We start from the raw sequence: 72,089 nt of genomic DNA, 5'->3' as shown, positions 1-72,089 counted from the left end.
ACATTGACTCGATTTGAGTCTTGAGCTTTAGAGCCAGGCCGACCAGTCGACCTCATATCATCAGTTATGTAGAGCACAAGCTGTCTTTCTTTCCCTTTTATTTCTTTTTCTTGGTTGATTCTTCTCAATGGATCGATATGGGTAAATGCAAGATAGTGTTGTGTTCTTCCTCAGTGATCTGATCTGACCTGTATTTCTAGTATGTTTCTTCCTTACTTTAACATCAGAGAATATCTCATGGCAATGCCAAGACTGCCTTTTCTTCCATGATGTTGTTTGTACTCTTGCCTTTAACAGTGTTTCTTAAGGAGCTGCCAGTACCCTAGGAGAACCCACTTCTAGTTCTCTTGTTTTCTGAGAACTACATTCCTGAAGGGCAATTCTTTTCTTGTGCTTTCTGTCAGTTTTTCAGTGTGTGACTTACTGCTATTTCATGGTCACTAATGAAAGTTACTTTTTACCTTGGCATCTTCAACCTGTACTTGTCACTCAGTGAGACATCAAGAGTAGCTCTTCATCGTAATCTCTCAAGAAAAAAACAAACCCAGACACCTGGGGATTCAGGAATCTGCTGGTTACTCAGTGTCCTGCTGTGCTGCTCTTCCTTTGTAGTTAAAGTTCCTTGTTATTGCCAGGTAAAAAAAACAACAACCCTATCCAACAGATTTTTTCTGGTTTAGGGTTCAATACAAACACTCATCGTTGATTGTATTTGTGAACTTCTCCTTTTTTATACCTCTCCAGAGAGTGATCTTAAGAGATAGATATCATTTTCTATAAACAGAATCTCAGAGCAAACAAATATATACCTCTTGGACATGATTTTTTTCTTGATTGTCTTTCTGAGCAAGCTGTTCTCTTTAATTTTCTATGGGAAATGAAATGATGAAATGGAGAAATGCTCTAGAGTGGTTAGCACTGAAAGCCTGTAAGAAAGATTAGGCAAACCTCTAATGGAATTTTCAGAGCTTTATGGCCTTGGATCACAGGTGTCTATTAGATGATACCTCAGCATTCGTCCTGGAATTTTGATTCTGATTCCAGTACTCTGACTCATGGCTGCTGCTTAAGTGGAAGAAATTTGAAATGAGAAGTATGGCTTAGTACATCATTTTAATGACATGAGATGACTAAGTGCTTTGTGATGTCTACTGCATGATTCCAGCTACCTGGTAGTTAATATCAACTGAATGGTCATACTCTCCTGCACAGGCAAGAAGGGTATATTTTCCATTCTGTTGCTCAAAAACAAGGATAAAGAGCCTTCCTGACTAGGATTGATGTAAATGCAATGTTGTACTCCTCTGTGAATGGACAGACTGGCAGAGTTTGGCATAAACAAGTAACATGGCTTATAGGGCCACACTTGTCACTTGGTATCATGCCAAAATGATAAAGATAACCAGTGACTTATTTGGCTGGATTAAAAAGCTCTTGGCATCCTATATGCTATTGCATTTTCCGGAAGTCTTATTTATAGAAAGCATACTCCCAAAAGTTGCTACTCCTCTGCTAATGTTCTGGAGGAATAAAAATCTGGTTGACATTCATGATTGGATTTTCCCTTGCAAAATATATTCTGGTTCTGCTAACTTAATGAAAACGGTATCTACTGCATATGCTCTTTTCTTTGCTTGCTATGAGAAGCATCTTGAGCATGTTTTCTTTGAAAAAGGATGCAAAAGGAAAGAGTCCATCCTGATTTGTGAACTCTCCTTCATTACATCTCAGCATGCTTTCATTTGATAATCCTGCAGAAGTAGGAAGGTGGAATCCCACAAATAGATATTGGGAACATGTCCTATAATTAAAAAACCAAAAAACCAAAAAACCAGAAAAGGGCAGTATTTGAAGCATAGAATTAAACAAGGAGCTGTTATTCTGATGCTGTGAGCCCAAAGTGTTGAGGTCTCATAAGGTTCCTATTGGCTTCAGTTACAGCAGCTCAGAGGATATGGAGTAGAAATAAGGCAGTGAAGATTTAGTCTGAGAGGAGTTGGGTATGACTGAGACAGTCGTATGGTACCATATACATATGCTGATTGTGAGATCTGATTATGATATTTTACTAATATAAGAGTTGAAGAAAAAATCTCTGAAGACAATATTTTTAAAGGCAGTAATAGAATGAGCAAAAGTTTAATTTTGAAATATCTGATCTTGTGCTGTTACTTACCATGCACCAAGACTAATGTGTGTTTTATGGGAAAATTGTGCATGCATTGCTGAAGAACTTCATATATTGCTGAAAAAAGTTAAAATTGATCACTGCTCTGTTGTGTGAGATATTGGTGTAATGCATTTCAGGTAGTAAAGCAGCCTGAGGGGGAGAGATGACATTCAGCCCATACAGCTGTCGCTGGAGAATTTTCCCCAATTAGTCAAAGCATTATAGCCTCATCACAAGAGAAACATACAAGCATGGTTCTCTGGCTGGGCTATGCAGAAGGAAGTGCTAAAACATAATGAAGTTATTTAGTGCTAGATGATACTCTACAACAGCTTTCAAGATGCATGTGAGAAAGATGTGGTCTTGCTTCGATGTAGTGGCCTCAGGGCGATCTCTGGCATTTTATGCCAGTGTTATTCAAAAGCTTGAGAGTACATATAGGTTTTGAACTTACATTTTTATTGCAAACTTAAAAATGTTTAGAAAATACTTTTTGATAACATACAGAGGATGGTTCTAAGCTGTGAATTGAGCTCGCAAAACCTTACAGTTAATGCATATTGTGATGTTTCTTTCATGTGTCATTGGAGAGAAATAGACCACAGGAGAATAGCGGAATGTTGCTGAGATTCTTTTGGATGTCATAATGAAGAAAAGACTAGATATTCATGCCACAGAAATACTGTATTTGGATATCTTCCAAACAACAGCCTCAAAGCTGGCTAATCATTTTATGCTGTTTTCTTTACTGACAAGTTTTTCCAGACGTACAGACAGAAAGTATAAGACCCGTGTGATAAAAATTAATCTGAACTCTAAAGATTTAAAGCTTAATTAGAATTCTATTCCAAGGCAATGGACTGTGTGAACTGCTGCTACTAAACTGCTCTGTGTAAACACTGCATACTGATAGAATTTGCTTGTCAACCCCAGTGGCATTTCTGTACATTAAGCTTGTTGTTGTGCCGGCCTGGTGCATCATGGGAAAAGATAAGTATCTCAAGGGAATGAGATCTGCATTTTTAACAAGTAAGTAAACCTCAAAGGTGCTACAGAAAGACTCTAACAGAGATTTCTTTGCTGAAGAGACAGTTGGTTTATTGCTTGTAAATTTTTGCATGCTTAAAAGATGACAGTTGTGTTGCTAATACTGACAACATACCCATTTTTTCATTGCTGGTGTAGCAGTCAGTCAGTAAAAGATCTTGATAGTGCTATAGCTTAGGAAACAGTCACTAAATGCAGAGATTCTCAGGAAATTTACATGTGTTCCAATATTTGTTTTCCTTTGTGTCACTCAAACTTCAGATTTCTGAAATGTACTCTCAAACAGGGAGAATAACTCTGCTCATGGTAGGTATTCTAGTATGAGGAGTACAACGGCAGTAAAACCAGAACAGTCTAACTAGAGGAAATATAAGATGTGGAGAAAATTGTTTTTCATTCTCACTGGATTATTATCTTCAGGCAAGTCAAGATCAGGTTGTGATACAAGGAAATTAGTTGCAAGTTAAAAATTGGGAATAACAAACAGATATGAATGATACAAATTTACTCTTAAGAAAAGAGAAACCTAATATAGCAACAGCTTAATTTGGTGGCAAAAATTCTTTTAAAGTGCACTGGGGTTGGGGTGAGTTGGTGTTTTTGGGTAAGCGCAGAAGTAATGTAATTGTCTTTTTCAGTGCAGTGTATGATGAATGCAGTAGTGATGGAAAAAATAACTCTTAATTTTACTTAGAGCATATTTGTACCTCCTACTGTAAGTTCAACAAGCCACTGTCGACTTGCTCAAAAGAACTTTCTGAGGATAGAAAATTTTCCTGCTAGTAGTAGAAACATTGAATATGAAGTAGTACCAGAGTTATAGTAGATAATTCATTCACATAAATACAGGAAGCTGTTGCTTTTTTATTTTGCTACTCTTTCTTTTGACACCATTTGCCTCGCAGATTAATAATTTGCTGCTCTGAAGTTTTTTCTTTTCTTGTTCCTCCAAACTATTAGTTAATTTTTCTGCTAAAGTAGTTTAGGGATTGAGCTGTAGCTCTTAATGACAAGTATAGCTACTTCATGGAATGAACAACTGCATGCATTTCTCAAACCAATGAAACTTAATCACCTTAAAGGGAATTGCACATATAGAAGACTGCACAATAGAAAAACAGTGCTGAATGTGTTTGTAGGGATTAGAAGTATTTCACAGAATGCCTATAGTTCAATGTCAAAATCCACTTTGTTCACTCTTACATCCAACTAATACACTGTTCAGACATCCTGAAGGAATTATTACAGGTGAGATCCTGATTTTTATCCCTAATTCCATCCATTTCAGATTGAGACCTGAAATATATACTTAACTGCACCATTTGTTTCTTCAGGTTGAGGTACCTGAGCTCATCTGCAATGGCTGTGAACAGTGGTTCTTCATATTTTAAAACTTCTGTTTACAAGACATGCTTTCCTAAGATCAGATCTCCTCCGTAGCATTTTATGGCCACTTCGTATATTTAATTTGTTTTCTTGAAAAATTGTTTTTACATTGAGCCAGTGTTCACTGTAGCTAGTACTTTATACCAATAAACATAAGCTTCCACAACTATGTTCACTTTGTATGAGCTCAAGCCACAGATTGATCTAGCTGTGATTGATTTCTTGTTACAACAAATGAAAAATCAGAATACCCGTAAATATGGAGGATGTTAAGCTTTCCATGTTAGCAAACAAGGCTTTTCTGGATGAGCTCTATAATAGGTAAAAATAACTTGAAATCTTTTAATTCTCTTCAACTTTACCTTGAGAGTATCTTCAATGATGTGTTTTTGTGTAAAACATTAATGCTTACAAAGAAGCAGCAAAGATATTCTATCTCTGCTATTGTTTATAGTGCAAATGTTTTATTTAACTGCAAATGTTTGTCACTATGTTTTGTATCTTAAATGTAGCAGATACAGTTTTGTCTGATTTTTCTTTAGATGCCAGTTGATGGGAACACTATAATTGATTTTGCTGTAGGAACAATACTGGGGCAGCTATAAATATATTTGAGCTATAAATATCATTGACATTTTGAAAATGGAAATGCTGTTATATTGCAGTGCCAGCAGTGGGCTATCCAAGATTAAACAGATTTTAGTTAAGGACTCGACTTCTTATATAAAAAAAATTAGAATTCAAAATTTGAGTGTGATGCCTAACAGTGTACTTTTAATGTAGTCCTGCATATATGTTAATGGCATTGCAGAAGTCTCTTAATGCTTCAATAAATATGCCAAATGTCTGTAGCAATCTGCTGTTCATTATGCTCAGATTGCTTTGTAAGTAGGTTTCAATCTTCAGTACTTGCGTTGAGCCTTTCCTCCTCTCTGATCAGGATCCATCTGTTTGGTTGCATTTGGCATGTTTTTTTGACATACAGTCTTCAAAACTGTTCATCTCCCAGTGTTGCCTGATCCCTACACTGTTGTGTTTGTCTGCATAATGGTTTAAAACTTTAAAGAGGTAACATACTTCCAAGTAAGTGTTTTGTTTCTTGGTTCTCTGTTTATGGATCTGATGATCTTTTGTGTTGAGTCAAATTTTGCTCATTACACCTTTACAAATCTTACAAACATCTTGCTATTTTCAGTCAGTGGAATGAAGATTACTTTCTTCTATATAGTTATTAAATATTGAAATACACAATTAGATGCCCCCTGGAATAAAAGTAATGGGGAGCTGGCTTCCTCAGACGTAGAAAAAGCTGAGGTACTCAATGAGTGCTTTGCCTCAGGCTTCTCACAGCTGCCAGGACCACGAGCCTCTAGGTGAGAGTGTGGGGAGTGGGTTCTGTAACAGGCCGAGTCGTCCTCATGAAACTGAACGTGTACAAACCCATGGGGCTGGGTGATATCCATCCCAGGCTTCTGAAAGAGGTGGCTGATATGCAGAGTGTCTTGGCAACCTCCATATTTGAAAAAACATCATCAGCAACAGAAAGATGTGGAGCTTTTGGAATGCGTCCAGAGGTGGGCCACTATGACGATCAGAGGGCTGGAACACCTCTCCTATGAAGAAAGGTTGAGGGAACTGGGCTTGTTTAGCTTGGAGAATAGACGACTCTGGGGAGACCTCACTGTGGCCTTCCAGTCCCTGAAGGGAGTGTATAAACAGGAGCAAATTTAATTTCCTAATTTTTTAGAGGGAATCTGTTACACAATTGTTTTTCTCTAGCCTGACAAACAAATATTGATGGCAGATGAATAGTTATGCAAGAAAATTTAGAAACCATGACAGCTGTGTATGTATTTTTAGTGTGACTTGTTAATGGTGAATTCTTCTAAAATGACTAAATTACAGATACCTTGAATAGTTGCATACACAAACTTCTTTAGATGCTAGTATTTCAAAAATGCTCAGAGGAAAGATGATGAATGCACTAAGGATGATGCTAGGCAATCTCATGGGCTTTTAAAAACATCTAAAGGCAAGGTTGTGTGAGCTGAGTTCTTAGGTAAGCAGTACCTGAAACTCAGTCTGGAGTAACTAAGGAATTCTTTTTTGTATGGAGTTTCTACTGACACTGCCTGGTGAAGTCACTGCAGTGCTGGCTGTGTTAGTTGCTCCTAGTGCAAAGGAAAAGTTATCCAGAGGAAAGCGTATTGCTTGGCTTTGCTCTGCCCATTCTGTGCTTGAAGGAGCCTCCAGTCAGAGCAGCGGCCTCCTGTCTGGCCTGCACTGTAGGAGAAGAAAAGAATAAAATTGATAGGGTTTTTTGGTCCCCTTTTCATTCAATCTTCCAATGTAGATCAAACAATGAAAATGAAGGCCAAAGTACAGTATTCACTCTAGCTTGGGAAAGAGTGATATTTTAATTTCTTGTTAGTGAAATAAATCCTATGTTTAATTACCTAAATTTACTGATTGTTTTCATTAGGTATAATTGATTATCTTAGAGGCTTTTCTCTGTGAAAATAAAGCCCTGCTGTGTCCCACATGCCTGTAGAGTAGGCATTTGCTAATATTAACAGTATTTAAGGGAGAATGGCACAATACATCAAAGGGAAACTGCAAGCTTATTTTCTAGCCCTCGCTCAATCTGCTGCTAATAGCGCATTATTTAGGTGTAAGCAGCCTCTATCAGTATGGTTCAGCATGGTCTCACAGCTGGTATAACACAGTTGCAAGCTTTCTTTCTGAGAAGCATTGTTCATGCCACAGAACTGAGAATAAGAAATGTGAACTTAACAAAAGCATATTGTGAGCTTGGCTCTTTGTGGGCTTTCACTTAAAAACTTGAACTTAACTGGATGTTTTGCAGGAAGTAAAACTGCTTGCCAAAGAAACAGTTGACTTATTAGTGAAACACTGGAAAAGTTTGTCTTCCCACTCCTCTGCATTTGTCATCTTGACCCTTTGTGTTCTGAGATTTTTTCAACTTTTGTCCATTAGGACAGCAGATGATTTCATGGAAAAGATTCTTTCCTTTTCCGAATTACTCTGTGCTGACTTGCAACTTCTTCAAAGCAGCAAATCTCCATTATATTCTATGCACTACTCAGATATGCTGTGTATAATATATGAATTGATTCTTTTTCCTCTGCTGTGTTTAGAGAACCAGCCTTTAAAATGAAATTCAGATGTGAAGTCAAGATATTTTCTGTAGCTAAAGCCAACCAGTGCACCAGGATTTAACCTTTTAGAAATCCAGTTATGCTTCACTTATGGTATTTTAATTTATGGAATAATGCTTTAGCTGTCTCTTTAATTATTTGCAATGCTCAAAGTTTCTGAATGTCTGTCTCATATGGGGAAGACCAAAATGGATTACAGGATTCTGAATGTGGTCTTACTGGTGTTGAATGATCACTGTTCTAGATCTGACTGTTGTGGTAGTACATCCTGATTGTGGTCAGTTATGTTCACCTTCCTGTCCACTGGGATCCCTAGGTCTTTTCTGCAGACCTGCTTATGTCCATTTTGCCTCAGCTTATGCTGATGTACTTGGATATTCCATCTTCACCTTGGGACTTTGCATTTGTCTTTCCTTCAACAGACAACTCCTGTTGGCCCTGAATCAAGACCTTGAGAGGTCCAGCCTCTCAAGTTATCAGTGTTCCCAGCTTTTGTTCCTGTGAGCCACACTGTAGGATCTCAGACTTCTCCCATTTACAGAAAAATACTGATCCAGTGTCAAGGCCCAGATCTCAGCTGCTGGGACCCTATGCTCTCAGTTGCAATGAATAAGAGAATTTTACCATTCAGAGTTGTAATTCTGACACTGAATATAGCAAAAATTCTGGTGCACTTTGTCAAATTTCTTCCTATAGCTGTCAGCCTTAGCACACTCTATTCCCTCTGGCAGCCCAGTTCAAATATGTAGGGGTGGTTACATGTCTTTACAGTGCTCAAGGCAGGTCAGTTAATACCTGTAGCATGTCCAATGAGCAGTTTCCTTACTTCTGCTGTTTTGTCTTGAGACCCACCAAGTGGAAGTAAGGCAAATGAGCACTCCTGTTTTGCCCGAGATGTATCTTGTCTGCATTGTGTGCAGTCAGCAAATGGTAATACATATCACTGTACATTAGTGTACATTATCAGTAGCTGTGTGCTAAGCAACGTACATCAAAGGGAAACATAAATTACACTAGACTCTCTAACATCAGTTTATCTATTGCAATATTTTCTGGTCAAAAAGAGGTACTAAAGAAAATCACAACCTTTTATTCTATGAAACAGAAAACAGTTCAGGTTGGTTATTGGTTGTCTTGTTCTGTTCTAATGAGTGAAATCACATAGCTGCCTTCACTGGGTTAGCTTGTTAAATTTTGGCTCTTACAGTAACTTTGTTCTCCTGTCTCCTGTATTCACTGGTTAATGGTATTTCTACAAGAAATACTGCTGCTCAGTCTTCAAAAGAATTTTGCAGTAGCGTGCTCATCAACACTATGGTCTCACTGTGAGTCACTGTACTTAAAAGTTACTGAGATGGGAAAGTAAAACAATAACCAGTGGAAATTAAAAGCTGTAGAAGTACACAATGTCTTTTTTAATAGCTCTGAGGGATGATGTGGTTATGTGGTAATGAAAAGTTACAGCTTCGCTTTCCATTTTACATGAGGCAGTGAAACTACATCTGGAATTTCAGAACGAGGAATGGAGTGCCTCCATGCTTCAGAGACGATGTATTATACTTCTCCTTCATCTCAATAGCCACTTCTGTACTTCAGTGGCTTATAGAATATGTTTCTAGATTTGTTTCAGAGGAGTTTAAGAGACTTGAGCACTGCAGCTCTAAGTTTCTTTGGAAGTCTTTAACTTTGCTCAGCACTGAGGATCAAGCCATGTTTTCCAGCAGATCAGAATGTATCCCAGTGCTCACACATGCCTAATGCTAGAGCTTCTACATCATGACAGATCTGAGTTCCATTCATAATCACATTATTACCTCTTAAGACTTAAGGCAGCCTTGTTTTTAATTTGGTGGAAGAGGAGTAATGAGAGTTCAAGGCAATGCAAAGAATTCTGTTACTATTACTGAAACAGTGGATATGGACTTCAGTATACATATTGTGTGTTTTACAAAACTGGGATCAAGATATGAAGTGGTCAGAGTGATAAGAAATAAATTCAGCTCTGGATTCCATACCAGCTTTAGTTTGGAACTGGGAGTGGTGATTGCCTCACAACAGAATGTCTCATATTGAGGAGTTTGAGAATATTGTAGTCCTCAGAAAATAATTTCTGATGTTGTGGAGTCATTAAAAATATGAGAGGGGCTTCTAGGGATTTCAATTTGTATCATTCTTTAGTGCTTTTCCACTGAGCCACTATGCATTCATATTATGACTGGCTACAAACCTCACTCAATTTGTCAGTGGGTTTTATCTCTGACTACCACTGTAGTATCCTGCTGTCAGCTTCAGCTGAGAGGCCAATTGATTAAGGATGGAGACTAAAATCCTTCCTAAGCCAGACAGGTGGTTTTCCAGATCAGGTGGGACTGGCAGAATGGCATGGCTTGAGTTGGCACTGCAGCTTGAATGCTTTGGTATCCAGAGCTGTCAGTCCAGAATATTTTGAGCTCTGAGTTAACTTTAGAACATAATATGGCAAAAAGAAGCAAGGGCTGCAAAGCTATGTTATTTATGCTTTGAATTTTTATATGCAGCTTGAAATACCAGTATTTCTGAATATGCATGTGTTTTATTTAAGTATCATATGGTTTTACTGAGCTAGGCAATGTTGATGTTTCCACCCTAATTTTGATGTACTCCTCTGTGCAGTGCCAGTTTTAGTTGTACAGAAATGGCTGCAGATTTGCTGAGTCAGTGCAGCTGGGATAATGAGTTGACCTACTTTTTGTCTCATTGGGATCTGAATGCATTATTGGGGAAAAAAGGCTAAAGATAATCTTCCACAGTGAAGTCAATGTGGAAAATAGCTTCAAAACTCTTTCCCTTTGTGTGGTACTTGTCCCTAAGCCCAGCTGTAAAGCAACCTACAGCAATAATGCTAGCAACAACAGTAGCCAAGAAAAATATTAAAGTAGCTTTCATGTCTAACCACTGTGCAGCTCAAGGTCATAAATAGGGCATCAGAATGTGGACTGCTGCGGTTGGTATATTTTGCTATGAAATGGTGAAGATGTGAAAACTTTTAATTCCATCAAATGGCATTATCAATTTAACACAATCTTTTCACTTTTAAAATGGCCTGTAATGCTGTGGTTTACAGGGAATAACAATCCTTTGATTCACTGAGCCTTTTTCAACTCTTTCACCCACAGCGTTGCAGTTGCAGTATCCTATGTAGTCTCCCCTCTGTCACTTGAGCTGTAATGACAAACCCTCTCCACCTATCCTTGAGCTGTTGCACTACAGGAAAGTGAAGGAGCCTTACTGCAGAGAGCAGGAGGATTAGTAGGGACAAATTCCATGAGATGAGGATAGTGAAGTAAGGAGGAAGTTTAAATTCATTTACGTAACATTCAAAAGAAAGAGCAAGAAGGGAGGATGTACCTCTCTGAATGCCGTTACAAATTGCTGAGGTGGGTTCAGCAGGCATCTGAGCAGCTGGTGGTCTGGGGGCTTTCTCCTCTGTGCTGTCCCACTGCCTGGGACACCACAGACAGTTGGTCACAGGAAAGAACTGCTGAGGCAGGTGGGGTGATAGTGTTTTAGTCTGTGTTCCCTTTGGACCTCATTTCCTCACACAGTCATGAGCCAGCACTAAGTTTCTGCTCAGGTACTTAGTGACATGCTGCTAACATGAAAGTTCAAACAGTTTTTCATTAACACAATGCATATATCTGTTTACAAAAAAAAGTTTTATTTATTTTGACCTTTTGATAAAGTTTGCTGTAAGAACATACCCTTTAGTCATAGACCTAGCTCTGGTGGGTCATGCTAGCATCAAACTCAGGCTCATCAACTGAGAAAGGCTGAATGTTTGTATTAGGACAAAATTATGTTCCCAAAATCTGAAAGTATTCCTATAAATCCTTCACCACAAGCAGCCAGAAGCAGTGAAGAACCACAGTGATGTTCAGAAATCTATCATGCCTTATTTTACTTGCAGTATAAAGCTCTGTTAGTTAAGGGCTTTCTATCTAAAATATCAGGCTAGGAGCCTAATTGGCACTGGCAACTAATACCAGCTGCCACTTTACATGTGCAACCAAGGTGGATATAAAACACTAATCTTGCCAGAATGTACCCCTTTCAGCAGGTTTCTCTGCTGATTAGGTAGAATTGATTCAACAAAGTGACTCACCTGCAGTACTAGAAGAGAATGCCAAGAATTGGCATGGCTTGGAGATGCTGATAGCCCTGTTATCAGTTTGGGCGTCTCTGTGCTTGGTGCCACCTTTAGATTCATTCCTCAGTTGGTGCTGGGATAACTTCCTGGTCTACAAAACAAAGCACAGCTTCATGCAGAGATCTTGGAAGCTGTATATGGTGTCCAATATACCCATATATGCCATTCAGATGGTGTTATGCCACCATCCTGCTCTGGAATGAGGTTTAAGTTAGAATTACCAGAGGGATCACAGCATGGTGCATCCCTTCACAGAACTGAAATATCTTTAACAGGCAAGCCTGGCTTACTGTCTTTTTGTTAGATCCCTGCATCCAGAGCATACTGATCAGTCAAGGGAGCAAGCTTGCAAGTCAGTGGGGAATTTAGCACTGTAGAAGAAATGACATCAGAACAGAAAAATAAAAAGAGCCAAAGTGCATTATTTTATGAGGAAATGTGAGCGCAAAAATTAAATGGATGGCAGACATTTCACTGGTTAAATCCCCCTTGTACCCTGTTCTTCTAGAGTTCTTAAAAGAATATAAATTAATGATGCCAACTGGTTGCATGTAACATATTTTTGGTATTTGCTATGAAACGCTGTCGTTCCTAAATAGCTATTACATTCCTGATGCTATGGGCAGAGCCCTGTGTTCCTGCCAGAAAACCAGAATACAGCATCTGTTCCACTGCTGCCAGCAGAGTCTGGCACAAAAACCAGTGTGTCTGCAGCAGGAAGATCAGCCCAGATTTTCTGCCCTTTTTGGAGCAGGTTTATCTGTTAGTCTGGAGAATCCTAAACACTGTTCCTGTATTCTGGGCTCTGAATGGATGGAGGTAGAGGTTTCTGCTTATGCCCTAGAATGCAGAAGTAATTTCATGGCTTCATCAACTGAAAGAGTTGCTTAGGCTGCTTGAACTTACGCTCATATAGAGGGGGCCATGGCTGTAATACTGAATGGTGATTCATGAACTGCCCTTCTTAGCTTCTGCTGTGTTCTCTATGACATAAATGGAATCTTTCCCTAAAAAAGCTTTGTTTAAGTAGGTGACCATCGCCTTCACTGCTGCCACTGCAGAATCAGCTGACTCCTCCTAACTGTATATTCAGATTGTTCTATTTGTCCTGGGAAAGGAACAGATAAGTCTTCATCTCTATGGACCATTTAAGCTGATGCTATGTTTCAACATCAAATATTAAACTGACAGGGATAGTTTATGTAACAAAACAATAAAACGTTTATAATTCTTCTCCCTCACAGGAGAAATAACACAACCACATGTTTTAACATAAATCTTTCGCTAACTCTGGACATATGTAAATTCACTCATTATTAGTTTTCCTCTTTCACAAACCAGTTGCTTTTTTTAATCTCCTCAGAGACTTCTGCCTGCAATTTCAGTCTAAACTCTGCATTAGATATTCTGTTTCTGTGCAGTTCTGGAAATCGTGCGTTTTTATTCTAAACAGCATGTTGCAGATATACTAGCACAAGCCATTGGAGGCTGTTTCATTGAGAAGATTTAAACATTGTATAAGTAAGCCACCTTCCTGTTCTTTGGTTGGACAAACTGTAATTAGGAAGAAAAACATTAGTTGTTCATGTTATAGAGCATATTTCAATTTAAATACATGCATATGGTGAAAAATCCATAGTCTGTAGACTTTTCCCAGAAACAGACTTTTTCTTGTAAGCTTAGAGATCCAAACTTCTAATACTTAGTAGTATTTAGAAAATATTGCTAGTATTTCTTCAAAAAGAAGACTGAGATGGGATCTGATAAACATGTATAAATATCTGAAGGGAGGTGGGAAACAAGGATGAGGCCAGGCTTTTCATGGTAGTGCTTAGTGATAGGACAAGGAGTAATGGCCTAAAACCTGAATGTAGGAAGTTCCATACCTCCCTGTGGAGGAACTTCTTTACACTAAGAACTAAGCTTTGGAACAGAAAGGCTGTGGGGTCTCCTTATGCAGAGATACTTAAGATCCATCTGGATGCCATTCTGTGTGAGTTGTAGGGGGGTTGGACTTGTTGATCTCTTGAGGTCCTTTTCCAACCCCTGAGATGCTGTGATTCTGTGAATACTGCCCCAAGAATTCACTTAGATTCTGCATTTATCCTGTGTGCTACTGGATTAATTTTGGTGGATTGACATGGTACCAGAAATACATGCATACATGAAATGCATGAAGAAAATGACAGGTAGATACATGGAAAGTACACCTTGAGTTTTTAAGAGTAAGTGGTTCACATCAGATAAAAAATGTTAATGAACATCTCTAGGCCTCCCTGAGGAAAGGCTGTCATTTTAAAACTAAGCCAGAGTTTTGCACAGAGAAAATTCTGAAACTGCTCCAAATTTGCTGTGTGAGGGGAAAAGCTTGCAGAGATTTTTGGTTCTTTGCCTGAGAAGTATTTTAATCCAATTGGGAACTAATCTATACTATTGATATATGTATGAGGTATATGAGGAAAAGAAAGATAATTTTGGAGGGTGAATGGTCATGGTGAACTATTTAATGACTTCAATTAGATTCAGTCAACCTTTATAAATGTTAGCGGATCCATTTTTTTTCCTCTTAATACTCTAACAGGTCCATTATGATCAGTAAAGGTAAAATATGCTGCTTGTATGTAAAATGCTTGTGGTTTCCTTGTCTTCATTTATTTCTAAAAGAATCGCTTCTCTACGATTCTGAACTGTTTGTGTACAAGATATATTTTCCTATTTACAGGCATTTTTTTCAGTGATATTTTTAAATTTGGATTCATTTGTATTTTCAAGAACAACTGCAATTCAGTCCATTTAAATGCACTGAAAAGCATGTTTGGTGGTGTAATTACAAGCAAAACAGAACAATTGCAAGATACATTTCACTTATTTTTAATTGGAATACTGCCAGTAGTCCTATGGTGAAAAATAACAGAGGTGCTCTGATAGTGGAAAAGTGTCATTAAATAAAGTGATTTTTTTTCTCAATAATGCTGGATACAGCAGTTCTCAAACAGCTAGAGACTAATCACCTGCAGCATTTGTCTCTGGATACTATGAAAACACATTTCCTGCTAAATCTTATTATTCATGACACTGTTAATTGGAACATGATATTTTTGTCTGATATGATCACCTAACATTATTAAAAAGTAACACACAACTTAATGAAACAGATTATTATACAATATTTCCCACCCTTTGTATACTTTTAGTGCATTTTTTCCAGGAATATCGTATTGCTTTTTTAGGGGATTTCTTGAATTAAATTAAAATGCTCCTACAAAGGCCTTTAGAAACAACTTCTAAAATAACATGAAGCTGTCCGTTTATCCAAAGCAAAAGCCCCAGGTTAGGTGTGTGTTGTGTATGTTTATTTTGCAGCAGTTTTTTGTTATGCTTTCCAAAAAAAAAAAAAAAGATCTATTTAGCAAGTGGCATTTAAGTGAAATGAAGAAAACATCAAATAACTTAACTTCAAACTTGGCTACTTTAAATAATGTTATCCCATCTGCAGTACTCTTCTAGTCTCAGTAGAATAAACTATTCTGATACTTCATTTTCTTAAATAGGATTTGTTTGCAAAGCACTGAACAGCTAAATGTACTTGTCATAATTATTCTTGTAATACAACTTATAGGTGCAAGCTGTTTATAATTTCTGCTATTAGAGGTATTCTTGTAGTAAAAATCTTTGAGTTTCTTCTAGTTCTATTTGTCATCTTACTGAGGAAGAAAAGCCTGAGGGTTTTTGGCTGTTTTCCTCCTGCCACAAACATCCATGCTGTATGATCTCCCTCATGTGCCAGTTAGGTCCTCCCTTGCTATGGAAAGTCTGTTCAAATGTCTTTCCTCTGAGAATTAGAAGTTTCCTGATTAATAAAAGGACTGGGACTATTTCAGAAAAAGCTTGTAGGTGCTCGAATCATCCTGATTACAGACTTCTGTTCTTGATTGTTGCATTATTCAGAACAGTATTCCTGAAGACCAGCACCTATTGTTCAGCATCTATTATTCAGAAATTGATGGGCCTTGCATCCCTTCCCAGTGTTTTAGCAAATCAGCTTTAGAAGAGCTGGAGCTCTTAGACAGTGGCACAAAAAAATTGTGATTGTTCTTACAGTGCGCTATCAGCAAAACACAAGTGATTTCCTGGATAAGGACAGTCAGTTATACGGTCTGAAGCCTCCTCACTGAAGGGTAGTGATTCTTCAGAGCACACAAAATTGCAATTATTAACAGTGCATGTGACAAAACATCTTGTAATTGAACACACAGGGCTGACTCTCAAGGCCTTCAACAAGTTCCTGGTTAAATTTGTCTTTACAGATAGTTCCACTCAATTTTTGCCTGGATGGTCTACGTAACCATTTGCTTTTCTGATCAATATTCTGACCTGCTTTGCCTCTCCTTTGTCCATTGCAGAACCAACTGGTTATGTCATCTTTAATTAGCTTCTGAACTCCTTTGTGGTGGTGCTCTATTAGACTTTGTATTTCATCTCCAGCATTACTCAGTAGAGGTTAGATATAAAGCACAAAAGTCTGTATGTGCATTCTGTGAAATGAGATAGAATTTGACCATGAAATATTTATCTTTAAATAGAAAGGAACAGCAAATGCTTAGCAAAGTGTAACCATTCTATCTGATGTTCTAATCTGTGAGCTGTCCAGTCTACAAGGGAGAGTTGGAAACACGGTGCAGCTGACTTGTGAATTTCAAGCGTTGTAGTAGTTCCAAATGTAAGTTCAGTTTACTCCTTTTAGCAGAAAGTCATTTTTCCTATTAAACAATGAATTGCAGTTGCTGTCAGATTGCCTTTAGCTGGCCTTATCTGTACAAATTCCAATGCTAGCTAGCATAGCTCATATTATCATAGCTGATAATGACTGATTTATCTCAGGTGGTACTCATAAAACAGCTCTGCCAGATGAAGGTAATGATTGGCTATGGCATGGGGTAAGAACAGCAGCTTCTTCCATAGGTACAATAGACAGCATGGCAGCGTGTAAACAGAGCTCCATCCCTCAGTGCTCTTCTGCATTGCTTCCTTTTCCTCTTCAAGGTGTTGATCATTAATGATTAAATAATCCTTTTAGTTGTTCTGAGTAGAGGTACTGTCTTAGGTGTTTTTAAAAGTGGTGTATTACACTTTATTTCTGTGGTTGAATGTACTTCTCTTGCAAGTGAGGAATTTAATCAAGTGCAAGTGCTTATTCTTCTGCTGTTTCATAATTTGTCAGCAGCAGCTCAGAGATCTTACAACATAACTGGGAAAACTGAAGGTGTTCAAGGGCTAAGAGAAGAGCAATGTTAACTCAGCTTGCGGTTTCCATAAAAATAGAGAATATGTACAGGAAATAGCTAACTAGGCAGAGGGTTATACTGTATAGTATTGTATGAGATTAAATTCTACAATACATATCCCACGTGCTTTATGATGCCTACAGTTCAATGTGACAAGAGCTACATCTAATGCTTAAAATTCTGATATTAACTGGAAAATGCAGTCTTCAAATTGGATGAATTTGTAACCACATTGAATGCACTGGTTACATTTTACAGGAAGGAATTTTTTTTTGCAGTGTAACATTTGAGATGTATGCATTGCAATTACTGCACTAATGATGACGTGAGGTTTTTAATGTCATATTAGTATATTCTGTTATAAAGCTTATATTCAAATCTGATCTTTTTCTTCTGGAGTTTTACTATAAGTAGGCAGTGTTATGTTCTTTCACTTCCTTTTTTTTCTTAATGTTCTTTGATGTCCTATAAAAGCCTGTAAGGAGCAGCCAATATAGTTGTAAGGGTCATGACTCTATGCAATACATTTAAATTCTGATTATTCAAATTACTTATATCTTAAAGAGATCCTTGAATTATGATACAGCTCGCAATTTAAATTAGCTTATCCCTGGACTTTCATCCAAAGTTATGTAATGCCTTAAATTACATGAAAATATATTAAGTAATTAATTCATTTTGCATATGTAAAACCTTTAGGTGAAAAACTTTAAAAGATTTTTATTGAACTATTAATGCTATGAGAAGCAGAACACATTTAATTGACTAGCATAAAGAAGCATATCAATTTATAAGGAACTTATAATAGTGAGTACATCACACCAATGAAATAAATGAAAATGCATCCCCTTTACAGAGTCCTTCAGAGATGTGGTAGTGTATTTATTAACTTATTATTAAAACTTAATAATTTATGATTATATAAACTTAATAATTTATTATTAACTATATGCAGTTACTAATGAGAAAGAGGTTCTAGTTAATTTTGCAGTTTACATAATGATTTTTTGTTGTTGCTTAGATTCTCCAAACCTGATCTTAGTTGATTCTATTTCAGTTAACAAAACAGGCTGCAGAAATGGGTTGATCATGGATCAGGAAGATGAAAATGTATTTGGAGTGGGAAAACACAAGATCTGTTTTTTTTCTGGAAATCAGGAGCAGGTCAGGAAAAGAATTGTTCTGAGTAAAAAGAATAGGCAAATGTAGGAGAACCATTTAATGGCTTCATTAGCCTGAGAAGTTCACCTGGAAACTTGAAAGCCCCAACCTGAGCTGGTTGTGCTCACAGCTGCCTGACAATTGTATTCTGTGGCTTTGACTGTCTGCACTGCTGGGCTTTCTGGGCAGCAGGAGCTCCAGCTCTGTCCTTACAGGGAGAGGAGACATCTGAGTGGAAGTGTTGCTTTGTAATCCTGTGATGGTAATCTTTCTCCAAATGAGAATTCATAGTCTGGGAGGAACACTGGGACCACAGAGAAATTTTCAGCCTTTCCTATAACACCTCCTGCCCAGGTGTCAAAGTAGGTACCTAAATGCTCTTGTTTCCACTGCTGCAGCCCCCACTGTGCATGCAATATTTTACGTAATTCTCTAAAGCTTGTTCTCCTTGGAGTATATATTTGTTTTGTTTCTATACAAAACATATATATATAAATGCTTGAGGCCATCTTCAGTTCTTTCCACACCTTGACACTGATCCCTCTTTTTTTTTTTTTTTTTTTGAAGATGCAGTGGTGTTCTTGTTGCTTGGCAAAGAGAGATGATAATGGAAGGCCAGTCATCTCCCATGCTTCCATCCTTCAATAAATCCACTCTCATTTTGTCTCTTTATTCCTATAGTGGTCATTTTCTTTCCAAACAGTGTTGCATCTCTTTAGCAGTGCTGTTCATTTCATTTGCGCTTCCTTTTTGTTGCCCATCTGGGTTCTACAACTCGTTTTGGCTCATAACTCCTTTTTCTTCTTGCTTATGTTGCTGCTTCTGTCTAGTGGTATGCAATTTTTAGTCCACAAGAATACACCTCTTGCTCCTCATATACTCCCTCCTGGGTTTTCAATTAGGTGCTCACATTTTAATCCTGGTACTATAGTATATTTAAGCAGATGTTCAACTTGAAATACAGCTTGTTTAAATGTTAATTGTTTAAGCACATGCTTTTCACAATTCAGAATGTTTAGTACCTTTATTACATTTCTGAGTGGAAGGCTAAAATCCTGTATAGGCAGGTTGATAAAAGTCATTAAATCTTCATTGATTATTGAGCAGAGATTTAGGACATCTATTTACTTAGGTGCTTTCCTAAATGGAAGTAATTTACCCTGAACTTAAGCTCTTTCCAACAAGAAATGTTTTGGCTTTTCTAATTATCTGAAGTATGTTAGCTGGAAAAGACACACTGATTTTTACATGTAATTAGGAAGGGGGGTTGTAGAAATTCACTTCTGTATTTTCCCATTTGGCAGGAATCTACTTATTCTCACTTTGTAGCCAAGGTGTTCCTGCTGAATATACACAAATGTAAGCTATGCTTACACAATGCTGTCAAGTGAGTTTTAGTTATAATACTTTATTATTGGATACAGTTCCCAAACTGCTCCCACTGAAGTGTGTATGCACTTACACACTTCATTTTATTCTACAATGATGAAAGAGAACATATGAGAAAAAGGGATCAGAACTATAAAACTAACACTTTAAAATGTGATTTTTAAAGTAGGTCTATTAAACATAGTATTTGAGGTTATGTTGTTTTTATTTTCCAAGCACTGCATATAGATAGCTAATATTACCCTCAAACTCTTCTATTTTTTGAATGCTCTGCTTTAATTTACTCAAAACATGTTTCTGGCCTGCAAAAGAAATTTTATGTTGGTACTATTGTGATAGAATTCACAAAAATAAGTTGCAGAGTCCCTTCAAAATATTTCATGCTTGGTTGGCTTTGAAAAGCTTGCTTGTCTGAGAACAACAACTGAAAAATGGTATTGTACAGGAAAAAAGTTATGAATGCCAAACATTTCTGAAGTTATTTTTGAATAGATTGATTCATATTCAGATTAGCTTCCTGCCAGATGGAGGGAATTTACAGTAAATCAGTGTTTGGCAGGAGAGAAATCATAAATGAACAACATCTGCTTATTTACAGAGGGTGTTCTATTCTTCCTCTGTATTAGTTGGACAAGTATTACTTATCCAAAGAAAGTTTTATTACCAGGAAGTTGAGTCTTAAGGCTTACAAAGACGAGATGTTATTCATGTTTACAAAGAGGATGAGCAGAGAATGTTTATATACTGTAAGCAGTACATCTGCATAATACAGCCATTGATGTTCAGCACCTTTGTATCTGTATAGGCTCAGCAGTGTTCAGGCTGAGCTGTTGCCTGAATCTATTATAGGCTTGGAAGCTTATCTGTGCAGGTAAACTCAAAGTCAAACATTCCATATTTGTGAGGAAGGGATTATGAGTGTGCAGTGTCCTAACAGCCTACTTTTGAGTGATACAAGTCAAACTATTAATCTGCCTCTTCATGAATTCGTGCATTGCTTTTTGAATGAGATTTTGGAATGCTTGGATATTAGATCAATATCTGGCTTTTACATTACCATGAAAGATATGCCTGTTCTTAATGAGTGGTTTGTTTATATTATTGAGTCTTCCAGTTCAGATGTATTATAAAAATCACAGGCTGAAAGAGACCTACAAGAATCTCGTCCAACTGTGACTTATTAAATGAGAAAGTTCAGGCTTTCTAAGTGTCAACAGTGCCTGAAATATCTTCTCAAAACTGTTGAAATCAAAGTTTAGATGACTAAAACAGAAGAACATAATTCCTGTATGCAGAGTTAATTCAACAGTCTTTTGGTAATCATAATCCAAGATAACTGTAATTGGAAGCTATAGGAATGAGAGAGCACAGTTGTGATATTTCACATAGCTATCCACCATCTACCATGCAGTTCTTGTCTAATAAAACATTTCTATGTAAGTAGTGTTACAACAAATGTATTCTGTCCTAAGGAGATAAGAAATAAAACAGACAATGTTGATAACTTTCACAAAAATACAAGGTTTAAAAAGCTAACTGTTGGGTGGGACAACAGGCTTTATAATTTGGACCACGTATGGATCCTGTTTGCATCCTTTGCTTCACAGTGAATATTAGGAAACTGCTGTTGGTATGGTATGTTCTGAGTCTAATCCTCAGCACACAGTCTCGTGATTTATATGCAATGTCTTTTACCATGCCAATTAATGTAGGTGGATAAAACTGAGATTTTTCTTTTGTGCATATAAGCTTTCCTTCAGGAGCTAAAAGTGTATTACTAATTTAACTAACTTAGCAGATGGTACCTGAAAATCCTCTTCATCCAAAGATAAGTTGGCTTAAGGAATCTTTTCTATATTCACAATATAGAAGTTCTATTATCCTGTTCCTCCTAAAGGCAGAACCTTTTTTCTTCTTTCCTCTTGGATTTTTACTTTCTGTATCTTAGATACTTAAAATGTTTATGGGGAAGGTGAGCATCTCTTTTCTTTTGTTTTCTCTTTTGTTTTGTTTTCAATGGTTGAGTTGCTCCATTCTTCTTTAGCTTTATTGTTTTATGTAATTTATGTAACACAATTGTGTTCTAAAATTAGATTAAATTTTCATGTTTGAGCTTAAGATATTTCTCTTTTCTGTTTATGGGTCCTTTAGAACACAGAATCATAGGGATTGGAAGGGACTTCTGCTAAAGTGAGTTCCATACACAGTGCTGTGAAACTTGCATGGTCTCTTCTTATTGGAAATATTGTGTAAAAGCTGCTTAATAGGTTGACAACTTCAATTTCTTTGTGAGATTGATGCAGTGTTAGTATCTATGGCAGAGTTAAACTTAGCATTAATACACACTTTCGTCCTTTCATCTTTGGGAATCTCTACCAACATAGATGCCCTCAGTTAGGAGCAGAAGAATGTCAGATATTTTACTGGGAGATATTCTTTTTTCCTCTTTTTTTTTTTTTTTTTTTTTTTTTTTTTTTTTTTTAGAGAAGGGAATTAAAACTAAAACTGTTTTGTCCTTGGCCAAAGTAAAGATCTCAGTGATGATGGCCAGAAACACCTGGGGAAAGAGACACATAGTCGTAGTCCCTAAATTACACTTTCTGAAAGTATATGTATGATGCTTTTATTTATTAATCAAAATCTGCTAATATCACTTCAGAATGTCACTAGGAAAAACAAATATTTTCAAATTACTCCTATGGTATATTAGTGGTGGTACGCACAAAAAAGTAGCTTTATAAAATAATTTGGAAGGCTAAACTTGCCCTGTAAGTGAATTTAAAAAAAAAAACATTAGGCTGTGAATTAAATATTTAACTTATTCTGTGGAAAAAAAACCATCTTAGAAAGCAGCAGCATTACACCCTGATCATCTAACAAAGTTCAGCAGATTTAAGTGGGTATAACATGGTTTCATCAAGAACGTATCACAACTATGCAAGCTGAAGCACAAGAGTTCTGTTAACTCCTGATACTGAAGGCAGCGATAAACGTGGATAAAATGAAATTACCTACTTAAAACAAATTGCCTTAAAGATGAAGAGCATGTGTCCTAAATACACACACCTGCTTTGCATGAGATGAATACGGTGCGCAGCATTTGCACAATCATGCTGCCTAAAGTAGAACAGTTTGCAGCTTTTCTTTACTAATTTAAGGACCAGTCCTGCAAACTGGACGCACACAAGCCTCTCTTTGGTAAAATTGTTTCCTTTTAGAGAATTTAAATGAAACTGGTTCAAATCATATGTTTTAAAGATGCAGAAGAAAGAGCAAAGCAAAGTTTTTCTCTTCTGTTGCGCGTTATCTGTCATCTCAAAAGGTATTCATAACATTCCTGTTTTGATGATGAAATAGAGGTAAGGTCAGGTGACTTCTTGAGGGCAGCCACTGCATCCAAGAAAACAAGAACAGAGCCTTTGTCATTGACTTTGTGTGTTTTTTTTCCCTCTGGGGCCAACTATCTTTGTGTTACTAAGCTGGGTATTAAACTTCACTGTATTCTTTTGTTTACAAAAGGGTATTGAAACATTACTTGCACTTTAATATAACTGGCAGTTGTTTTTGTTCTACTGAGGACATGAGAGTACCCCAGGGACTATGACCAAGCAGCCAGTGTAATGAAACTCCTAGATGTATTTACAGTTTCTTAGCGTGTGCTTTTGATCAAAAAAGAAAAGAGAAGCCAAGGACCCTCAAAGTGATAAGAATAATTGTATTTCTGAACGTTTGCTTTTGCTGAAGACGCTCTGGGCTGTGCTGTATTTAATACTCTTTCAGGAAGTATAAAGCAAACCACTGACCTTGAATATCTCAGTGATTGCATGCAGTGCAATTAAAAATTAGCTTGTATAAACAATAAAATGCAGTAACTGGATAAAATATAATTTGCTGCTTGAAAAAATTTTAATAATTGATTTCAACTTTCTAGTGGTTATAAAATGTTGATTACTTCTCACAGATGTGTGTTTCTATACAATTCATGTTTGAGAAATGAGGGCTGCTCTGAAAATAATTCCTCCTATTTAATGATGTGGGCTCACAAGATCAGAGGCAGATGCTGATGATGTGGCAACAGAGGTTGAACGTTCTCACTGATATTTCACTACAAATTGTTGCTCTGTGACAGCAGCAGAGGGGCAGTCTGACAGAATGGCATCTGATATGGAAGTGCATATGAAGCAGGAAGGATGTGATTAAATTCCTTTGTGAAGAAAAAAATGGAATCCTTTGCCATTCATCAATATTTGCTGCACTTTTGTGGAGACCAAATGGTGAATGTGAGCACAGGGAGGTAGCAGGGACAGTGGGGCACCTTTGCTGATGCAGACTTTTATGAGTGACATCAGTTCTTGTTTGTCACTGGTAAAACTGCACAGCTAATGATGGTGTTGATGTTGACAAATTGTTTTATAGCTGATAACTCCAATCAAACATTGCTACCATTGCTCTTTGTATTGGTTGTAGTTTCCATGGAAATAAATAGGAGGCATTACTTTTGGAGAGACCTACATAATATACATACCCTATTCAGTCACTCAGATCTTCCTACAGCAAAATGCTGGGGCATGCTAACAGCACTGTAAAATCTTCTCTGAACAGTCATTGTGTAAGTACATCATAAATATACTCATAAAAATACATTTATGAGTGCCTTCCAAAGAGTTACTTTTTCCTAATTTTGCTTACTAATTCTTTCAAATTAAAAAAAAAAAGTTTGAATTACTCATTATCACATAACATATTTAAATGAGAATCAAATCAACTGAAACACTTTACTATTGCCACTTCATCAATATTACTGTGTCATTCCACAGCCCCAAAGTATAAGACTATTTAATAACATTTCTTATTATTTAAAGATTGGGGTACATAGTACAAAACTTCTCATAATATTCATATGTATATTTATGGGAGCCTTTTTGTGTTGCTTCCTGAGTTCTTTTGAACTGACTGGGCTTTTTTCAGAATAAATGCTCACTTGTGGAAAGCAGATTAGTAAATATTTCCTATGAATAATCTCTACAGGAATCCACTAATAAGACATGTTTGTCTTTCAACAGAGCAGGTGTCTTGCTCAGGGAAGTTGTCTAATTTGAAGAGCTTTTTGAAATTTTTTAAAGTTACTTGGTATGATCACATAATGTATGTGTGTATCAAACAAAATGACCCAATAGTCCCAGTGCCACATGGGGCACTTCAAGGTACGTTTCTTTGCATTGCTCTTTTTTGTATTCTTCTAGCAGAAACAGCAGGGAGACAACATACAGAAAAACACATCCAACCACAGCATCAAAAACACGGTCTAAGAAAACTACTTGTTTATCATTAAAGTACTTGGTTATAATTTGTCTTAGTCTTCTCAGCCTAGGGGGGGCTGGGTGAGCCCTCATGGCAGCTGCAGCTCTCACAGGGAGCGGAGGGCAGTGCTGAGCTCTGCTCTGCGTGACAGCAATGGGGCCAGAGGGAGCGGCATGGGGCTGTGTTGTGGGAGGGGCTGGGGGTCAGGGAATGGGTCTGCATGGAGTGCAGTGAGCATGGAATGGGCAGCCCAGGGCAGTGCACAACGTCCCAGTGCTGGAGCATTTGGACAGTGCTCTTAGACAGTGGGTTTGGATTTTGAGTGGTCGTGTGTGGGGCTGAGAGTTGATCCTTGTGGGTCCCTGCCTGCTTAGAGTAATCTATGATTCTGTGAAAGCTGCCTTATGCTTTTATGCGTTACTGTGAACTAAGCAAATTTTCTTCATCATGTTTCATCTTTAAAAGCGTACAATGAAAGTGTAAAAATCACAAAATGGAGCTGTGAACCATTTGAGTGATTTTTTTTTTTTTTGCTTAAGAAGAAAAGATATCAATAACTTTTTTATTTTTCTTATCTAGAAGAATGACATGCATTTAAATGGGAGAGAGCTTCTGTAGAAATGAATTACTAGCTTGTTTCCATGTTCTTTTGCCATGAATACAGTATTGAATCTTTGAATGGTTCTTTAATTTCATGTCTGAGAATTATTTTAAACCACTGCTATTCACTCTACCATTACTAGCCTTGTAATCTTCTTTTGAATATAGTCATTATTGGTATATTTTACAGAAAAAAAATTGTATGAATTTAAGGCAGAGTTTGCAGTATCTATACTTCCACTGATCAAAGATTGGAGAAAAATGTGGAAATATTAAGTCAGGAAAAAAAAACCTTAGCTGAGCAAGAAAAAAAAGTTCTGCAAATGTTAGGATATACAAATAGATGCTACACATCCTGTAACCTATTCTATTTGACTCCTCTAATGCCTGGATTGAAGACTAGAGATTGGCATCCATCTACTGGAGGGGAAATGTGAGCCAAATATGAGAATGCTATGCTTAATGGGACCTTCTTCCAATGGAGCCTTTTACACAGCTTTTTGAATTACAGAAGTTCTCTTGAACAATTTAGCATTCAGTATAGAAGCACACCAATGGCCTCATCAACATAAAAAACCTACAGTAAGAAACTTAATTATTTGTGGTAATTTCTTTAAATTTCATATTTTTTGTAGGATGAAGTTATTCTTGTCCAGTAGTGGCTTTGTAGATCCACAAAGTTTTCTTCTACATTTTGATGGTAATAGTGTGCAAAGTGCAATAGTGATGTGCAAAGTGTACCATTAATAAATGAAAATCAAAGGGCTGTTTAGCATCACCTTTTAGAAACTCTAATTTATATAGCTATTGATTAGAGAACTTAAAGGGTGTTCTTGGCTCTCCTATGGGTGTAGTGGGTGCTCTAGGGTAGTTGTTTGATTGCACCCCCATCTTTCAATGTATGAATATCATAGATGGAGCTTTTTGAAGAAGTCTGCTGTGGGAGTGAAAGTTGATTATTTATTTATTTATTTATTTTGAAGAGGGACCTTTTCAGTACACTTGGTTCCATCATTTGCTTTTCAGGTAAACCTTTTAGAATGTAAGTGGAACAGGTCTATGTATGTCAGACCTCTGACAAATATTCAAGCAACTTGTGCATCTTCACACTGTAAACATTCTGAGCAACACTTTTGTTTCCTTTGTTATTGCTACGTTACATGAGTATTGCAAAACACATTGCTAGTAATAAAATGTTAAATGTTTGCCAAAATCATTAAGTTCTATACACTTATTATTAGACTAAAGAAGTGCTGTATGTTCATCACCATCTGCTGCTTCAAATGGAATAGTGCACTATAGATGCACAGTGCTGAATCCAGCAAGTATACTGAAAAGATAATATCCCTCATCTTGCGAAGAATCACAGATTAAAGAAGCATCTCAAATTCAATTATGGGTTCCAACTTCAATTACTTCAAGAATCTTTCTTGATAACTTGCAGAGATTCTCACAGGCAAATATTATACATAATTACTTTTTATTTGATAAACAGAGGAAGCAAATATAATATGGTCCAAGTCTTGCATGTATATATGTCAGCTGCTAAATACCCGTTCTCCCAGAATCCCTGCTTACCAATGAGTTTAGAGAGAGTTTTACCACCACTAAAGTCACTTGCAGAGTAAGTCACGTGCAAGCCCTCCCCAGCTAATTAGTAGTTCTATAAAAACACATGCTTGGGGCCCTGCACTTTTAGCTATGATAGCACAGTGAGAGCAATGCTGTTCTTGTGTCAGCTACGTAAAGAAGTGAGCTGCAAATTCTCTACTCTGCTGCTCATCCATGTAAGGCTTACTGTCATTAGTGAATGATGAAGCTGTACTGCTCATTTCTTGTCGTAGGAGGGAAGTTGAAGTGTAGATTTTTTACTTGTACAAACATCAGTGCAGAAGGTAGTAGCTAGGAAGGCCAGAGCAAGAGACTGTCCAGTTTGCTGCTGCTGAGGCAAAACAGAGTTGGCAGGTGATTCTGTGAACTGTCCTCTGGGAGTCCTTCTCTAATCAGTCCAGTGCTAGGTGGAGCTTGTTCTACCTGACTGGAATTAAGCAGTATTTGGATCTCCCAAGAACTGCCTCTATTGCTGTGCTTTTTCACTGGTCCTTAGGCTGATGTTCCTCTGTCTGGATCCAGTAGGATTGTTGTCCTTGCTCATGAGTTAGGATTTCTAATTGTGAGAGCAGCTACTTATTGAGGATCAAAAGATCTGGAGCCTGTTGATGCTGATACAGTAGCATCTCTAAATTCTGGATAAATGTTTGTGCGATGGATTGGTTAAATTGTGAATGCAAAATAGTTTTGTTTATTTTGTTTTTACAACTTTCAGTATCTTTGATTTTTATTTTCCTTTTTAAATTTTCTATTTCTATCTTGTTCTTCACATTGCTGTCAGAAAGTTTGATAGACCTTCATGAAAAGCATTCTTGAATGAGATGTTTTAAAAAAATAATGAAAGAACCCCAACATTCTTTTATACTGCTTCATGCATTGATATTAACAATAAAAAAATTTTAGATGATTTACAGAAATGTTTCAAATAGATGAAGTTCCAAGATGTTGAAATTTCTGCATCTTTTTATGTTTCTATTATAAATTTCTAAAAGTGAAGTTAAAATAATCCAGTTACATATTCAATTTCTTGATTGTTCTATCCATTTGTATGCAACCAGTAAGCTCTATTCTTGAATCCCAACTCTGGTGTCACTACTATACAAATAGCAAGCATCATTGTCAAATACATAAACAGATTTAGTTCTGGCTGCTGAAGGCTTTGAGAATCCAGCTTGCAATATATGTGCAGTGTAACATCTTTCCTAATCCTCCAGTCCACTTTCACATGCAGACAAGATATTAACCCTTACAGGAGATGCTGGTTTCTGTTTCAGGTGGAGAGCTTTCAGAAAAGCTGTTGCAGTAAGCGTGCTCAGCATTTCAGTTCCAGGAAACCAGGACTGTACCTTGCAGTAAGCGTTAATGGCTGCACTTCTCTAAGTTTGAAAGTCAATACTGAAGAGTCATAACGTAGATAAAGCATTATCAGATGAGTGGCTGATCACATGCATCATGAATAATGTGCTTGTCATGATTGAATATCTGTAATGGCAGTGTTTATGTTTTTAAAATACATTTTTGAAACTGTGGTAATAAACATGAAAGCCCTTTTTCACCTCAGTGATAAAGACTACAGTGCTGCAATACATTTTTGTGACAAATCCATATTTCTCTGCCTAGATCTATTAGTGTGAAAAAAATTGCTTTTCTGAGAAGAAGAAATACAGACACACTCTTACTGTAGCAAAAGGTATTATTAAACCACCTGCTGCATTTCCAGTTGCGTGGACTCCGTTTATTATCTGTGAAAGGAACATGACCTTAACTTTCTCTAAGCAGTGCTGGAAGCAGCTGCTTTGTGACAAGATGCCTATTCTATCCCTTTTTGAAAAGAAAGAACATTCTGATGTTTTGATGCATTTTTAGAGGGGTTTCACTTTCCATGCAGCAGTGAAAGTGCATATTAATACCTCTTTCTGCATTTTTTCCTTCTGAACTCTTTGTGAATTCAAGAGAAAACTAAACAGAACTCCTCCAGAAAGTCAATGTATGTGGCAGAGTGTTAAGAAAAAATGAAGGAACTGTAAGAGCTGCCTGAAAAACAGCTTTGAAATCCTTAACTGAGGTTTAGCAAAATCAGTAAAGAAAAATAATAAACGAATACAGGAATACTAATATGAGAAAATAATCTCATTTACCGCACTGTTAAGAGAAACCATTCTGGTGAATAAAGAGGCCCTAAGAGAAAAAAGTCTGATAATCTGCATGTGTTCTGGCAAAATTTGTGCCCCTGAGCAGTCAATAAAACGGTCTTGATTCAGTTTGGTGTTACGGAATTTCAGTCTTGTGCTTCCTGTAAATCAACGTTAGATGCTGCTCTTCTTGTTTCTTAGCTTTACAGTGGCAAGGTTGCTATAAATTGTATCTGTATAATTTATAACATGTCATAAATTTATAACAAATTATAAAGGTAATATATTATAAAGGTATTTACCATTGTAAAGATGATAACCTTTACTGATCCAGGCCGGAAGAAACAGGGCTTTTTCTCTGTCATTGAATTTCTGTCTAAAGTGTTCTTTGTCTTATGTTGAAGCATATTCTAGTTCTTTATTCTAAACTGACTTTAAAGCAGTCATCAACGTCACTGTCAAATCAGTCCACAGTTAAATATGAAAGAAGAAATTTTAGAGTGTGTAAAAGAATTTAGTGATGTAATTGGGTGGTAGACTGACCATGTAAAATGAATGTGTCTGATCCCTTCTGTTTAAAGTTTATTGGAAACACTTGAGTGGGAAAACTTTCTTGGTTATATCCTCTGAGATAGGTTGTCTTTGTTGATAAATGCAGTGCTTTCATTGCTGCCAATGCTCTGTCACCTTTTGTACACAGAGTATTCCCTTGAAATAAAAACAAAAGCAATCACCTAATGTTAAATGTTCAAGTATTTCATGTTTTTATTTTTTGATCCTGTCCCACCAGTACAATTTTGCTTCTATTTAGATTTCAAATTCAGATATATTTCATGAATACAAACTCATGAAAGCAAAGTCAGCTTAAACATGTGCATTTTGTAGTGTATTTCCATCAGTTGATGTTTGTTTTTCCTAATTGTTTGTATTTCCTCATACTAGACAAATCAGGACAGATGTAAATTGGACATATTACAGCGTTCTCAAACTAAGCAGTCCAGTAACTCACCCTGGCTCCATGATTCTGCTGTAAATGGTTCCTTTTCTTTGAAGATAACTTTAATACTCCTGCAATAAAAAATGCAGCAGGAAGATCTTGGTGGTTACTTCAGTCCAAAGCAAAAGCCCATGAAGCAGCTGTAATCATCACTGCTTATTACGATCAAACAAACCTGCTTTTGGTTTCACTCTGTAAGATAAAAGATCAGTTTTAGAGACTTATTTTAATGTTATAAATACTCCCCTAAGATCAGTTCTTGTGTTTCTCTTCTTTCTTTTGATAATGGAATGGCAGTTACAAGGCTTCTAGATCTAGTGTTCAGAAATCTAATTTCAACAAAATCATAATAATCTGCTGGCTCATTAGATCACCAAGTAGTGATTTTTACCTTCATATATGAAGATTCAGTGTTTGTAACAACTTTCTTGTGTCTTTTATTCTCTTGGGTTTTCTGGCTGCACACAAATGTATTAAGTTACAATTAAGAGTAGCTAGAACTTGAACAGAGAGGTGAGATATGAGTCTTACTGTGTAATAACTGTCTTGTCAAAATAAAAAGCAGCAAGTTGAACATCATCAGGATTGCATAATCCAGAGTTAAACTAGAATAAAGTTCTTGTAGTTTCAGAGTTTGCCCCACTATGTGAATAAACCATGAGGAATCATTTTTAATATGCTGTTTTAGAAAGTGATCTGCCTAAAACAGGGAAGAGAGTGAGCAACAATTCATCAATAGGTTATTAGGGAAAATCAAAGGATTCAGTGAGAAGACTTGAAAAATACATATTGCCAGCTGAAATGCAGAACCTACTGCATAACAATCTAGTGTGGCATTACAATCACATTTAGAGGGCTACTGGATCAGAAACATTTCTTTGTAGGATGCATTCAAGAAACTTGCATATTATGCAAGTTATTCATAAGGTTCTGTCCAGATCTGAGCATGCACCTTCTAATCACTTTACTGGGAATGTGATAAATTGCTTCTAAAGTTGTTCTGATTCGGGAAGTGCTTGAGGATGCTTTTTAACTCATTTATTAAATGCTTACTGTAATCCTGATAATGTTTGGAACAAGTTTGCCTGTTTGAAAAAACAATTTCTGTACAATTCTTGAAAAAAATGGTAATTATGTATAGGTTTTTTTCCAAAATACATTAAGACTTTTTATGTTTGGAGAATGGAGGAAACAGTTAATCTTTATCAAACAGAGCAGGCCACAATCTAAGGTACGTTATCTAGACTTCTCTGAACAGATGCTCACAAATGTTAGCTAAAGATTTAGTGTGAGATACTTTAGAACCGACCTGTTAGCACATCTATGCATTCACGTGTACTCACACACAGATTAGTGAGTGTTTGCTTTTTACTTCATAAAATTTGCTTCTTTGTGAGCTACAGGGCCAAAATATTCTTGAATAACAACACACAGTTTTGTGTGTGTGCTTTTTTACTTCTGCCAAGGTAGTGCTGTTCAGTACAGTGATTTTCATTCACCTCCCTTAAAGATGTTCTGATTAATCACCTTACTTTGTATGAATGCTACCATAAAATTATTTCTCCTCCCCGTGTGTTTTGCTTATAAGACATAGAGTAAGGTGTAGAATGATTATCGGAAGTAGGTGTTACCTTTCTATTTTTTTTGAAAGAATACTTCCATAGAGCAATTAAATCACTCAATTTCATTTGAATTAGTATTTTTTATTAATAAATCATCTTGTCAATAATAATGAATTCCCTAGAACTTAGGTTGGATATTTAGCTGGTTTTATTATAGAATTTGGTTAAAACAAGTGTAGCTTACAATTACATATTAAAATTGAGCAGCGTTGATGGTTTATTTCAGATATTCAAACACTAATGAACATTTAAATAGCTTTCCTTTATAGTATATGTAGGGTTATTATCATAGAGAAATGAAGTCTGAGTCTTGATGCAACAGCTCAAAAAGAGAAGCAAATTGTGTCCTGCTTCCACCAAATGATTTCAGAAGCGTTCTTGCCTCAATTTACCTCTCTTACGGTAATTTTTTTGTCTAACTTTTTTAACTTGGTTTATTGATTGATTTCCTTAGGAATGGAGTAGCTGACAGTCATGCAGTGAGGCTGTTGCTCACATGAGCTGTGGTGATCAGAGAATGAGCCATTGCACTTATTGGGTAGAACTGCATGCTTGATTTGATACTACATAATGTTTACTGAGATCTGGCCAACTTCTTGGTAAACCCTTTTGCATTAGATTTATTAATTATGAAAAATACATATGTTTACACTTCACCTAAAGATATCTCTTACTGATCGTGGTTTCTTGCAGTTTTCCACGAGCATGTTAGTGTCTCTTGCAATCACAGTCTTTCTGTAGGATGCCTAGTGCCCAGATACCAAGTCTACTAGTGCTGAAGTTAAATGGATGAGATTGTGCCCAGGCTGGTATGAATGCAGCCTGATGCAGTTCAGATTTATTTACTGTAGTCTGAAGAGAAAGTTTCTGCATGGGTAAGTCTTGCTAAGTATCGTAAATACAGGTAAAAATACCTGTTAGCAATCCCATGATGGCTTTCTTAGAAGTGAAGCTGAGTTCTTAACTTCTAGTCTTAAAGATTTAGTTGGCCTAAAGATGTAATGCCACAACTGCTATCATAACTAAAATAAGTTATGTTTTTAATATTAATTTTCTGTTTTTATGACACTGATTACAAAATATAAACCTTATTTGGATGCAGTTTTGCTTTATAGGACTTCATGACTATAATTGACTTTTGTTTGATCCAGGATTTTCTAAATTAAAATGAAAAAAGAACATCAGATAAAAAGTAAATAGCACAGAAATGTATACTTCAAAATCCTTTTTGAAATGCAAATATGTTACAACACACATTCCATACATATTCTCAGGTTGTTTGGTATTTATAAAGATTGCCTATCACAGCTTTGATTTAAAAGTTCACTAATCAAGAATAACCTCTGTGTCTTTGATACCATAATTGATCAGTCTGATCCATGCATTAAGATGAAATCTTCCCCAAAAATTTAACGGTGCCAAATAGTCTCTAAGAGGAAAAAAAAAAAGCTTTTGACTGTTATATCTGTAATGTAGATGCACGATACAGATTAGTAGAAAAAGGAAAAAAAAACACCTAGTTTGCCTTTCTTCTCCTTTCCCCCAAATATATCTGTTATTTTTAACACGTACCTGAGGTGAAAGTAAATAAAATAGTTTGTGTTGTACCTTGCTCCCATTCAAGTCAAACAATTTACTCTTGATTTCAAAAAGATTACGCTTCAATCTCCCCCTGCTGAAATGTGTGGGAATATTACTTCAGTTTCAAAAGCATCCACAGTGTGACCTGCGACTTTACTCTTGGTGTACATTCCTGTGCATGGTGGAAATAGCATCCAGCTGACAGCCAGCTTCTGTTGTACTGTATGTACTTCCCATGTTTTTGTCACAGAAGGTCTGAGCCACACAGGCGTATTTGTAGTCTGAAGAGAGTTAAGTCAGGTCACTGTCTATTCTGCAGTTACCCACAAAAAAATGTTTGATGTTTCTCTGGCTACCTCTGAAAGAATCCACTGGGGAATTTATGTTGAAGGAAAAGATTCTGTGGGAATGGGAAGTTGATGGTAGAGAGAAGACTAATCTCACCATGGTATTTTATAGTATGAGCTATGCAGGATGTATTTCCAACATCAGAATTCATGGTAAAAGGAATAGTTCAAAACAGAAGATATCACGTGGAAAATACTATTGATCCACCCATACCTGTCCAGTACTCTATTTTTAGACAGAATTGCATCCAGAAGGTCAATCATTTACATAGCAGAACTATAACAAAAAATGATTAAAGCCAAATACATAGGAAAAAGCAAGGGTATAATAAAAGAATAGCTGTTAGATTTTATTCAGTGCTTTTTATATCCAAATCCTTATTTACTCTTTATTTCCTCAGAAATGTCTCCCCACATATTAGTTATTCTTATACTCTGAAGCTTCCAGCAAGGTTTCTGTTAACATTAACATAGCAATGCAACTAAGCCAGTGCCAGCCAAGTTTCCATGCTTGCATCTACTTGTGTGAACAAATTCATTTTTCTACTTGAATATGAAAAATGCATGCTCTTTGCAACTGAAATTGCACCTGCAACTTTTATCTGCATGTCATTCCTCTCTTTACAGATACCACCAAATGGTTTCTGCAATTCTGATGTACATAATATTCACTTGTTCCTATCAAAAACATAAGCCTGTTATTCCCTTTGTAGTATGGGTTCTAGCTATGCGATGCTCTGAGTTCCCAGAAATTTTTGTATGAAAATAAGATCTCTGCTTTTTACCCAGTGCCTTGCCCTGAAAATGTAATCTTTTGAAAGTTTTGGCAAATGGCAGAGTGCACAAACAAGATATTTTAGCAGCTCAAAACAGTAGATATTTCTCAGTAGGCAACTTCACATTGATTAGATGGCAGATTTTCTAGATTAACTCCTGACCATGAAAGCACTCTTGTTCTCTTTCATGCTGTTGGGAGATTTACTGATTTAATTGAATGAATTTTTACTGGAGTTTTCTGCTGTATGTTTGTCTCTTCCTCCTTAAGTTGCTCACTTCCCAGCCCAGAGGATGACAAAAATGACTGATGATTTTTTTCCAGAGGTTGAGTCAGGATAAATGCAGAACTTCTCTTCAAGAATCTACTTCTGATCAATTTGACTTTAACATATCTTCTGCAGTAGATGAATTTAACCTATGCGTATGCTATGTAAATATTTTCCCTGAGAATGTGTATGTATTAATCGATGCAGTATGAAGATCGTTTCACTTAAGGAAACAGAAATAGGTTGTTTCAACATTTCAATGGCATCTCTGTCATATTTTCTTGGGAACTTTGTATGACTTTTTTCCATAAAAGATCTTCTAAGATTCTTTGTTTGTTGGCTATTTCTGCAGATATTAATAAAGCACAATTAATAATGAAATACCTAGATGTTGCAACAATATAAAGTGCTGTATGCTTGCTCTCTTTCTATGGCAGCAATAGCAAGGGCATAATGAAAACAGGGTTGTTTTGTGTTAGGCCAGAGAGTGGAACTGTTCAAAAATTGTTTGCTTTTCCTCAAGGTAATATTTTGGGTTTTGCGATGATATTGAAACGGATCTGCAGGATCTAGCAGCAGTCAAGAATTTGTTTCAGAATCCTGTTTGCAAACTGTTCTGTACAGTATATTAAATCATAATGAATAATTTTGAGACTCTACATTTTTGTTCCTATTATAGCAATCTTCAGCAACTTGCAGTGAAGCAATATTTTCAGTTGTATTGATAAATAATAACGTATAGGTGTATGCATATTCAAAAAACACCCATGAATTAGATATGCAACATAATCCCTATCATCTGCATTAAATTAGCATTACGATTATCAATATATGCTACACTGCCAAGTCTTTGAATTCACATAAACTGCAGCTGAAATTCTGAGATCCCTGAGGTTTTCTGCCTTGTGTGTATTTTTTCTTCATGTTGCATGAAGTTGAAAGAGGATAATTTGGGTGAGAATTATGTGACTTAACAGGAAAATACATGTAAATGTTGGAAGCTTTAATCAGAGGAAAATCTAAGCATAGGGAAATAAATCATAGTTGCCCACCACTAAGAACAGTGAAATCAAACCATATTGACTTCTAATCCTTTGTCAGACAACTGATGAATCTCTGCAATGATGTTTGTTTTCATTACTATCTCTTTGCCCCAATCAAATGCTGCTGGCTTTGCTACAGAGCTGACCTCCGGCACACTTGTCTATGTTGACCTGTAGTTAAGGGTTGTAGGTTAAATCACCACTGGGGACAAGCATAAGTTGAGACATTAGCTTGGAATGTCTGATAGATAAGCAGCTAAGCCCTGCATTGAGGCCCAGAAAAAGGGTTGGGAAGGTGGGTGAATGTGGAATAATCATAATTTGTCACAGATTCACTGCAACTTAGGAATTTGTTTCCTGTTGTTTAAACAAAGCTGCAGCTTTCCAGGGGGTCTCCATTACTTCTGAAAAAAGGTCAGGTATTATGGTGATTAATAGTGCCAGGCACCTCACCCCTCTGATTTTCTTTTAGTACTTTGTGTTCTGACCATTTTATTATACATTCTCAAATAGCTTATCTCCAAACTAAAAAGAAATTCTCACTGCTGAGTGTGAATCCTGTAGTAACCACATTCATATTCCAAATATCTCAAGTTTGTTCTTTGAGATGTTGTTTCGGTAGGTACATAAACCTAGCTTCTATTCTTATAGCTCTGTCTATCAAACTTGCTTTGTAACTTAGTTTGGCATAGAAACGCATATTTCAAATCTTTAATTGACAAGAACATCAGGATTCACCTGCATTAACTTTCCAAATGTATCTAATTATTGCAACTTAAAACTAAGTGAGAAGCCCATCAGAACACACAAACGACCTGGAAAAAGTAGTATTTTACTCATTTGCTTGTGCAAAAGAGGAAGATTCACAGCAGCACTACGTAATTACCTATAATCACTGTTAGAATTCCTGTTGAACTTCCTGCACTTCACCTTAAGTAATTGTGAAAAAAGTAAAAGAGGGATAACTACATTTGTTCTTTTTTTATGCCTGCAAATCATTGTAAATGCCATGCATTACTCTGTAAAGGTTATACTCGTGTATCTTGCAGTTATGAAATTACTATTTTATTTGCATTTTCAATTTGTTACACTAATCCTACTTTCATTTCAAACCTACCAGTTACAATTTCTCACTTTTCTTGTTTCAATGACCATATAATCACCAGAATGTTACGTCTTTAAGTTACACTTTACCTTAGTTTACTTTCCCACTCTTTTATTCAAAGGCTTTCTGGTTTCATCATATGCATCTCCTGTCTGCATTTCACTTTCCTCCATCCTCTTCTGGTTCCTCAAGAGATGCATTTAGAACAAGAAATATTTTAAAATGGAGTACAATTTTGAAGGGATGTTTTTTATTTCACCTCTTCTTGGACCTTGTCCTTACAGAAGGCATTTACTCTTTCTGAAGTTGATAATTCAAATAATTATTGTTTAAAGGGTCCAAGCAGGAAGAGGTTCAAAGGTTCACCTTAGGTGGTAGATACAAGACTAGTAATTACAAGCTAGTGAAAACACCTGTAGATATGGTAAAAATAAACTGAAAACAAAAGAGAAGTGAAGCTATTCAACAACCTCAGTATGCAGTTATACCTAAGTCCAGAGTTAAAAAAACAAAACAAAAGAATCTGAAGGCCTTATAGGCAATTATCTTATAGCTTCTTGCAGGGAGAGAAATGCAGAGATGAGGAATCACTCTTAAGATTAACGTCAGATCAATATCTCTGTGATCTTTTTATGGAGGTTGCTGGGCTTATAATTTAAGAGAAAAGTCTGTATATGGTAGCTTGCAGCAAGACAAAAGAAAAGATAGATGAAAACTGAGAGTGTTAATGGATCACTGCTTAAAAATCATTTTCTCATATCAAACCCCTCAGCTTCAGTGCAAACAAGCAGTTTGTCCATTGTTAAGCGACTATTAAAACATTGGTATGTCATCAAAATTATAATTCTCTCAAAGTCTAAAATATGGCATCATACACTATGAAGGGAATCAATTGCTGAGACCCAGGCAATGATAAATTTCACTTATTTTTTCACTTTTCTTTTATGGGATTCCTGGAAGAATTTGTTTATGAATCACTCTTGTCCAGGCTAGAAGATGGGGAGTACTAATACTTCATGAAGGAAAATAGAGATGCTTATAAATGACGGAAGAATGGGCTGAGTTACTGCAGAGTAGCAGTATGACCATAAATTTAGACCTTTCAAAAGCATTAGATTGGTTTGTACGTGATACTCAGAGGAAGGCTCCTAGAGGCACTTGTGCAGTTCGTGCCATTTTGTTGGACTCGTAAGTGTATGTAGGCTGAGGCCAGGAAATAGAAGACAGTTCCTTCTTCCATGCTGTAATATCAAACTCAGGAACTTGCTTTTGGATATTGAGTTTATCAGCAAGGTTATTGCTGAGTGGTTTTAACAACTTGTTTGAAGTCATTCCTGACAGCAAGAAAATTGTAAACCACGGCAAAAAAAAATGTCAAGGACAATATCCCACATATTTTTAAAGGTGTCAGCAAGTAACAGACTGCAAGTTTTCTAAAGTTTGCTATATACGCTACTGAGCAGTAAAGTGGCTGCTAACTAATGGCAGTGGTTCTCTGTGCTGTTGGTGAAGAAGGATTATGCAAGGAACTGACATCTTTAGTACAGCCAGTAAAGATTTTTGGAAATATTACCTTGAAGAAGCTATTTTTCAATGACCATTAGTGCACTGAAAACAGTTTGTGATTTGTTTTTGTTCTGGAAGTGAGGTATCTGGCATCCAGGATCACTCTTTGCTAAGAGGTACTTTCTCTCAGAAACAGTAGTAAGGATTTGGAGAATGTCCTGCAAGTTGTTGCCAAAGCTGTAAATTGGACCATGGTCTGAGTGCTGAACTGCTGCCAGTTCCAGGCACTTCTTGCTGAAGATTGGTCACAGCACTTAAATTTGCTGCTATGCAATGTCATGCATCTTAGCCAGAACAGGAATTTGTTGGGTGTAACATGGTTTGATAAGACTTTTCTTTAAAATAAGGATAGAAATCATTATTAACTGGAAAAAAAAAAAAAAAGGAAAGATTTTTCCAGTCCTTCTTTCATGTTAATGATACTGTAATGTGTAAGGCTATCAAAAGTTTGATCTTTAGGAGAACATCCAGCAAGAAGTTTCAATAACATCATGCATTCCTTAGAACCTTTAAAGCAGATGATTATATAGCCTCTAACTTTGAATTTTGTTTTGGGAGACTTATCAAAAAGCACTGGCAATAGAGAAGACTGTCTAAAGAATTCATATACAGACTATATATTTTATGATTTTTCTCCCAGACTTAATTTCTCTCATATCAACATTTGCTTTGCATGAACTGAAAGAACTCATTTTTGAGAAAAAAAGAAAAGTTAAATTTCTGAGCAGCAGAAAGCAATTTCCTACCCTAGGTGTGCAACTCAGTATGAATTATCTTAAAAGATGGAGTCACACAGTTTTCAGCAAAAGAAAATTGTCTTTTGCTTCCTCTTTGGGCATTGTGAAGTGTCTTCTGGTTGTCAGGCTGCACTACTTGCTTTACTGTTGCTCTATGTACATATGTGAACTGCTCTCCTCAATGTTTAACTTCGTAAAACTCAGCTTTTAGAGGTGAGTCACTAACATGCAGGGAACAAGGTGTGCCTATCAAAAAATCACAGCTATTTCAAACAGTTATTGGTGAAGTGTGAAAGGCTGGAAAGCTGTGGCTTCTGAATATGTCACTGCTCTTTTAATGGTGTTATCCTCCAAACCAAAGAAAAAGTAGCTGTTTATAAGGTATACATTCATAGTGCTAACAGTTCCTTGTTTAATCTGATCAGATTTCTTAATCACTTTTTCAAATGGCTGCTTTGTTTTGCCCTATTACTGCCCCCAAAAAATTGATTTAAAAGAAGTCTTCAAATTAGTGCCATCATATATATATTTTTGAAATTAAAAATATTTTCAGGTGCAGCAAATTCTCTTCAGTTCTTAAGAACAAGGATGTATTAATATGGCTGAGAGTTGGCTGCCATTTTTAATGATAATGTGCGACTATTGAAGAAACGTGCTTAAGAAACGTAAATATAATTTAATAATAGTATTGAAACAAGAAAGATACCTAGATGAAGATGTAAATAGACTTTTCTCTTAAAGTCCAACAGTAAACACAAAACACTATTAAACTTCTTTTTTTGTCAGTATTGATAATTTGAATTCATCAAATACAAAAACCAATGAGAAGTGAGAACATAAATGTCTGTCTATTGATTATTCAGAGTCTCAAAAGCTCTTGCCCAATGGCTATTTCTCAAAGAACACAGAAAATAAATGAAAGCATTAGCACAGTTTAGAGAGTCAGTTTATATAAAGTGTTTTATTGACATCTTAAAAAAAAAAAGAAAACAAACTTTTTAATGTGGAAGTTTTTCAACATTTTCAACATTCAACATTGTTGTGCAGCACGAGTGCATTGTCACCGTGTAGCACTAGAACAGTATTATTCTGGACTGTATTATGTGAAAAAAGACAGATCAGAATGACCTGATTTCTCAGCCTGTTACATTCTACCACCTAATATAAAATGTCAGTTGTTAACAAGTTGTATATCTGAAGAATTACTCGCACACTGCAATACCATTAAACAGAATCATGAGAGAACTTTGAATAAAGTTGCACAATGATGACAGCATGTTTTAAGAACATTAAGGCAATTCTAAAAAATTATTCAGGTTGCAATCTACAGTGTGAAGACTTATGACTCTTTAAATATCATAGAGGAGGTTAAGTATTGTAAGTTACATTTGTAGACAATAAATACAATCTCTGAAAGTGTAAATTGGACTTATACTTCCATAAAATCCCAGTTTTTTGGGCTCACATCTTTGCGTCTAAGAAAAAGTTCTAATTTCAGTTTTTGCATAAAAGAATGAAGAATTCATCTATTATTTCCTTGGACAACTCATTGCCTAGGTAATACAAATTAGTTTACAATTTGATTAACAGAAATGTAAGTGAGAAACCAAGAAGGAAAAGAAATTTGTATTTATCATGCAAAGCTACATTATGTCAAATTGCATTTGGCAAACAGGTTATTCTTCACACTGTGTCCTTGAAAATAAATGCCAGATATATCTGAAACATCTGAGCAAATCTGAAAGCTAATATGGACCTAATCCAAACACTACTGAAGCAAATGGAAAGATTCCCACTGACTCCAATGAGCTTTGGCTAAGCGCCAATGAGAATAGCATTCAAGTAACTGAAAAGGGAAGATGCTGAAATGTAAGAATTTTTTCTTGTCATTTCTTGAGCTTTGTGTGGGAGAGACGTCAGCTGTCTGGATTCTTGCAAGAGAAAGCATATTTGTGGGATGTCTGTCTACTGCTGCTCCTGTTATTTATATGCGCAGAGAAGTGACCGTTCATAATGCACTTAGGTAGGCTGTAGCCATAAATTGCAGCTCATGAGGAATCAGTGGAATCTCAAGATTGATCTTTGCTGTAGTAAAAATTGATAGGGAAGTCAAAGAACTACAAGAACTACAGTTTTTGATAAATACAAAGAATGAGCCCGGACTCCACAGGGCGTATTTATTACATTTTTAAAAAGTTACTGCCACTAGATTATTAAGAGGATCTTTTTTCCAATACCATAAACTATCTTTCCTCTTATGTTAAAAATCTGATATATAGAAAGCTTCCTTTTTTTAACTGTTATGTTTACGTGTCACTAAATGTCTCCTGTGACAGTGATTACCCCTACAGGAACTCATCCTTAATGAGACAAACATGCACATGTTGACGGAGATGCTAGTTGGTGCCTAATCAAGTCTATTTTAGAAGTCAGGTGGGAAGATTTCTAACTCTGTTGCTAGTTACGCTGACCTGACTAATTGGCTGAGTATGTTGACTCTATTTTAATGATAGTCTGCTTGTAAATGCCATCTATTTGCTTGGTAATAGGCGGTATTTGAAGTAGTAGTTGATTCAATATAGCTTTTAAGTTAAATACCTTCACTACACATGGAAGGATAAGTTTTAGTGAGCAATGCAATACTGTTAAAATAAACTCTTCATTTAAACTGTAGTGTAAATTTTGCTTGTCAGTATGTTAAACAGAACCATATGAATAAGCCCTTACTTAACTTAGAAAAGATACTGATCAAGTTTTATTCAGTTCTTGGATTTACATTTTTTTTTTTTTTTAATTTAAAATCCTTACTTATGGACAGCCATGATAATAAGACACATCAGAGTACAAATTGAATTCAGAACAGGCTGCATATAAAGCACTCTTGTACTATGCCCAGGGGGAGATGGAAAAAGGTTTCTTCAAGCATAGTCAACAGGATATAGTATAAACATACTAGAAATAACTAGCAAAATTATTTAATGATAGCTTTTTAGAATTATCCTATTAAACTGTAGAAGAGTGGGTTACATTAGTTCCAGAATGCCTATTTGTCTCTTTTTCCTGTAAGATTGCCTCTCACTGAATAAAGTGGAGGGTCTTTATCCTATATTTATCAGTTAAGTGAACTGTAAATTTTCTTACTAATGCGCAGCTACTTTGAAATCCACTGTTCTATATGCAGAGGAGCCTACACTGTTATGTTATGTTCCTTCCACTTCAGTTGGAAAAGAAAATTGCTCCCAAGTTCTGCCAACTGAACAATCTCCAATCTCTTGCTGTGCAGAAAAAGCGAATCTGAACATGTTGCCAAGTACAGTAGCTTGTGTGGAATATCACTGCTTAATAAAGAAATGATATTTTAAGGTAGATTGGGTGTTTTGAAATTAGAAACATCCGTTTCGCTTACAAAATACTATGCAGGGTGAGAAAGGCAAACACTAAATAAAGTATAAGTCTTTGTGCATTAAGACTGATGTACTGACAAATCTGAAATGCAGTCATCAGCAAGCAGAGCCTTCTGCATGGGGTTTGAGAAATCAGCAATCAGGGCTGGTGCTGATTAAGAATGCTGCTTGTGCTGCTCAGGGATGGGTAAGTCCCCATGCTACCTGCAAATGTTATAAACAAGTACAGGTAAGTAATGATGAGGACAGAGGAAATTGGATGATTTTGTAAGCCTCATTCATTCAAACAAAATATACCACAAGAGAGCACAAGTTATACCCAGAGTAACAGAGGATTCAAGTTAGACTTACAGATGGTGAGAAGCAGTGATCCTGTGAAGGATGCAAGTTCAATATCACTTCACTGATAAGAAAGAGTTGTCTCTACAAATGGACAGTACATGCAGTACAACAGGGGTCGGACCTTCTGTATGAGATTAGAGAAAAAGATGTTGGATTCCTGACTTCAATCTGACAAATAGTTCTCCTAAAAGATGATGCTGGAAAAGTCAAGAACATCAGAATAGCAAAGCCAGAGAAAATGTGTAGGTGAAAGATTTGGAAGAGCTCTAATTGCGAGAAAATCTGTATTTAGCTGCATGAAAAGAATAAAAGTAAGGTTAGTTAGAACAGTTGAAAATAAAGTTGAAAAAAAAAAGTAACAGTTATGCTCTTCCATGTCTCTGAAACAACTGGTTGATTCCAGAAAGATGGCATTCAGACAAAAAATTGTCTTTTATTTGACCATATATATGTATCAATGTCGAAAGGTTCATAATTTGCAGGAAGCTAAGGTAGGTGTTCTGAAAACACCTTTTCTCTTAATTCACAGACTAGTAAGGAAATTGTGGTTACCAAGTGACTTACTATTTCTTTACTCATCAATAAATCAGAGAAAGGATGTTACAAAGCCAGTTACGTTGTGGATCTATGTAAATGAATTTGTTCAAAGTACTCAGAGTTATTGCTTAAGGTTTTTGCAGGATCAGGCTGGTCTCATTTACAACAGTTTAAAAACTGAGTTCCAGTTTTTGTGCTCAGAACCATAAGCATCAGGGATCTACCTTCTGTTTATCAAATTAATGACCTGCAATGACAACTTTCAATTTAAAATCAAAGTTCATTGAATTATGATATATCAGTCCTCTTCAGTTGCTGACTATATCTGGAAATATGACTTCTGAAAAATTCCTATAAATAAAGCAATAGACAAAGACTTCTCAAACCAAGGCCACTACTTGTTCAGTATCTTTCACAGAATTATCAGTGTGATGTTGAAGTAGTGGGTAGCAAACTCCCTTTAGGCTGGCTAACAAAGTTGTCTGACTTATGAATGGCAGCTGCAATATACAAGGACCGGAGAGTCAAAACATCTTTTTGTGTTTGTAAAAATACTTGTCCTACTTACCTGCATATGTATCTGTAAGGGTCACTCTAATGATCACAGGTTAAACACTGAAAACTTTTTATGTTTTGTATGGTTAATTTTAGTGTGAAGGAGATGATGTTGTCTCTAGGGGAGGAGGAAATGTGTAATTTTTTGCATTCCAGTTCTTCAAAGTTCCATCTTCTCTAAAATGGAAAAAAGCAGAACCAGTTTAGGTATCTGCTTCATTTAAAAATTGTGTTTTTGTCTAGATTATGTTTGATAAATCTTAGATTAGGCATTTTTATTTCTAAAATCCAAAACATATTTTGAGCATTTACATACTGACATGATACGTAGCATTGGGTATACCCTGAATGATGCATCCCTTGGAAACCTTATTACTCTTCCTGATTTGAACCGTTAAATTGCTGTTCCAGCCTACAGCAAATCTCTCTTTGGCTGTAACTTTTAGTTGTTATGTAAGGGCTTAAGCAGTGAAGTCTCATTTTTTACAATTATATTTGTTACCTTCTCCTGCAAACTATTTTTCTGTGCCAGGATTTTTTCATTACGCCTGAATCTCAGTAATTGTTGCAAGTACTCATTTCCTTTTTGTAGCATTTTTTGTTCTTAATATTCTACAGGAACCAGCAGACATCAGTGTGTACTTCTATAAAGATGTGCAACAAGAGCAATATTAGTTAATACTATGCTTTAGTTTGGTGTTTAATAGCTCATGCCTAGGAAAGACACTCTACAACAGTGGTTGCTCAGAGATCATGATATATATTTAGAACTCAAACCCGGACTTTATCTTTAATGTTACCCTCAGGCTTACACTCACCTTTGTGTTATTATAATTTGTCACTTTTAATAGCTTACTGCATTCTGCTGACTAATTTCTCAATATCATAGTTGTTTTAGGTTAAATGAAGGCTTTCTGGAAAATTCATGTTACAGAAGGAGAATTCCAACCTTTCACTTGTACATTTACCAACTACTTGCATATTTCTGATTGAAATCTTTGCTTTGCTCTTGAGAAACCACTGGAAACAGTTGCTTAGTTGTACAACCGTGAAGAATAATATGCTGATAAAGCTGCATGTTCCCTTGATCTTTCAGCGTAGTTCTATCCTTATGCTTCTGTGCTGACTGAGAGCATAGTTTAATACTCAAGATACAAAGCTGGCTATTCTCTGCGTGTTTAATTTATGAACAATATACCTTGATCTAATTCAGTATTACAGACTGAGCTACCTAGCTTTCTGATTAATAGACGCAACTTATTTGTAGCATTTTGCAAATAAGCAAGTTTAATTAACAATCAAGGTGTGCCCATCAGTAAATCTTCTATTTGGGATGTTAATGTTCCTTATAAATACATTCCTTTTTGAAATTCACTTTTGATACTTGATATTTGTTTAGAGATTATCTGTTTGGAGTGATTGCACTTAATAACAGGAAATGAAATTTAAGAATACATATTACCCTTATCCTAGGTTTGAAAAAGCCAGCCAAAATGTTGCTAAACAGTTTGCCATTTGCTTACAGTCATGTACAAACTGGTCTTTATTAAAAACAAATCTAGACCTGGAAAGATTCACATTACTAACTAGTTTTTTCCTACTAATGGAAATAGATATTCCCTCAACCAAGCTCAGGCTTTACTGACTTTTTTGAACTAGTAAGAAGATTACATTTTGACTGCTTATGGTCAGTTTTAAGATGAAACTCGTATTTTGTGGTTTTGATCTGATTTCTCTTAATTAACTGCAGGCCAGCATAACTTTTCTGATAATCACTCCATAGTTCTTGTTCCAAAAGTTCTTGTTCCATGATTTTTTTGTCAGCTAAGATTCACATGTGAAAAATGAAGCAATGCTAAAAGAATTGAATGTATGTACTATAGTATTCTTTGATAAGTGAGGTATATAAACCAACACTAAAAAAAAAAACCAAAGCCTTCCAGCTTAATTGAATCCTTCGCCCAATTGTTTCAGTATCTGAGTTGTTTCCAGATCAGAAATGAACCAGCTATAATTCATCTCTTGTTGCTAACAATCATATCTTATATCTTTACCCAAAGCAGAGTGTTTTGTTTCCTTCTTTTCTTTTTTTTTTTTATTGAATACATTGCCGGCTTATGAGACACAGATGTTTGTTTGTTTATGTATTTTAGCAAAGCTATGAACTCTTAGAAGCACCTGAAATTGACTACAACTACAACCTAACTGGTACAGTGCAAAACTGTTTACAGACTTAGTTAAAAACTCATGTGATATGTATCTTGGTTTAGATATTCTGAAGACAGACATATCAGAATGTCCTCCATAGCAAGATTTTACTGTTTAAAGCAGTTTGATCTTTAGGATAATAGAAAGACAGCAAATAGTATTCCACTGAGAACAAATTAATGAGTTTGTCATACTGCTCCTTTGAACTGCTTCTTGAAAATGACCTTCCTATTTTTCTGTAGTCCTTATAATTATTTTGAGTGCATGATAAAATTTTGACATTTGTATTATGGTCATTGTCGACATATTCCTTCTCCCTTGGAAGTGCAACTGCAACTTCAAAAAATAATCATGGTAAAGAAGCTAGATCAAGTAGCCCTTGTTGTGATTCCAAGTTAAATCTTGCCATCTTACACGCTGCTTAAAAACCCTACATAGAGTCTGTGTGACAGAGAGAATGCTAATATGGTAAAGTTCCTTTGCATCTCTTTAGAGTTATTCTATATATTCTGTCATCGCTAAGACAAATGTACCATAAGCTATCAGAGAAAAATAGCTTCTTGAGATATCAAAACCAAAGGATATTCTAGGGCATTCAAACTCTACTTGTCACAAGAAGAAATAATTTCTATAGCAAGCTTAAGCTAAGTATAGCCATATAAGCAAGCATAGGACTTAAATGGGCGGATGTTTACTGACACGGCAATTTGAAGCTGACATAGGCAGAAGACACGAGACATCACTTGCCTCAAATTATTTAAGTACGTTTGTCATTCTTGTGTTTGATTTATCACCAGCAGATTTGCAATTACCACACTCTAAAATACTTAAGACATTCTAGTCAATTCTGTTGTCTAAAAATATGTCAAATTTTACATCAAGTGTGAAGATTGAAATTGTCACTTGAGCAATTGAAAAGTGCCTCTGCTAATTTAAAGCAAAAGAAATATGAGTTTACTTCACTCAGATCTAAGGAAGAAGGTGATTTGGTTCGTATGACAACTTTTTGAGTTTGTATTAATACTTAACTAAGAAATATACCTACAGTGAAAAAATTCACAGGTCAAAGAATAGGCAGTTAAGATGACAGATAGTTCATCACCTCCCTTTCACTTTCTGATGTAAAAGACTGAAAGTCAATCCCATTCCTAGATCTTAGGTAAGAGCAGCTAAAAGTACTATGCCAAGCCTGGATCCTGCACGACTGTGATCCATTTCACGAGGTCCATTGATTTCTGATCACAGATAAGTTATTATCAGACATTATTGTTATACCATTAGGCTTTATTCAGTAGACTTATTCAGAGAGGTCAAGAATTCAGGGTGTATTCAAAGCCTCTTTCTGTCAAGGAATGCTTTTTTCTGTTACTTCTGAAGGGGCCTGAATCAGGTCCTGAGCTCAGTGTGAAATGGAAGCTTCATTTTCTGTACAATTTCATGCAAGGGCATAACTAGGTAGAAGTTGAGTTTGAACCAGGAACTAGAGATGGTTTGTGGAGAGGACTTCCATTGCTTGGAGTTATGCAGAGAGATCTACAATTGCAAGACATCATGAAGCAGGTTTCTGTGCATCCAGATCACAAGCTACAGGTTAAATAGGCAGTAAAATAACTTGCCCTTTTATATTAATAACAGGCCACTCTTTCCACAAATATCTTTAACGAGAAGTTAAAGAAGAAAGAAGTTAATCGTGTTCCTGTAGCCAGTATAGTAGACATGTTTCTAGTTTTATAGTAAGAAAAACAAAATCCTAACGCTAGCAAAATAATCAAGGAACAAAGTGTAAGCTACTCTGAATTTGCCTATATCCATGTAATTGGATACTTTTGATGTTCCTTTCATTTGAATTCCTCTGCATATTACAGGACAGTAGGTACCCAAATGTATGCAATAAAAGTTCATATTAAGATACTGCCTGAAGGGATTTGTACTTTATCTAAAAAAAATTTCTTTACATACAAATTTCAAATATCAAAGGATTAAGCAAATCCATTATAAAAGAGAAGCTTCATTCTGTGTGTTGAGACTTCTCTTTCTATTTTTTGAGAAGGTATCAAATATGTGTTTTGCAGGAGTATGGGTGTTGATTACATAATCCCTGCCACTTTGGAAGAGCTGAAAAGGAAATTAACAACACAATCACAACAAAATAGAAAAGGCAGACTGGAAGGAACATCCGTTGGCTGGCACTTGCAACAAATTCATGGCAAGTGCTTCTACTCTAGTGCTACCAAACTAAATGTGAAAATAGGGGGATTAGAAAGCCTTAGTTAAGAATCCTGATAGTATAAACATCTGTCATCAAAACCCTATTAGAGGTGGAATAAACAAGCTTTGTCAGCTCACTTGTGATACATGGAAGGTAGTGAAGGATGCTCAGTCTGGAATTGTCAGTTATATTTCAGTGCATGGATCTTTGAGACATCACTGACAGTTCTGTAAAATCAATGCTTAATGTGCAGCAACAGCAAAAAAGCCAACAAAATGTTCATTCAGATATCTGAATTAAATTAGGCTTTGTAGATAGAATTTATGTTCATATTTACTTGTGTGTTTTCTGAACATAAAATTCACTGAATTTGAAATAAGTAAAATAGGTAAAGCATCCACAACTGAAGATTTCTCCATTCAAATAGAATTTGGTGCTGGAACAGATCCTCTTAATAAAACATTAACTACAAAATAATTTTAACTCTTTTGTTCCTAGCTAAGAATTCCCAAGATGAAATGCTACAGTGAGGCCAGCTGAACTGTCCTTGTCTACAATAAGGCAAGGACAGTTAATTTGCTGTGACTAATTGGGAAACATACTGCATATTAATATGCAAAAAGAAAGTGCAAGCTGTGTTTATGCCAGCCAGTGGAACCATGTAATAGATTGATGTTCAAGGTACTATGCTCTACTTCTAAAATGTTTTGTAAGCTTCATTCTATTAAAAAGAGGGCAGCTGTTTAACTGAGGATGAGAAAAGGCCAGAATTACCTGCATTCAAGTGGAAAAGATCAACTGAGGAAGAGATGGCCAAACATAGATAAAACCACAGAACTTAACTGATTATGTACTCAGCAGCCTGGTGCTAAATCAAATGGAAGTGTTACTGTATATCCTGATAGCCTAGTAAAGATCATTGTCTTTGAAGCAAATGTTGTAGTTATATTGTGCTCTTTCATAGATACTCTGTACACTTTGTAAGCAACAATAGATGCTAATCAGGAGATTTTAATAAACTCTACCTGAGAGTTAGAGGAGACCTGGTTTCTGTGTTTCGATGATATTTCCTTGAATCAAGGAACCCACTGTCAGAATTCAGGAGCAATATCTGGGATTTTAGCCACTGCTCCTACCAATACTCACCTAATTCTGCTATGGAGGTTATTTTTTGAGTGGGTTAGTTCTTATTCTGAATTAAAAAGAGTTCTCTTGTAGCTCCTGCCAGGAACGTTGCAACTGCTTAGCTGTCTGAAGGCTGTCCTTGTCATAAGGAAAGGGGTAGGGAACGTGAAGTCCTATTTAATCTTCAAACAAATTCCAGGAAATTTCTTGCAAGTGTTTCTACTGAAGTAGTTTTTACCATCTGATGAGCCTTCTGCCTATGAGCTGTTTTCTCCAGTGGCAGGTGGTGGTATGTTTTAGCAGATAAAGGTAATGCCATTTGATGAGGCTTCTGTCAATATAGAGTTTATCCCTAACAAACAATGCTTCCCATTTATGTTTGCTCCCAACTTGGGCTAGTCCCCTGCAATTCTTATGGTTTGTGACTGCATCTGCTCTTTTCTGCACAGATACTTTCATTGCAACGACAATTTCATTGGATAGCTATTGATAAAATGGGTTCTTAAAGTGAATGTTTCCACATAGGAACTTTCTTCTCCCATGTTACACTATCTCCACTAGGAGCTGTTTGTGTTTTGGATCAAGAGAGAAATATATACAGCTTTTTTTTTTTCTTCTTTGTCAACATTACTGGCAACTGTAGAAACTTCTGTCAGTGCTTCTGAGTGAGTTTGCTTCAGCTTTCTCAGCTATTCTCATTCTCCACTGTCTAATAACTATCTTGTTCAGATAAAGAAGGAAAGAAGATACTCCAGATTCACATTCACTGACATTGCTGAATATTTTTCTGTAGCTGTATTTTCAGTACAAATAGTAGCAACAGGGTGGTACAACTACATTGTACAGTAAGAGCATGATTTTTTTTAATTTGATGCCACATCCCTCTTCCCCCCACTGCACATGTACACACAACCTCAATATTTTCTAGTTTCATCTCTGTCATCAGTAGGCAGTGCCTGTTTACTCGTTCAGATAACTGTGCAAGAGGTCTTATTGAAGGAGTTCAGCTTATACAAGATAATTTCTTCTTAGTTTCTAATGCTTGAGCTAACTTTACGCCTAAGAAAACTTGTAATTTTCCTTGTTTTGATCAGTGTGTGTATTCTGAACCAATCCTTACTAAAGCACCCTTTGCTGAATATGTTGGAAATTATTTCACTTTGAAAAACATCCAGTATATTATTAAAACCATTTCCTTTGTCATATCCCGACTCTGTTACTCGCTGTTCTCTTCATAGAGGCTAATTAAACGTTATGCTGCTAATCAGTGTTGATAGATACAAAGTACTGTAATGTCTTCTGGCTTTATGGATTATGCTAATGGCCATCTGCCTATTATTGATAATTTGTTCATCACTTACTGGAGGGGGAGGAAGAAGCTGTTTGGCTAACTATAAAGGGGAGCTATTTGGTTTATGATGCATTCAGCTGTATCACCAGTTGTCTTTAGCTATTAAAGTTACTACAACTGCGAAGAATACAATTTCATCAAGGTCTGAATTTTGCTTGGTAATTGCGTATGAAATGTGTAACTTCAGACATCCAGAACACATCATGAGTGATAAGAGCTTGATGACAATGATCTTATTAAGCACTCAATGTGTTAAACCAAAGGTAGATAGATACAAGATTAAATTTCATACTGAGGTTGCCTGAAATGCTATTAACAGTGAAGAGTGAAAGACCATGAAAACAGTCTAACTAAATTCTGTAATACAGAAATCTGTTTGTATAGGAAGGAACTCCCTCCCATTGTATTCCACTAGTAGCAGGAAAGCAGCAATTACAAAAATTTGGATGCTCTGCTCAGGAAGGTAATAGGCAAACGTTTTCATGTACTATGGTAGGATCAGATTTTTTGTTATTGGGTAACAATCCTTTAGCAGCCTATTAAATTTTGCATAGCCTTCTTGGATTGAACTGAAGACTGCAGTTTTACTTAACAAGTCTAACTGTCTTGCTGCTCAACCAGAACAGACAGCTCTGAGACAAAGTGAGAACAGATGAATGCCAGATGTTGTCAGCTCTGGAGTTAGCTGAAAAATGCCAACAATTATTTCAAAAAGTGATTTGGAGTTTGGATTTCCGCAACTCTTTTCTTGCTTCCTGATGAGGTACTGCAGTATGAGGAAAAGGTGAAATTTGAAATTTTGATACGTGTTGTAGAATTTGGAATAAAAGGAAACAGATTTTTTCATTAAAACTTTTCCTAACACTGTTTGAGAATGCTCTGAAAGCTTGAAAATAAATGAAAGGTTTTAAGCAGTAATTACATTAACCACTTAACGTATTTTTCTTTATCAAGGAAGCTTTTCTACGGATGAATCTTAATCTTCCAGCACCTTGAAGTTATACTAATCCAGGAATATTCAATACTTAGAGGGAAATCTTCCTAAATCAATTTGAGAATTCACTGAAGGAGACCTAAGATTGTTCTATGGAAATGTATGGCCTGACCACAGAACAGTTATTTTTGACAAAAAAAAGTGTTCAATAGTGACCATTGCATATTCTCTAACTACTGTTTTTCATTAGACTACTTTACTGGAATGTTTATGAACAGAAGACACCAGAATGAGCTTAATTTTCCTTTGAGGTAACTAAAATTTCACAAAACCAAGATCTTGTATCATAATGTCTGTTAGTCAAAAGCGATTTGAAGGTTCTCTCTGAGGAAATTCTGAGTTTTGTAAATGCTTTAGTGCCATTGAAATGCTGCATCAGTAGCCTGGAACACTGAACAATGTAGTTCCCTCTGAATACAATTCTTGTAATATGCACCAGCAAAATCTGAATGTCTAGATTTGTCCCTAAATGAAACTATTCCCATATACATTCAATCTCTATAAAATTGGCTCACTTTTATTTCATGCAACAGCAATGCAGACTTCCTATATGTTTTGTACAAGCTTACACTTTTCTTAATTCTGACCACATCATTTTGCAGATATTTTACGTGGTTTGTCTGAGTTCTGATGACACTAACAGAGTGTCATGCCCTGATGAGCCACATCTAGGGGCTTGATAGGCCTCTAAACTTTTCCACTCTACCCAACACCACCCTCATATATGTGTCCAGGATCATTAATAAGCTCAGCCTTGGATCTTTCCATCCCTTGACTCCCTATAATTTATGGAAGAGCTGAACCTTGCTGATCCCTGGCAGATTGTTGGAGAATCAGGCTGGAAGGAAAAATTGTTCTTTAACAATTTATATCTCATTCCTAGTTTGTTCATATTCTCATTTCAGTGTTTTGTAGGATAGATCTAAGAAGTTGCTACTTCACACTATACTTGTCTTCTCTTCTAGTATTTCTGTCCTGTAGGTATCTTAGATTCCCTGGGTATTTCATGTTGGAATAGTGTATTTTACAGATATACCTCATATTTGTCTACCACTGATAAATACAAAAAAAAGACAGTGATCAGGAATCCCCATGACTGATAACAGGTTTACACCTAACAACACTCCCATTCGGTTCCCTCAGGCTCATTCTTCGATCTAGCATGTTGTTAGCTCTTCCATAGGAGGGAGAAAATTTCCTTAGGCTAGTGTATGAAGGTACACACTTAAAGGTTACTCTGAAAACGTTATCTGCTTCTGGAAGTGGAAAAAAAATATTTTTGTTGTTTCTGAGTAATAGGTTGCTTTGGAGATTGCTTTGGGAAGAACTAGGGTGTGAGATTTTTGCCTTTTGGGAACTTGTTTGAAGCAATTCTTCTGCTTATGGATTTTATTAAAGTTGATACTTGCTATAAATGACCTGCTCCAGTTTGTGTAATGCGTTGGTAGTGTTGCAAAAGAGTCACTGTGACTCTGTGGTACTGTCGATTTTTTTTCTTCTTGCCTGCAAGAGTTTTGCACCTGTTAATACTTGGTTGCAAAGTACTTGGTTGGAAAGCTGTGCAAATAGTCTTTGGTGAAATTTTCATCCAAGATAGGCATGGGTTTATTTAGTTCTTTAAATTAGAAGGAAGTTGAAACTTACTTTGGTAGTATTCATATTCTTGTGAAAGTACTGGACAGATTAGTGAGCAGCTGCTGAAATTCTTTACGTTTTCATGGGGGAAATAATAAAGACACATTGTGTGCAGATGAATATTTTTAGTGGCTTATGACTGAAATAAGCTGCATCTGTCTTCTATAGCAGTTTGAAGAGTTTAGATGAAAAGACTGGAAAGTTTGCAGTCCCTTGTGCAAATGAGCATCCTAGGGGATTGGCTAAGACAGTCAAGAGAAAGTCAATGCCTGAGCTGAAATTCACAAGAGAATAGATGTGAAAGCATTGTAGAAGGCAAATTGATCTTGATGTGCTTTTTATATATCTTTTGTTATTAAATGATCCATTTCTTTGGGTACTTCTGATGAATGATAAATTTTGAGTAATTGACTTGACTGTGCTGGGAATTATTTTTATGAAATGGATCCTTGAAAGGACCTTGCAATTTGTCAAAGAAAAAAATGATTTTTTAGTTGACCAGCTGGCACCGGAGTTTAAAAGCTATTGAACAAAATGAAGCAAATTCTTTTTTGTGTTTTGTGCAGTGTGTTGGGATACCAGTCTTATGACTTGTGTTTAGTGGAGAAGTTGTTGGATCCTAAGTGAGACTGAGGTACACTGCAGAGGTATGGCTTCAGTGCAGCTTTGCTATTGGTTAAACAATCGTGGACTGGCTAAGCCTAGTGAGGAAAAAAATGCATCCACACTGCATATACAGGGATGCTGCTATCACATCACACCTCCATGCTAGCCAGCACTGTCTCTGTGAGAAACAGAATAGCTCTTTGGAAGCATATTCCTATGATTCATAGCTGTATACTTCAGCTGTAATTTTCCCTCACAGTGATCTTTAAAATAACTTGACCGTCCATGCAGGGGATGACAGCAGGAAATGTCACAGAAGACCAAAACACAAACACAGTCCACGTGGCAGTCTGTGTTAGCACTGGGGTCTGCGTTCTTACCACTGCTTGTAATGTAACCAGACTGTCGGGCTACTATGGATTTAAGAATCCTCTCGGTGTTGTAAAATGTAATACTGATATTCTCTCTTTCCTTGTTTTCTGCTTCAGTGTAGGGCTTTGCAGCTGTCTGGCTTTGTTATTGACCAGCAGGTGCTGAGCAACTTGTGAGCAAAGCGCGGGCTACTGCTAGGAGTTTCTTGTATTTAACTGTTTCTCCCACAGAGGAGCAGATCTGCAGAAACTGCAAGCAGTTTGGTGTTGAGGGTGCTGACCAAGAAGATAAAATACTTTTTGGTCAAAGTCAGAGAATGTGTCAATATCATTCATAAGTAGATTACAGGACCACAAAAGAATAAATTTAATTATGTAAATTATAGATTACCACTAAGGAATAAGCCTACTCTGTACTTGACTGTGCCTTCCTCTTAACCAAGGGTTAGGGAAACTCTGTAAACCTGGGTATGTTTGACTTAAAAATAACAAGATGAATCTAAGTGAAGTCTCCTGTGAAGACAAGGCTGAGTTGCCATAGCTTTTCAGCAATGAAACCTATTGATCCTAGTAGGATACAGCACTTTCCTACTGTCAGCGTAACAGTTCACAATTTCCTGGATTCTTCTGAAGCAGAATACAGAAATAAATCGTACAGTGAGAATTTACACTACAAAGACACAGTACTTTAGCAGGAAAGACAGCTCACTTGGTGATCAAGAGAGACAAACTGCTGTGCTAAATAGCATCTACCAGGAAGGAAATAAATGGTCTAAATATGGTATGATGGCAGATATACCGGTCTCCCAAAGGTACAAAAAATTCCCAGTGGACAGTTAAATACATGCCCCTTTTTTTCCAACGCAGTTGTCTTCATTTTAGCAAGATTTTCAAATATTAGGTAACATTAGAAATATTAGATAATCTTTTTCCTTTTGATCACTTTCTGTGCCATTATCCTAAGCACGATGTGACTTTGACATAGTATAAGATAGCGTAAGATTTACTGAGCTACCATGGTCATAATGAAATTTCCAGCCATCTCCTTCATCTGTAATCATGCTGCTTATCCAGAGAAGGCTGTGGTTATGCTGCAGTGCAAGCAAAATCCATGCAGAGTATTCAGAGTGCAGTGCATTGAGTAAGTCACTCAGGTGCTAGGGGGCATGTGGGAAGACACTCAGCAGACAGGAGAAGCATGTAGCTGCAAAACCCCCTTCAATGCAGAGCAAGAATCTAAAGGAAATTCAGTGCCTTTTTTGGTCTGATATTAATAGAAATGGAGGTTAATGAGCCTGAGGCAGAGCAAAGCCAGGTACGCAGCTTCCTGAAACTTAGGAAATTGTGGGGATGACTGAACAATTTTGTTCTAAGACAATAAATGATCAAACTATACTGATGAAACTGGTCACAGAGAATATAATATCTTAACTATTATGCTGTGGGGAATGAAGCTGCTTGACAGATGACTAGTGGGCTCAGAATAATGAAAAGAGTTTAATAACGTAGTGATTTCTTCAAGCTTCAATTAAAAGTAGCTGTGGCTTGGGCCTGTTTTATTTAGCAAAATATTTCCAAGTTCATTAGCAGGACATTTATTTGTTTGTTTGTTTGTTTGTTTGTTTATTTGTAGAGCATATCCTGGTCAGTACTAATCTATAGACCAAATGCATTTTATTTTTCTGCTGTTACTGACTGGGAGTTTTGCACCTGAAAGATCTCATGAAAAATTCTGTCGCTTTTGATTCTTTTGAAGGTACTCTACGTTTGGGAAACTGTATCACTTCTCATATTGTTTTTTTTTAAAGAGACTACGTCTTAAGAGATTTGAACACAAACTCAAAACAGAATGATGTTATTGTTGTCTTCATTTTCAAATCTATAGAGAGGAGAGATTAATGCAGTAAGTCTGCCTGACCTACAATGACTTCCCCCCTTAGAAACCTTAAACACTGCTTTGCCCAAGATAGCTACATAAATCTTTGGTCAGAGAAGTGAAAAATAACCTATTCAGGCTAAAACTGCAGGGAACATGTTAGGCAGACTGAATATAATTAGCAAAAATGGGTTTTGGCTAGGATACTGGAGTTAATTAGAAAATATTGCAGGATCTTAAATGACCAGAAGTAGTCAAGGTCCTGGCAGATGTCACACTTGAATGATGGCAGGTTAGTTAGACTACTGATCTCTTGGTCTGTGTTGGGACATGGGCAGAGAAACAGATCAGAGGAGGGAGGGCAGGATCTTGCCTGATTTATGTAGGAAGTGTGGTGTGTGAGTTTGTAAGCGTGATGAGAAGTAGTTTTTGGAGCATTGTTAGAAGTATGGTGTTGCAAGCTGAAGTGGCTTGTGGTTCATTAGATTGATCCCAGTCCCCCCAGATTAAGACTTGGAAAGTTTTTGTGAGTAAGAGCATGCCTTCATTTATTAAAAGATGGGAAAGCAAGAGAAGAAAAGTAAAGAGAGGAAAAAGGAAAGAAAAGCAAGTCATCACTGTAGCTCCCATGAAGTCCTCTATGTCTGTCCTCCTCCTCCTGGAGTGGTTGAGGATGTGGGGGGGGGAGGGGGTGGGGGGGGGGGGGGGGTGCTGTTTGCTGTGATTTTGACGATGCCTTATATGCCATATGTGGTGGTCCCTTCCAGTTGGGCCAGGAGCTGTTGCCAGGCAGAGTGTCCAGTATCACGAGCTGTGTGCAGGCCATACTGGCCATGCTTCTCCCTTATGCATAGTGGTCAGAGCTGGGGAGAGGGGACCTGAGTTTGAAGAAATACAGAAGTTCTAGAGCTATTGTATTTCACTCTTTATTCTCTCAAAATTCCAATCTAGATAAGTGAAGTAAAAAACTATACAACTGCAATTGCCTGTATTTGTTCTGCAAGCAAATATTTTACAATCCGTTGACCATATTATAAATTATAGAATATGGACCATAGGTTATTGAAGATCTTTTTGTCCTCTTTTTGCATATAGTTGGTTCATGGCTCTGCTTTAGCGTAGGGATTGAGGCGCAAGATGAACGCCTTACTGCTTTTTCTTTGAGCGTGGATAACAGGCTTATTTGTTTGAACAAGCTCAAAGGGATCTACTTTCCTCCTTCTGATCATCAGTAGAATTTGTCAAATTAACCAGAAAATCTTTAATGTTCTATGTACTTTCTACGATGCTTTAGTGAGAATGCTTAAAACAAGGTAAGCCATTATGCTTTTTTGGTGAGCTCTTTCATGTTCAAGACACGGAATGGCATACTTGACTTTGATCTCCCTCCTGTGGGTTATACACTCAACAACATAACTTACATATATTTTCAGTGCAGTGTCCAGCAAATATGTGGTTGTGGTAATAGTATTGTTTTGTACAAATGTGCAGCAAAGATTATTAATAAAGAGTTAAGAATAATGCAAACTTTAATTGTCCCTCTGGTTCATACTTTCAGTTTTCTCTGTTAGCCTCAGTACCTGGATGTAGCAGGTAGTTATCTATTGTGATCTTAAGTTTTTCTTTCCTAAATACTGATAAAGATTTGCAGAAAAACAAATCACCTTATCTGCTGTTGGTGGTTTTCTTTTTTTTCTTGTCAGGGTATCTGAAGAAGAGCTTTTTTCCTCCCACAGCAATTCCTGCCACTGTATAAGTCCCATTTTGTTTGTTCCATGTACAATTAGTACTAAATGTACTGAATTGCTTTCAGTAGTTTGTTTGCTCATAGTGAGAAGTCGGTGTCAATCTTTTCCAATTCTCTTTATGAGGAACTTAATACAACACCCACGTTCATTTTTTTTTTTCTTGAAACAATTGATTTTCTTTAGACTTTTTGCTGTAAAGTTAAATATGTATATGTATACATATTCAGTAGTTAAGAAGATAGTTTCAAATTACTAGTATTAAACTCAAGTCCAGCTAGACATTAACAATGAATTAAGTAGTATTTTTTCCTGGAAATATATTTACAGCAAACATGAAGGAAATAAGCACTCTGTCAGAACTATTCATCAGATACAAATGAAGCACAAAAAGGTAATGGAAGTTGCTCTGCTCAAGCATTGCTCTCTCATTTTATAAGTCAATGAGGGTTATAAGCATGTATCAGATGCCTGCTCAAGAGAAGGTAAGAGAAAGCGGGGCCGTCACAAAATACAGGAAAAGAAGGGAGTATAAAGGGAATCAAAAGACTGTGTAGTGAATCTGTTTGATTAGAATAGCTGAGTAGCTTACAGCTGTATGGAAGATACAGTGTTAGCAAAACACTGTGAAAAATAGGTCTATGAAAACAGTAGAACTGACAGTGTACCAGGAAACCAAAGTGTCAGAGAAATAATAAAATACATAAACTGGTTCTCTTGGGGGTGAAACTGAGTGTCCTGAAGACAAAAGGTAAAAGTCAGGTTATCATTTTTACCAGGAGTAGAAGGGAAAAATGATCTGAGACTGTGGCTCAGGAAAGATAAAAGAACTAGAAGACCTTCTGTTCATATGCCTATGTGGGAGACCAAGCCAGCCCCTTGCTCAAATATTGCCATTGAAATGAATTTCCTCTCGACATGATTTCTACTTTGCACACAATCTGAGAAAATAAGCGTTTTATTTTCCTTTTCACCCCAAATCCTCACAATGTGTTGTAAGTTGAAAAAAGAATATTCTTAAGTGACTTGAAAATGCTCCTTGAACCTTCTGAATCACCTGAAAGATTCTCTTTTTCTATGCTATGTCCAGAATAATGTGTACATAAAAGAAAAATCATTTCAAAACAGAGCAATGCATTGTTTTTTCAATCCATATGTAGCTATTCACCTCAACAACCAGCCAACATGCTGAGACAGAACAATCCTGTATGGCTATTATTAATGATTTCTCCTGTAGAACTTGTAATTATTAAGAACTTTAACTAGATGGTAAGGGTGCCATCCAGAGGCACCTGGATGGGCTTGAGAGGTGGCCTCATGTGAACCTCGTGAAGTTCAACAAGGGCAAGTGCAAGATCTCGCACCTGGGTTGGGGCAATCCCAAGCACAAATACAGGCTGAGCAGAGAATTGCCTGAGAGCAGCCCTAAGGAGAAGGATTTGGGAGTGTAGGTTGATGAAAGATTCAATATGAGCTGGCAATGTGTGCTTGCAGCCTGGAAAGCCAACCATATTCTGGGTTCCATCAAGAGAAGTGTGATCAGCAGGTCGTGGAAGGAGATTCTGCCCCTCTATTCTACTCTTGTGAGAACCCTACCTGGGGTACTGCACCCAGTTCCAGGGCCCTCAACACAAGAAGGATATAGAGCTATTGGAGCAGGTCCAGAAGAGGGACATGAAGATGATCAGAGGGCTGGGAAGTGGGGACAGGCTGGGAGAACTGGGGCTCTTCAGCCTGGAGAAGTGGAGGCTCTGGGGGGACCTTATAGTGGCCTTCCACTCTCTGAAGGGGGGGCCTACAGGAAAGCTGGGGAGGGACTTTTTAGAAGGGCACACAGAACTAGGACATGGGGAAATGGCTTTAAACTGGAAGAGGGCAGATTTATATTAGGTGTTAGGAAGAAGTTTTCTACTTTGAGGGTGGTGAGACACTGGAAAACATTGCCCAGAGAGACTGTGGATGCCCCTTCCCTGATGCTGTTCAAGGCCAGGCTGGATGAAGCTTTGAGCAGCCTGGTCTAGTAGGATGTCTCCATGCCTTTAGCAGGGGGATTGGAACTAGGTGTTCTCAAAAGTCCCTTCCAATCAAACTATTCTATGACTGATAGGGGAAAGAAAGGGAAAAAAGAATTGAATGTCAACACTGGGAAAGGATACAGTATTGTGGAAAGGACAGTAATGACATGTTTGGTCAAGGAAGGAGAGAAGTATGGAGAAGGCTGGTAAAAAACAAAACAAAAAAAACACCCACAAAACTCAAAGACAAGAGTAGTATAATTCTTGATGAGGATGCTTTCTGGCATCTCAAGGACACCAAATCTCAAAAGCAGCCTGTGTACTGCTGAGTCCGTTTGGAGCACCGAGTATCAGAACAGTCTGTAAAAACTGCATAAAATCAGAAAATGTGAAGGGAAGTCTAAGGTAGCATGGAGTAGTTGAGCAAGAATTACAAAAGATCTCAACTGAGAGATATTATGGCAGCTAGTGAAACTTAGGAAAGTCTGCAGAATTGCCTTTAGGGATCCCCTTGGGACCACAGGCTGCCTGGTAATGTCCCCAGGGTGCCAAGCCTGCAGGGGGGAGTTTCTGAAGTGGAAAAAAGGCAACAATCTCCTGAGGATACCTGTTGTCTTCCTTAGTTGACTGGAGGACTTGAAGTTGTTCTCAGGTGGTTGGTTACAGGGCTGAGAACTGTATCTTGGCCAAAAAAAAAAAAAAAATATATATATATATATATATGTTATTCTTTATATTGGAGTCATGAAAGGCAAGTTTTAAAAATTCAAGAGCGTGGTAAAAGTAGAAGCAGACATCCAAGCTGCTTGGCTTCGTGATCTATTTCAAATATATTTGACAGAGAAGCACAGGATGAATGTTTCAGAGTTTTTCCCCTAATAATTTTTGATGTTGTCACCTTATTCCTATAGCTGATCTTGGCAGCTCGTATGTTTCCATTGAAACACTAGATTTATGAAAGCGTCATAAAAAATGGATATAATTCAGTTTAAAAAGGCAATCAATCAAGAGACTCAAATCTATTGGAAACAGGGATTTACTAGTTCCAGTGCTCAGGCAACTGTTTGTTCCTTGAAGCAACCTGCTACCTTTTAAGATATAAAGCGTGCTCTATTAAAAATAGGGGGAAAAAAAAAAAAAGAAAAAAAAGAAAAAAGGAAGATTAAACTGAACTGCAATTGGTTAACTTTCTGAACATTTCTTGCCTTTTCATTTGCCAAATCCAATACAGGTAGCACAAAAAAGTGCTAAGTGGATGCACTTGAGGTAACTCCAGTTACCTCATGCTGAGTTAACAGAGGACAAAATACTGCTATTGTGATATGACTGTTCAGACCTTCCCAAGTAGCTCAACCATTCGTGAACCTGTCAGGAAACTTCCAGGGTGAACCCATTTTTCACACATTCCACGCTCCTCTGAGGAGAGACTTGGGATGCTTGGATTCCCTAGTTTGAAGAAAAGGAAACTGATAGTTACCCCCATTGCTCTCTGCAACTTCCTGAGGAGAGGAAGTGGGGAGAGACATGCCTGTCTTGTCTCCCTTGTAAACAATATGAGGCACAGGAATGGCCCAAAAATGTAGTGGAGGAGGTTCAGATTGGATGTTACGTATAATATATTTACTGTGAGGGTTGTCATACACTAGAATGGGCTTCCTAGAGGAGTGTTTGATGCCACATGCCTGTCAGTGTTCAAGAGGCATTTAGATATTATCCTTAATAATATGTTTTAATTTTGGTTAGATCTGAAATGGTCAGGCAGTTGGACTCAATTTTGGAAAGTCATTTTTGATTGAACTATTCTTAAAAATAATCTTTAACTTTTAGATGTTATGCAGAAATTCTATTTAGAAGAAAGGATTTACAGGAGCAGCTTCATAATGGCGGAGGAAAATCAATTAAAAGTTATGAAGATGAGCAATGTTGTCTGCTTTTTGTAGTATATTTGTGCAGCACCTAAAACTGAGAGTCTCAGATCTCACTGGTCTCAGAAAATAATTTGAATTTACACTTGTGTGTTGCTTAGCAAAAGATGATGTATTCTATTATTTATACACTTTGAAAAGAACTAAAGATATGTGTGGAGAAAGTGGTCTTGCATTCCGTGTGAAGTGGATGATCTGCAGCCAGAGCTTCTCTCCAGTTATGACAAAATTTACTTGCTTTGACTATTTAAGGGCATTAAAAACAGGCAACCGAGGGAGAAATTAGAAGCACAGGATGTTTGAATGTAAATAAAGGTTGAAAACCTAGTTATTAACTTTTTAAGTTGCTGAGAAGGACAATAAACACAAGTAAGTGGATAATATACTTTTAGTATTAGGATTTTTTACCTTCAGGGTAACTGAATTTAAGTAGCAAATGAGGAAAAAGGAAAACACATGCATGCATGAGTTTTTCATTTTGTTGCACTGGCCACCTTGTGCACTGCCAAGCTTTTTCTGCACGGACTGTAATTCTTTTTAAGTTTTGAAGATGCAAATGCCTCAGGATGTGTATTTAGTCAAATCTAAAAGCCTGCTTTGAAGAACAACAACAGAAGTAAGTCTTCTTGATCCTATTTCTGCTGATATCGTCTCCACATACCTGTAACTCTGAAGCTGAGAAAGCTGTTAATTAATCTACAGTATGGTTGTTTTTGTTCAAAAAAACCCCAACAACTTTAAGTCTGACTTCAAAGGAAATTCTAATTTTGGAATAGTTAATCTTTCAAGGAGCTTCACTTGCAAGAGTTTTTCAACAGCCTGTGCTCTGTATTGAAAGAACCATTCTCAATGACACGCTTGTGTGGTATGGATGTTCACATGTGTCTACTCTGTGCAGCCAGCTGGAACGCATCATTTATTTCTCAATTTCTGAAGGCTTCTTTTGTATCTAATGGCATAAGCATGTTTTTGGCATCCCTAGCCTGTTGGTGGGTAACTCCATTTATTTAAGGGTAATCTTCAAGAGCAGGTCACTGAAATGTGATGACCTGCTACTCCTTGCAATCGCTGGGCCCTAAAAGCTGGTACAGTTTGCAGCAATATAGCCCACACTGCAAAACTGCTTTTGCCACAAAACATTCTTTACAGCGCATGATAAGAATATAATCTTATTAGTACAAACTGAGCCAATCTCATTTGAAAATCCAAATAAATCTTTTATATGTAGTTCAGGTAGTTAAATCACTGTTGAAATAGAGAACACTGAGCAGTGTTATTTATAGAACATAGTGTAAATACCAAAAATACAGTCCTCATCTCTTTATTCCTAAATTTTCTGAAGCACTTCGGGATTCATCACGTGGAGCTGAAAATATTCCTTCTCCTATGGGTTTTCCTGCAGCAAGACTAGCTTTTCTCATGTCCTCTCAAAATCTTCAAGCTTTCAAAATTGCCCAGAGCATTACTTGCCATGTGTAGTTTAAATGCGTACCTTTTCATTTGCTGCCTGTTGTCGCTTCAGAAAATAGGTTAGGAGAGTAGTATATTAAATTAATGTATGCATGCATTAGCAGATTAGCCAGGTCTGCATCATATCCTTCAACAGACAGAACTGTGAGTCTGTAATAACTTCATTGAAATTGAGCCGTTTCTCAGTTGCCTTAAAGTATTTTGACTTACCTTGAAATGAGCAGGTTAAGAAAGAAATGGCTTTTTTTAATTATTCAACTGCCTCCAGGAAAAAGCAACACGCACAAAGCAAACAAACAAAAAAAACCCCAACAACCCAAACTTGCTAAATCTAAAGTGCCATAAATTAGGTTCTCATTAAACCAGCAGCAAGGTTATCATCGCTACTTTGATCTGATGTGATATCAAAAAGGGCATGTGTCTAATTAGAAAACTCAGGGTTTTTAACTCTTCCAAACAGTAAATAAGCAGCACAAGAATGAGTCACATGCATCACAGCTTACTTCTGCTTTTTGGTAGTTTACAACTCATGGAAAAATAATATAATAATAAATAAAAGTCACTGGGGAGAAAGAAAAGCAGTGCTCTTTTGAAGTTGATAATTCCTCCTTCCAGAGATGTCATAATCAAAGCATTACACAATACAGTATTCGCACTGCTGTTTAGCCTTTTGGATTTGCTCTTACCTTCTTCATTTATTATTATTATTATTATTTTATTTTTCTTCTGAGATCGTGTTGTTGCTTCTTTGTCTTAGTGTGAAAGCAGTGAACTGTAGCCAGAGGTCTGTTTTGCATATATGGAGTATTTAACTGCAAAAACAAGTCCTTCAGCCTTTAAAGCTTGCCTGTACTTCTCATGTGCCATCGTTTCTGACATATTATAAAGTGTTAGATATAACCTAGTAGGGAGGGAGAATTTGGCCACCAAAATAAGTTAAAGTTATGATGTTACACAATTTGAGCACTTGCATTGCTCAGAGTGCAAATGCATGCATCAATGCTTGAAATTCTAACCAAATGGGAAAAATATTTTTGCTCAGGAAACTTACAATTGTACTGAATATAATGTCTTTTCATAGACTGAAGCTGAAATTTGTGTTTGTGGCACAGCTGCTTGTCAATGCAGTTGTAAGCGTACCAGAAAGACATGTAAGACATTTGCTTCAATTAAAGTATGGTGCAATGCTTAATGCTTATATCCAGTTGGTGTTTTGTGCCGGAAAATGCATTTATAAGCACAAGAGTGCTTATAAATTCCTCTAGCAAGTTAATATTTATAAGTGGTCAAAGAATAAAATGTTGGTGTCACAGCAGATATCCTTGCATAATTTTCTCAAAAGTTACAATTGCTTTTTCTGTTTGCAAGTGGTTTTCATTGTTTGAACATTTTATTTACCTAATGAGCCAGATTGTAAGATGATATTCAAATAACTTGAAGAGATAACAGGTAGGTCTAGTACTTGAATTACTGTATTTCTTGACCAAGCTGCACATTTTCTGTGACAAAATGAATGGCAGAAATATCATTGTTTCTGAAAACATTGTTAAAGATGAGTTTACTGAAAATAGTCATGTGATTTTAGTTTTTTTTTAAAATTCATCTGTTCCCTTAAGCATAGGTATTTGTTCATGAGCTTTGTTCTACGCATTTTAGGATTATTTGGCTTATCAATTATAAGAAGCAAGAACACAGGGATCTTTTTCTCCCAGTAGAATTTTTGTGACCTCATTTCTGTAGTGACGTTTTGTTGTAGACAGAGTATTCTACTTTTTCTAGTAGTGGAAAAGATTCAATAATGATGCTCTGGAATAAGTCAGTTTGTTCATGTTGCCACACAAGCAAAAAATATATTCCTTTAATCCTCAGGGCCAGAAAATTGCATGTAAGTGTGACTTTTGAGGACAGAATTGAACTTTATACAATTCTCGAAGTGTCTTATGGTCTGGCTTAGAAAATGAGCTCTGAGCTTGTAACTGCTAGTTTATGCTGATCTACGTGAAAAAGTACATAAGTAGTAATGTGGTGCTTATGGGAGTACAGAGACAAAACAAATGCCTAACATGATAGGAGAACTGAAGACTTGGTAGAAAGCTTAGGTATCTGATTCTTGATGCTTATCTTTTCAGAAGATGTTGAAATGCTGTGGGACAACATGAAAGCTGGAATACAATGGCTTTTATGGGAACATTCTCATGCTAATACTTTTTCTCATGAATCTTTACTGAACTATTCCTATATATTCTTCTGTTTATGAATTACCTGTAGGATATGTTTGATTCCTCACAAGACATCCATTTTCTCAGCTTTGGATACCAGCTCAGGAAATATATTTGATCTGGGCCTAAAACCTCCTATCAGGTTATAGTTTTGCTTTCTTTAATTGCTTCCAAGGTGATTGATACTGTGGAGCAGTATAAATACACTAGAATGTATTACAGGAAAGTATATATGTTCATACATGCATGAATTTGTATTAAGGGACGTATACCTTGGTCTATATTAATGTAGTTTTAGCTGCCCAACAGTTCTGGGATGAAAATATTCCTATCAATCAGTAGAGTGCACCCCAAAATATCTGAAGTTGAGGCAGTGAAAGCAGCAGGACTTTGATGCCTATTTAATCAAAAGAACAGTGACTAAATGAGGTTCAAAAGGCATCTCTGATGGTTCTTATTCCTTGCCTTTGTCACAGACTATGATACTATGACTTTCATATTACCATGCTGCTTACTAGTTTCTCCTTTGATGTGTTAGTTGCTTTATACCAGACATTAACAGGGTATTAACAGCAACCATTTTATGATAAATAATTTTACTTGGAAAATGTAGCAGATTGTTTGCTTGAGGCTGCTGGGCTACAAAACAGGAGACCATCTCTTGTGGAAGGAGGGTTTGAAAAATATTTCTTACTAATTTTATACCTCACAAACTTTCAGATATGTGAATTATGGCTTAAAAAAATTCAGATGTACCTTTATATCTAATCTTTATTCATAATGCAGTAAAGTTCTGTTCTTTAGGAGTTTCCAGACAGCCATAGTTTTATATACATTTTTAAAGACTTAGATGAGAAGAAACTGCCTTGGGGTTCATTCTTTTTTTCTCAAAGCTGGATTGAATCTATCCTGAGCTGTTCTCCTGTGTACTTTTTACTAGTGTGTCTCTGATAGTACGTACCATAGAAACATTTCTTTATAAATTTTGTTTTCAACTCTGATATTTCTCTCTTCAGCTATTTCTGATTTGCCTCACTTTAGTATGTTGCTTTAGTGGCAGCTTGTTATTTAAACTGGTGCTTAATTCAGTGAAATAAGGGGAGAGAAAATGTATGAGGGTTGTGTTATTCACCTACTGAGTGTGGATATAGTCCCAGTGTTAACCTCAAGCAATTTTGTTTGGAGATTTTGCTACTTCCTATTAAGGTGACAGGTAGCAGCAAAAGCCAACCCAGGTTCAGTCTTATCTGAAGTAAATTTTCTGACAGTGTGTCTAGTTGAATTTTGCCTGAAAATCTATTCAGACAGGTTGAAATGACAATTTGGTATCAAGTCCCTTATGAGTGAGGGTAATCTTTCAGCAGCATGTTAATGTGCAGTCTCAGCCCGTTACAGCACTTGTAGCTATCTAATAAAGCAGAAGATGGTGATTTTGGACAAGATTTACTTCATACAAGTAAAATTAGCACAACAGGATTAATACCTTTATCATTCTTCATTTAGTTGAATGAATTTGTCCATCTTAGTTTCTCCATTGACTGTTTTTTATTCAGCAGATAGAACAGGACTTGCATATAAACTACACCCTAATAGAAAAACCTATTTACGTTTTGTTCTGTTATGCTAGGGGAAACATGATTGCTAAAAACATGATTGCTAATAGAATAACGCGTGGAATGGAAGTACTTGTTCATGATACAGCTCATAGTTGTGTAACGTAGGAGTATGTGACAGGAGAGAGGCTGCTGTATTTATGACTGTGGGGAAAAAACTGCTTTTGTTTTGATTTTTCTTTTTAGCTTAAAATCTTTTGGAAAAAACTGAATCCCCCCGCTACTCCATTTAATAGATTTCCTTCATATTCAGTGTCTTTAGTTCTAGGCATTGTCATGCGTGGATGAGGTTAATTTCTTTTTCTTCTTATACAAAGGAGAGTATGATGATGTCTAGTAGTCCCTTTTTCTTTGTAAATGTAAATATAGATTCTTATGTGAGGTTTCCAGTGGTTCATGCATTCACTTTTCCTCTACAAGGTTCAGAAGATTTTACTAGCTTGTCACATGCATCAGGTAACGGGTGGCACTGTTGATGTGTTCTCTCAAAGTGTGCAGTGTGGATATAGCTAAAATGTGATATTGCTGTACTCTAGTTGTTCTGCTCTTACAAAAATAGCCAGGTACACTAAGCCAAGGCATATTCAAACAACTTTCTTCAGTAGCAGAATGACAAGAACGACATGTTAGCATTTCAACATAGCAATTGGTGGAATTTAATATATTGTTATTTTTCACTGAAATTGTGAACATAGTTATGTTTAAGACTTTCTGAAGTGTTTATACATTTCAAATTACAAACTTGTAGTTTTCTTTTATCCACTTGATACAACAAGGGGTATGTGAGCCCAGTTGTGCTTTACAGCTGCTGTTTTTTCTTAACTCTTTAATGTGTCCGAATTTTATGGCCAAGTCATTCCACAACAGACAAGCTGAATTCTGAAAGTGATTCTATTCTGCATTCCCCAAAGACAGCCGCAGTGTCAGGGTATTGCTTGGAATTTCCCATTTCCCAATCCCCTGCTTTACTTTTTATTTCTTTCCAGGTTTTTTTTTTTTGTTTGGTTTGGTTTTGTTTCCCTCTAAGTCCTTCCTGTTTGAGTGGATTATGCCAATTAACTTTATGAGCATTCTTAGGAAATTTTGGCTTTGTCGTTTCTATTCTTCAATTAACTTCATAGTGCTGTGAGCCAGTGTTCAAAGCTACTGAGCAAGCAGTTGTGGAACAGAGAGCCAACCAGGGAGCTCAGCACCTTCTGATGAAAAGGAGGCTGTATGTTTATCTCCTCTATTTGATCAACAAGCTTCTTATGTTAAGATTATGCAGATATCAACTGGTAACATTAGCTTGGCACTGGACGCAGCTCAATGTGGCTAATTCTACTTCTCTGGCCTACTCTGCCTCCTTTCTATTCTGTGCCCTGTGGGTGAAATTCTCTTGGAGTGAGGGCTAAAAAGCTGAGCTAGCTGAATCTCCACTGTAGTTTCATTCAGGGTTTCATTATGATTCGCAAGACTTGGCAGAAATAAAAACAAACAAGTAAATGAACTTTTCCAGAAATGCTGTTCCCTAGAGCGATTTATTTCACCTCTCACAAAGAAGTGCAGAGATAAAGGAGAAGTTAGGCTAGAAATTAAAAATCTAAAGTGCAGATATGGGAAAAAAAAAAAACAACAAAAAAACTTTATTTTTGTATTCTGCTAACCCTTTTCCTCCCAAGATATAAATGACTGTCTTGAAGAGGAGGGTATCCTCATTTATACAGCAAAGAGATCCACAGTGAGTAACAAAATCATTTAATGCTACATCACAGGAGGTTTCTCTGTTTTATTTTGTTTAGTTCTCCATGGGCACATCCTGATTGCTCTGTAGTTGTTCTTAGGCATTCTTATTGAGAGATGCATGCAGTGCATTTATGTGTATTTAATTTTAAAATGGTCAAATTGAGAAATGGTCTATTGCAGGAATTGGCAGACCTGCTGGAGCTAAGGTGCCAGGAAGAGTGTAGGCTGGTGATGAGTATCTCCTGACTCTGTTGTGTAGACAGAGCCCTTCCTGGCTGGGAAAGGGAGGTGGGCTACTCCTGGCTGCTGTTAGTCATCATGAGCCCAAGTGCACGCTGTTCTCCTCATCCCTTGCCTCTTCTGTCACAGCTAACACTCTCTCATCTCTGCATCTTCTTTTTTCTTTTGAATCTGCTGCAGCTCAATGTGCTGAGTGTGTCCTTCTGGGAACAGGAGCGTATCCATGGAGCAGTTGCAAAATAAAGAGGAGGAGCATTAGGGCCTCTGGTCCCTTCTGTGAAAGCCAGAACAGATCAGGATCTGACGAGGATTCACAGTGTTTTATGTGAAATTACTTATCAGCAGTGTCAGAAAAATATAAATGAATATGGAGGCTTTTCTCCCTGTTTCCTCCAACCACTGTCCCTTTTCCCCACATGTAAGCGATCAATCAGCAAAACGAACAATAGTTGCCTTAGGCAATGTGCTGAAGAGACAAGACTGTAAAGGAAGAAAAGGGAATGCTGGAAACTTTCAGGAGTGCCTTAGGCACTAAATAGGAACCTAGCAGGCCCAGAAAGACTTCATCAGTGACTGACTATTGTGTTCTTCCATGAAACCCTCTTGTAATATCTGCTGCAAATTACATTTTGATAGTTAAGTAAGCATATGGGGTAACTGACTGTGATTTATGATGTCTCTTGTGTGTATATGCTGGTTGTATTTTTCCACGAATTGCTTGTCTGTACTGCATTACAGCAATGGACAGGTTCAGCACAGCTATTAAGCAGTGGCCATATGGGAGTTAATACATTAGATACATTTTTCTCTTTAAGAGACTTGATATGCAGGCAAGCCTCAGGGTGAGCTATGAAAGAATTAAAAGTTGAAAGAATTCAGAAGACTAAAGAAAGAAGTATTTCAACCTAATGTTGTTGTAATAAAATAATTATGTCTGGGATTGGATGACTTAGACTGCTGACTAAAGCCGTGCTGTCTCAAAATGCTGTGACACCATTATACCAAACAGTACTGCCTTTGATGTAAGCACACTTTGAAGCTTCTGGGCTTTATTCACTCATATAGCACTTCCATTTAAACTGGTATGAAATAATTAGAGTATGATGCACAAAAAGTTAATTTCAATATGGTAGAAGAAGAAGAAAGCTAAATTTAGGTTTCTTCTCAAAGAAGTCGAATGTTGCTTAATGTGCTGTATATGACAGTAAAGACATAAATGTAACCCAGTTCTTCCCTGATGGAGAATTATTTCAGCTTTGCATATACAAAAAAGATTGAATTATAGTATTTATTCAGATAGTAGCTATATGAATAAGTAAATGACAGATAAAATATACTAGCATTGTCTGTTGAACAGGTCAGTGATAATGCTTTCATTTGCACTAATTTTATACTGCATCTATTACTCTGATTTTTGGTTTGTCCAGACTTTGAATCATTCTCTTGACAAAGAAATGAAGTGAATTTCTCTGAGTTGAGAGCAACTTGTAAGGAGTGGGCAACAAAATATTTTCTGTCATTCCTAGTGAGTTATTTAAATTTAATTTAGGAATATTTCAGTTAATTCTGTAAATGTTCCTCTATTTGGAATTAAACTAAATTATTTCCTAATATAAAGTAGAGTATATTTTATGTAGATGTTAACTCTGTGAAGATGTTGACAAGAATGCCGTACTTTAGTGTGTCTAATAGCTTGCTTTTGTACTTGAGGTAATCTGGATTTGAAAAAGGCTACTATGTGATGTACTGATCTGAAATATCTTGAAATGTCAAAGAAGCTTGAAATATTACAAAGGGTGATACTCAAGTCTTTGCTTCCTTCTATTCTTATTTGTCCATATGTAGCTCCATTGATTTCCGAGGACTACTATGGGAATGCTAGGATAAGGATAGATAGGTCTGCAACCTGATGAAAGTACAACAGTTGAGTTCCTCTCTGTATTGTGTATCATATCTGCAAGATCTAGGAAAGCAGTGAAGTGGCTGCTGACTGATCTTTTGCTTCTCACTTCGCCCAGATGGGAAAGTTGAAAAAGTAGAAAGGCAGTAGAAGAATTCTTTAAGAATAAATGTTAACTTTCTTTGGATGTAGCAGATATTTAGGCGTGGAAACTTCATGCCAAACATCCTCTTCTGCCTCTGATTTTCCTTCTTTGTTGTGATCATATTCCACAGCACGAGTCTTGTACTTTGGAATAAAGCAGAGTCATTTCAAAGTAAGGTGGTGTTTTAAAATGTGTGTGTATAATCAAATTCAAACCAAGATGTACATGTGGAAAATCCCTATTTCATGTCCTTGAGTGGTACAAGGCTGAAGGTTAAAAATATTGTCTTCATAAAAACCTGCAGTAGAATTGCATGTGTTTCACTGAGGCTGGGGTTTCATCTCTATAAATGTGCAGAAAAGTGCAGATTCTTGTATTCTGGGTTGTTGTA

The sequence above is a fragment of the Lagopus leucura genome, unplaced genomic scaffold (genome assembly GCF_019238085.1).
Source record: "Lagopus leucura isolate 7727_CA_CO unplaced genomic scaffold, USGS_WTPT01 Super-Scaffold_100016, whole genome shotgun sequence".
Taxonomy (NCBI): Eukaryota; Metazoa; Chordata; class Aves; order Galliformes; family Phasianidae; genus Lagopus; species Lagopus leucura.
Note: the sequence above shows the minus strand (reverse complement) of the source record.